This window comes from Chiloscyllium punctatum, unplaced genomic scaffold (genome assembly GCF_047496795.1).
Source record: "Chiloscyllium punctatum isolate Juve2018m unplaced genomic scaffold, sChiPun1.3 scaffold_233, whole genome shotgun sequence".
NCBI lineage: Eukaryota > Metazoa > Chordata > Chondrichthyes > Orectolobiformes > Hemiscylliidae > Chiloscyllium > Chiloscyllium punctatum.
In genome coordinates, this window is record NW_027309967.1 from 22410 (window position 1) to 94498 (window position 72089).

General features: G+C 50.1%; 1 long non-coding RNA gene across 1 annotated transcript; it reads left to right on the forward strand.

The window, feature by feature from the left end:
- Positions 1 to 21611: 21611 nt before the first annotated feature.
- On the forward strand, positions 21612 to 47409 carry LOC140472046 (uncharacterized). The gene is made up of 3 exons (XR_011957352.1): positions 21612 to 21815; positions 22211 to 22321; positions 47210 to 47409. It is a non-coding gene; the product is annotated as an uncharacterized lncRNA (long non-coding RNA).
- The last annotated feature ends 24680 nt before the right edge of the window (positions 47410 to 72089 follow it).

The following is a 72089-nucleotide window of genomic DNA, read 5'->3' on the forward strand; positions in this document are numbered from 1 at the left end:
TCTCCCCCCAATCTCCTTCCGCCCCATCTCCTTCCCCCTTCCTTCCCCCCTCTCCTTCCCCCTATTTCCTTCCCACCTCTCCTTCCCCCTTATCTCCTGCCCCGCCTCTCCTTTCCCCTTATCTCCTTCCTCCCCTCTCCTCCCCCTATCTCCTTCCCCCTTCCTTCCCCCATCTCCTTCCCCCTTCCTCCCCCATCTCCTTCCCCCTTCCTTCCCCCCTTCTTCCCCCTATCTCCTTCCCCCTTCCTTCCCACCCTCTCCTTCCCCCCTACTTCCTTCCCCCCACTCTTCTTCCTTCCCCCTCTTCTTTCTTCCCCCCTCCTACCTTCCCCCCCTCCTTTCTTCCCCCTTCCTTCCCCCCTCCATCCTTCCCCCTTCCTTCCCCTCTCCTTCCTCCCCTCGCCTTCCCCCATCACCTGCCTTCCCCCCATCTCCTTCCTCCCCCTCCTTCACCCCCTCTCCTTCCTTCCACCCCTCCTTCCCTCCCACCCTCTCCTTCTTCTCCCCTCTCCTTCCTTCCGCCCCCTCCTTCCTTCTGCCCACCTTCCCCCCATCTCCTTCATTCCCCCTCTCTCTTTCCCCCTCCTTCCCCCCTCCTTGCCCCCTCTCCTTCCTTCCCCCATCTCCTTCCTCCCCATCTCCTTCCTTCCCGCCCATCTCCTTGCTCCCCTCCTTCCCCATCTCCTTCCCCCTTCCTATTCCCCTCTCCTTCCCACTTCTCTCCTTCCCCCTTCCTTACTCCCCCTCTCCTTCCCCCATCTCCTTCCTTCCCCCTCACATTCCTTCCCCCTTCCTTTCCCCTCCATCCCCCATCTCCTTCTGCCCATTTCCTGCCTTCCCCCCTCCTTCACCCCGATCTCCTTCCTTCCCCCATCTCCTTCCTCCCCTCTCTCCTTCCTTCTCCCCCTCTCTCCTTCACCCCCCTCCCCTTCTCCCCATCTCCTTCATTCCACCCCTCTCCTTCCCCCTCTCTTTCACCCCCATCTCCTTCCTTCCCCCCCTCCCCATCTTCTTCCTTCCCCCCTCTCCTCCCCCTTCCTTCCCCCTTCCTTCCCCCCTCTCATTCCCCCATCTCTCCTTCCCCCCTCTTTCCTCCCTCTCTCCTTCCCCCTTCCTTCCCCCCTCTCCTTCTTGCCATCTACTTCCTTCCCCTTCCTTCCCCCTCTCCTTCCGTCCTCCTTCCTCCCCCCCTTCCCCCCTCTCCTTCCCCGCCATCTCCTTCCTTCCCCCATCTCCTTCCTTCCCCCTTCATTACCCCCTCCTACCTTCCCACTTCCTTCCCCTCTCCTTCCCCCATCTCTTGCCTTCCGCCTTCCTTCCCCCATCTCCTTCCTTCCCCCATCTCCTTCCTCCTCCTTCCTTCCCCCGTCTCCTTCCCCCCATCTCCTTCCTTCCCCCTTCCTTCCCCCCTCTCATTCCCCCATCTCTCCTTCCCCCCTCTTTCCTCCCTCTCTCCTTCCCCCTTCCTTCCCCCCTCTCCTTCTTGCCATCTCCTTCCTTCCCCTTCCTTCCCCCTCTCCTTCCGTCCTCCTTCCTCCCCCCCTTCCCCCCTCTCCTTCCCCGCCATCTCCTTCCTTCCCCCATCTCCTTCCTTCCCCCTTCCTTACCCCCTCCTACCTTCCCACTTCCTTCCCCTCTCCTTCCCCCATCTCTTGCCTTCCGCCTTCCTTCCCCCATCTCCTTCCTTCCCCCATCTCCTTCCTCATCCTTCCTTCCCCCCTCTCCTTCCCCCCATCTCTACCCTTCCCCCTTCCTTCCCCCTCCTTCCTTCCCCCTTCCTTCCTTCCCCCTTTCTTCCCCCCTCCTTCCCCACTCTCCTTACCCCATCTCCTTCCTTCCCACCCTCACTCTCCCCCCTCCTTCCCCCATCTGCTTCCTTCCCCTTATCCTTTCCCTCTCTCTCCTTCCACACTCCTCCCCCTCCTCTCCTTCCCCCATCTTCTGCCGTTCCCCCCTCCTTCCCCGCCATCATCTTGCTCCCCCCATCTCCTTCCTCCCCCACTCCTTCACTCCCCTCTCCTTCCTTCTCCCCCATCACCTTCCTTCCCCCTTCCCTACCCCCTCTCCTTCCCCCTCTCTCCTTCCCCCTTCCTTCACCCCTCTCCTTCCCCCCTCTCTCTTCCCCCCTCTCTCCTTCCCCCTTCCTTCCCCCCTCTCCTTCCCCCCTCTCTCCTTCCCCTCTCCTTCACCCCTCTCCGTCCCCCTTCCTGCCCCCTCTCCTTTCCCCCTCTCCTTTCCCCCACTTTCCTTCCACCTTCCATCTTCCCATCCCCTTCCCCTCTCTCTCTTTCCCCCTTCCTTCCCCTCTTCCCCCTTCATTCCCACTCCTCTTTCGCCCTTCCTTTCCCCCTCCTTCCCTCCCCTATCTCCTTCTCCCCTCCTTCCCACCATCTCCTTCCCCCAACTCCTTTCCCCCCATCTCCTTCCCCCATCTCCTTCCCCCCATCTCCTTCCCGCCTCTCGTTCCCCTTATCTCATTTCCCCCCTCTCCTCCCTTATCTCCTTTTCCCCCTCTCCTTCCCCCTTCCTTCCGCCCATCTCCTTACCCCCCATCTCCTTCCCCACCTCCTTCCCCCCTTCCTTCCCCCTTCCCCTAAATCCTTCCCCCCTCTCCTCCCCCCTTATCTGCTTCTCCCTTCCTTCCCCCCCTTACCCCATCTCCTTCCAAACACTCCGTCCCCCCATCTCCTTCCCCCTTCCTTCACCCCTCTCCTTCCCCCATCTCCTTTCCGCTTCCTTTCCCCCATCTTCTTCCCCCTTCCTTACCCCCTCCTTCCCCCATCTCCTTCCCCCCATCTCCTTCCCCCTTCCTCCCCCATCTCCTTCCATCTTCCTTCCCCCATCTCCTTCCCCTCTCCTTCCCCCCATCTCCTTCCCCCATCTCCTTCCCACTATCTCCTTCACCCTATCTCCTTCACCTTCCTTCCCCCCTCTCCTTCCCCCCATCTCCTTCCCCCTTCCTTCCCCCCTCTCCTTCCCCCATCTCCTTTCCGCTTCCTTTCCCCCATCTTCTTCCCCCTTCCTTCCCCCCTCCTTCCCCCATCTCCTTCCCCCCATCTCCTTCCCTCTTCCTCCCCCATCTCCTTCCATCTTCCTTCCCCCATCTCCTTCCCCTCTCCTTCCCCCCATCTCCTTCCCCCATCTCCTTGCCCCCTCTCCTTCCCCCTATCTCCTTCCCCCTTCCTTCCCCATCTCCTTCCCCCTTCCTTCCCCCTATCTCCTTCCCCCTTCCTTCCCCCCTCTCCTTCCCCTATCTCCTTCCCCCATCTCCTTCCCCCTTCCTACCCACCCCATCTCCTTCCCCCTATCTCCTTCCCCTTCCTTCCCCCTCTCCTTCCCCTATCTCTTCCCCCCATCTCCTTCCCCCTTCTTTCCCACTATCTCCTTCCCCCTTCCTTCCCCCCATCTCCTTCCCCTTCCTTACCCCCTCTCCTTCACCCCTCTCTCCTCCCACTTCCTTCCCCGCTCTCCTTCTGGCCTCTCTTCTGCCCCCTGCCTTCCCTCCCCTCTATCCTTCCCCCCCTCTCCTCCCCCTTCCTTTCACCCTCTCCTTCTCCCTCCTTTCCCCCTTTCATTCTCTACTCTCTCATTCCCCCTTCCTTCCCCTCTCTCCTTCTCCCCTGTCTCCTTTCCCCTTCCTTTACCCCCCTGTCCTTCTCCCTCTCTCGTTGTACCTCTCCTTCCCCCGTCTCCTTCGCCCCTCTCTCCTTCTCCCCTCTCTCCTTCCCCGGTTCTTCCCCTCTGTCCTTTCTCTCTCTCTCCTTCCCACCTCTCTCTTTCTCCACCTCTCCTTCCCACTTCCTTCCCCTCTCTCCTACCCCCTTCATTTACACCCTCCTTCTACCCTCTCTCCTTCCCCCTTCCTTCCCCTCTCTCCTTTTCCCCTCTCTCCTTTCCCCTTTCTTCTGCTCTCTCTTTCTCCTTCCTTCCTTTCCCCCCTCCTTCTCCCCTCTCTCATTGCCCCTCTCCTTCCCCTCTCTTATTCTCCCCTCTCTCTCCTTCCCCCCTCTCTCCTTCTCACCTCTCTCCTTCTCCCCTCTCTCCTTCCGCCTCCCTTTCCCCTCCCTCCCCTTCTCCCCCTCTCCTTCCCCCTTCCTTCCTCCTTCTCCTTCTCTCCTCTCTCCTTCCCCCTTCCTTCCTCCCTCTCCTTCTCTCCTCTCTCCTTCCCCCTTCCTTCCCCTCTCTCCTTCTCCCCCTCTCCTTCCCCCTCTCCTTTTTCTCTCTCTCCTCCCCTCTTCATTCCCCTCTCTCCTTCTCCCCTCCCTCCTTCCCCCTTCCTTCCTCTCTGCTTCCCTCCTCTTTCCTTCCCCCTCTCCTTCTCCCCTCTCTCCTTCCCCCTTCCTTCCTCTCTCTGCTTCCCTCCTATTTCCTTCCCCCCTCTCTCCTTCTCCCCATCTCCTTCCCCCTTCCTTGCCCTCTCTCCTTCCCCATTCCTTCCCCTCTCTCTCCTCCCCCTCTCTCCTTCCCTCTGCGCTCTCCCTCTCTCTCTTTCCCCATTCCTTATCCTCTCTCCTTCCCCCCTCTCCTTCCCCCCTCTCCTTCCCTCTCCTTCCCTCTCTCCTTCTCCCCTCTCTCCTTCCCCCTTCCTTCCCTCTCTCCTTCCCCCTCCTCTCATTCGCCCCCGTCTCCTTCCCCCCTTGCTCCTTCCACCCCTCTGTCCTTCCCCACTCTCTACTTGCCGCCTCTCCTTCCCCCTCTCCTTCCCTCTTCCTTCTCCCTCTCTCTTTCCCCATTCCTTATCGTCCCTCCTTCCCCCCTCCTTTCCCCTCTCCTTCCCCACGTCTCCTTCTCCCCTCTCTCCTTCCCCCTTCCTTCCCTCTGTCCTTCTCTCCTCTCTCCTTCCCCCTTCCTTTCCTCTCTCCTTCCCCTCTCCCCTTCCCTCCCCTCTCTTTTGCCCCCGCTCCTTCCCCCCTTGCTCCTTCCACCCCTCTGTCCTTCCCCACTCTCTCCTTTCCCCTCTCTAATTCCCCCTTCATTCCGGTCTCTCCTTCTCCCCTCTCTCCTTCTCCCCTCTCTCCTTCCCCCTTCTCTCCTTCCCCCTTCTGTCCTTCCCCTCTCCCCTTCCCTCACCTCTCTTTTGCCCCCTCTCCTTCCCCCCTCGCTCCTTCCCCTCTCTCCTTCTCCCCTCTCTCCTTCCCCCCTCTCTCCTTCTCCCCTCTCTCCTTCTCCCCTCTCTCCTTCCCCCTTCTCTCCTTCCCCCTTCTCTCCTTCCCCTCTCCCCTTCCCTCCCCTCTCTTTTTCCCCCTCTATTTCCCCCCTCGCTCCTTCCCCTCGATCCTTCCTCCCCTCTGTCCTTCCACACTCTCTACTTCTCCCCCCTCTCCTTCCGCCCTCTCCTTCCCCACATCTACGTTTCGCACTCTCCTTCGCCCCCTTCACTCTATCTCCTTCTGACAACCCTCCTCCCCCTCTCTTTCACTCCCTGTCCATTTGCCCTTCCCCCTCTCCTTCCACCCTTCCCGTCTCTCCTTACCACACTCTTTCCCTCACTCTTTCCCCCTCTCTCCTTCCCCCCCAACATCCCCTCCCTCCCTTCCTGCTCCTTTCCCCTCCCTCCTTCCCCCAACTCCTTCTGACATCTCTCCTCTCCACTCTCAACCTCCGTCTCCTTGCCCCTCTCCTTCCCCCTCCTTCTCCCTCTACTTCCCCCCTTTCCCCTACTCACTTTCACCCCATTCCCCCTCTCCTTCCCCCGCTCGCCTTCCCCCGACTCTCAAACCCCACTCTCTCCTTCCCCCCTTCCCATGTCTTCTTCCCCCTCTCCTTACCCCATCTCTACTTTCACCCTCTCTCTGTCCGCCCCCTTCCCCCACTCTCCTTCCTTCCCCCTCTCCTTCCCCCTTCCTTCCCCCCCTCTGCTTCCCCCTCACCTTACTCCGTCTCTACTTTCATCCCCTCTCCTTCCCCTTTCCTTCCCCCCTCTCCTCACCCCCTCTCTCCTGCCCCCCCTCCTTCCCCACCTCTCCTTACCCCTCTCTCCTTCCCCACCTCACATTACACCCCTTCCCCCCTCCTTTCCACCCTCCCTCCTCGCCCTCCTTCCCCCCTCCCTCCCCTCCTCTCCATCCCTGCTCCTTCCCCCCCTCCATCTTATCCCTCTATCACTCGCTCCTTCCCCCACTCTCTCTCTGTGCATCTTGTGTTCTTTTACCCCTTTGTCTCAAACACAATCACCTTGTGCTGCAAAATATTTCCATCTCTCCCACTTCAAATACCCACGAGTCACATTGCTGTGTGTGGGACGGTTTTATTTGTTTAAAATATCAACAAAAGAAGCTGGAGAGGGTGTGAGAGAGGGGACAGAGAGAGAGAGAGAGAGAGAGACATACGGACAGAGAGATCCCCTCCCAGATACTCAGGGAATTGAATTGAACTGGCCAACCTGTGTCTTATTTATGTGATTATCACATTTCATCACCCAGGCCTGTACACATCCCACATTACTCTGACATTAGAACAAGTCTTTGGGGAGAGTTTCTCATTTAAGGTTTTAATTCCCTCCTTGGGGAGTCTGGTCTGTCAGACTCTTTCTGGGGATTCATATATTTGTATTAAATCGCAAGTCCCCAATTACTTTAATCCCAGGCTTCAAACCTGTTTTAAAAATGACAGGGCCGCAATCTGACAGGAGCCAGTTACCCAGAGGCCCCTAAAACCCAGGGTCCCCCCAGAGGAGTTTAAACCTCGGGGTAAATAAACACACAACCCACTGTGGGTCCCCACGGGGTGCAGCCTGTCGACCAGGCCTCAGGCCTCAGGCCCGTGCTCCCCCTCTGGAGGTTGTTCTTTCCTGGATCTTCACATTGCAGCTTTCCAAACAAAGGTTCCTCGGGATAAAAGAGAGAAAAGATCACGTGAAAGGGGGAGCGAGAGCATTTTGAAGGCAAGCTTAAAATCCCAGGTTTAAAATCACCCCCGCCCATCCCCAATATATCAAAATATCGAACACAGTCAACAGTGGAACATGGTGTGGGAGCAGATCTTCCCAGGGATTGGAGGGGGATAGTGAGGGAATACCATCAGATTCTTACACTCTGCAGTGACCTGGGATCAATTGCCTTTTACTGAAAACAGTTCCCAACTTGTATGTGCATGTAGCTCCCTCCAATCTGAAACCCTCATTCCCCTCTATCCTGTCTCCTGTCTCTGAGCCAATGGCATATTCATTCTGTCACTGACCCTTCAGACACAGCAAGATCCCACAAGTAGTAGTGTGACCACAGACAGATTGTGTGTTTCACTGATGTTGGTTACGGATTCAATCCTGGCTTCAGGATGACAAAGATCCTGCTGTTTGACAAATTCAAACCACTTCCCACTTTCTTTCTTCTCTACGCACTCACTTGCTCTCTCTCTCTCTCCAACCTCCCTTCTCCATCTCTAACCTTTTCCCCTTTCTCTGATTTAATGTTGTACATGGTAATCTTTATCTTACCTTTTAAAAGATTGCAACATTTATATTTGACAATATTCCCTTTGATAAACAGTTTCCCAGCAGTCTCTGTGCCAGCAATGCTGTGGGCCATTGACGCACAGGGAGATCCCACAGGGTGCTCCCTTCCTGCTCCAGAATGTGCTCCAATCTCACTTTCTGTCCAACAAGAGACTGTGGATATCTTTGAGACTCCTGTTTTTTGTAAAAAAAAAAACCTCCATCCCAGGATTTAATTTTGTGGATGGTACTTTCTAGAAGGAAGTGATTGGAGCTGGGCGGTGATGGGATATTGGAGAGTCCCGTTCTCTCCCCACTCCCCCAGATCCTGTCTCCCTTTCACAGCCCAGCTACAAAGACACATCTTATCCCTCTATCACTCCCTCCTTCCCACAAACACTCTCTCTGTGCATCTTGTGTTCTTTTACACCTTTGTCTCAAAAACAAAATATTTTGTGCTGCAAAATATTTCCATCTCCCCCACTTCAAATACCGACGAGTCACATTGCTGTGTGTGGGACGGTTTTATTTGTTTAAAATATCAACAAAAGAAGCTGGAGAGGGTGTGAGAGAGGGGACAGAGAGAGAGAGGGGGAGAGAGAGGGAGAGAGAGAGATCCCCTCCCAGATACTCAGGGATTGGGCCAACCTGGGTCTTATTTATGGGGTTATCACATTTGGTCACCCTTCTTGCAATGTAGGCCACTCTGCAGGTGGTTTGAGACACAGCAAGATCCCACAAGTAGTATTACTCTGATATTAGAACAAGTCTTTGGGTAGAGTTTCTCATTTAAGGTTTTAATTCCCTCTTTGGGGGAGTCCTGTCTGTCAGACACTCACTGGGGATTGATGTGTTTGTGTCAAATCCCAGGGCCCCGGTTATTTTAACCTCAGGCTTAAAACCTGTTTTAAAACCAACAGGGCCACAATCCGACAGGAGCCAATTAACCAGAGGCGCCTAAAACCCAGGGTCACCAAAAGGAGATTAATCCTTGAGGTAAATAAACACAGAATCCCGCCCACACAGTGCAGCCTATCAACCAGGCCTCAGGCCTCAGGAACGTGTCCCCTCTGGAGAAAGCTGTTGTTCAAAGGTCTCCTGATCCTAAAGTTTGTCTCTTTGAATCTTCAAGTGGCCCGTGGGAGGAAAGAGACAGCATTAGTTGAAAGGAGGAAAATCATTACAGAATGATTGCACAGCAAGATCCCAGGTTTTCCTCTCTCAGTGACACAGACAATCTCTCAGCAACATCCAAACACAAATATATCGGGCGATGAGCTGCATTTTTATGCTAAAGCCTTGGAAAAACTTTGAAATGACGGATTAGCTGATTAAAACACTCACTGCCTGCAATGGTAGTATTGGGGGAGCTGGTGCACAGCAAGATCCCACATGCTACAATGCAGCAGCAGCTAATGACTCTGACCATTTCTCCCCTCTGTGATGCTGCTTCAGTTTAATTATTTCCTGTCATCTCAGAATCAAACACTGCAGCAACTTCACAATCTCAAAATGCCTCTCCCTCTCTCTCCCCTTCTGTTTCCTTTGCTCGCTCGATTTTTTAAACGTTTCTCTCACTCTCTTTCTCTCACTGTTGAATTTTCTCATCCTGCCCTCTCGATAACCCACATCACTCTGACTTTATGAGAAGTCTTTACAGAGGGTCACAGTATTTGGGTTTTAATTCCCCCTCAGGGAGTCCTGCCTCTCAGATTCTGGCGATTGACATTCTTTAATCCCAGGCTTCAAACCTGTTTTAAAAATGACAGGGCCACAATCCGACAGGAACCAGTTACCCAGAGGCCCCTAAAACCCAGGGTCCCCCAGAGGAGATTAAACCTTGGGGTAAATAAACACACAACTCACGTGGGCCCCCACAGGGTGCAGCCTGTCGACCAGGCCTCAGGCCTCAGGCCCCTGCTCCCCCTCTGGAGGTTGTTCTTTCCTGGCCTCGAACATTTTGGATCTTCACGTTGCAGCTTTCCAAACAAAAGTTCTTCAGGATAAAAGGGAGAAAAATTTAGTTGAAAGGGGGAGCGAGAGCATTATGCAGGCAAGTTACACAGCAAGATCCCAGAGTTAAAAGCACCCCCTGCCCATCCCCAATGTATTAATGTATCTAACACAGTCAGCAGTTAGGGTGGAACATGATGTGGGAGCAGATCTTCCCAGGGATTGGAGGGGGATAGTGAGAGAAAGGCATCAGATTCTTACACTCTGCAGTGACCTGGGATCAATTACCTTTTACTGAAAACAGTTCCCAACTTGTATGTGCCTGTAGCTCCCTCCAGTCTGAAACCCTCATTACCCTCTATCCTGTCTCCTGTCTCTGAGCCAATGGTGTCTTCATTCTGTTACTGACCCTTCAGTCTCACTGGGATCATTTTTTCTCACCTTCTCTCATCCACGTGAAGGAATTGGACCCTGACAATTCCATTTACACTGTCTCCCATCAATCTTCATAGGATCCCTATCACAGAGGTTAGACAGTGTTCCCAGCAAACACTCCCAGGGCAGAGGGAGCACAGGGTTCCAGAAAACATAAAGCTCCCATTAAACTGTCCCCATTTAAATCCCCAGGGCAGGTAGAGAATGGGGTCAGATACCGAGTAAATCTCCCTCTACACTGCAGCATTTCAAATTCCCAGGCCATTTTGAGCTCGGTGTTAGGTGCTGATTAAATCTCCTACTTCCCCCATCCTGTTCACATCAAACTCAATCAGGATCGCTCCATCACTGGGTTAGATACAGAGGATGTGTCTGTTTGGATTTCAGCCCCAATCCAGTTGGTGATGATCACGGCCTTGTTAAGTGTGTTTGGGAATGGGGAGGGAGCTGGGAGCAGGGTGATGGTGGGATAGTGGGGAGCAGAGCGACCTTCCAAGCATTTGACCTGGGTTTGATTCCCGGCCATTACAGTGTCGCGATTGGTAAATAGCCTTTAAAAGGAAAAGCCCTGGAATGAAACGAGGAAATAAATCTTTCATTCTGTGGTAAAATGGGTCTGTCAGATTGTTCCTTGCTTTTCCTGGCGATGGTTCCTGTGAATTGCAGTGTGGAACCGGGCAGCATTGCTCGGCATCTCGGAAGCTTTCCCCTCTGCTGCTTCCCATTTCTGATTGAAATATTGGTTGCAGCACAAGGATGGGTTTGTTTTGTTCGAAAAGTGAGAGACTGCTCCCGTCAGGAACCTGAAATAATTACAGAAGCCACTGGAAACACTGAACAGTTCCAACAGCTTCTGTAGTGGTGGGGAGGGAGGATTAATGTGTCAAATCTACACAAGGATAAAATAAACTCCAGCCTCAAAACAGTCAGAAATCCTGACTCTGCAAACATCCTTGTAAATCTTTTCCGAATCTTTACAAGTTTCACACCATTCTCCCGAGAGCAGAAAGACCAGAATTGTGTGGTTTATGGAATGTTACTATATCCGAACAGTTGCTGTTTATAGTTAAATAATGTTCATTTAGATAAGCTTTCCAATCGAGTTCGGTTTGTCCAATCTTTCTTCCTTATGTTTGTGTTCCAACGATAGTGTGGAGTAAAGTGTGTTTTGCCTCAAGCCTGGCAGTTTGACCAATCACATTGTAACGCCTTACACTTCCCTTCAGGAAATCAGGAAAAGGGTTCGAGACCATTTCCTTAAGGCAGAGGAGTTTGGTCTGGTTCATAACATCCTCAATGTCATCAATCCATGTCCCTCCAGCCCTGAGAAATGATGTTTACAGATTAATGGAGGATACACAGACACATTCATCGGGATTATCTTGGACAGGAGTCATTTGGGAATGATATTCCTCAGACCATCAACTCTCAGCTCGGCCAAGGATAAAGGCCAGGAATCCGGCACAATTGGGAAACAGCCCATTTCCCAGGAGACTGAGAGGTCACTAACAGAGCGGGAGCTGGAGAGTCAGGAACAGAATAACAGGGACAGTCCGCTCTGTTCACTGACCCTTCACCCCTCAGTGAATCCAGTGTCAGGAATGACTGCTATGAGTCAGACTGACAGAATGTGATCAGATACACACACTGTCCTTCCACATCATCAATACCTCCCAGCTCCCACCCTGTCTCAGCTCATCTGTCCCTCTGACATCTTCAATATTTTAATCGGGGCAGCATTAAGTGCCGTGCTTTGAGCTGAGCTGTCTTACCTTCTGTACTCTCTCTCTAAACGGCTCCGATTCCCCCCTGATCCCTCTCCGGTTTAAGATGCTCCTTGGCATCTGCCCCAATGAATGAGGTAGACCGTCACCTGACCCAATATCCCCTTCGGTTGGTCAACATCTACTGTATTTAAAACAAGGAACTGCAGATCCTGGAGAGCTGACTGATGACACAGAAATTACTGGCGGGAATTAGTGGGAGTGGCCTCATTTGTGAGAGAAATCCGAGTGAACCTCGAGAGTCCAGGGATTGTCCTTCAGAACTGAAGGGATCTGATGCTGATGCTGTCAGACCTGCTGAGCTCCCCCAGCAGTTTCTGTTTGTATTTCAGTCCCAATCCAATTGGTCCTGATCACAGCCTCGGGAATACCTTGCCAATTACTGGGAAAGGGTTGGACATGTCTCCTTCCCAGCAGTTAACCCGGGCTCGAACCCCTGCCATCACACTGTTGCACTTTGAAAGCAATCTTAAACGGGGAAAACGCTGAGATGGAATGAATGAGATTGGACTCTCCGAGGTTTCCCAAACATGCCCACATTAGGGGGGACAGGGTGGGTCCCACCTGCTATTACATTCTCAGAGCTGGATGACAGGATTAGGGCTCATGTGCCTGACTGGGATAGTTCAGCTGAGACAAGATGTACTGGAGAAATTCCCCAAGGTTCCTTCCAGAGCAGCTTCCAGACCCACGGCACTATCATGTGGAATGCTGAACACAGCAGATACACGGGAACACCACCAGGTGACAATTCCACATCAAGTCACCCCCCCACCCTGGCTTGGAAAACATCTCAGTCCCACAAGTGCCATTGGTTGGAAATCCTGGAACTCCCTCCCTTACATCATTGTGGGTTTATCTGCCCCAAATAAATGGCAGCAGTTCAAGGCAATAACTCACCATCACCTTCACCAGAGTAATTATATCTGAGCAATCCGTGGGGACCCAGCGGCAATGACCCAAACACATTAATGAATCACAAAATAAAGCTCAGTATTTGGGACCCGTGTGCTCCAGGGCTGAATATCTGAATAAATTGGGTCGATATTCTAGAAAATTAAAAGGTGGTTTCATTGGAATGTCTCAGATTGTGAAGAGGCTTGAGAGGGGAGATGCTGAGAAATTAATCCTGTGGGTCTGGGAATCTGAAACACAATAACACAGTCTCAGGGGTTACTGGAAAAGCTCAGCAGGTCAGGCAGCATCTGTGCAGAGAAATCAGCGTTAATGTTACAGCATCTGCAGGTCATTCGGGTTTGATTGCCACCCTCTCAGGGTAAGGGGCAGGTTATTTGGGACTGAGATGAGGAGACAGCGCTTCACTCTAAGGCTCTGTCAGACCTGCTGAGATTCCCCAGCAATTTCTTGTTTGGATTTCAGTCCCAATCCAGTTGGTGATGATCACAGCCTTGTTAAGTGTGTTTGGGAATGGGGAGGGAGCTGGGAGCAGGGTGATGGTGGGATAGTGGGGAGCAGAACTGCCTTCCAAGCAGTTGACCCAGGTTCGACTCCCGGCCATCGCAGTGTCGTGGTTTGTAAACAGTCCTTTGAAGGAAAGCCCCCGGGATATAGCCAGATTGATCCTTGCTTTTCCTGGTGATGGTTCCTGTGAATTGCAGTGTGGAACAGGGCGGCATTGCTCGGCATCTCGGAAGCTTTCCCCTCTGCTGCTTCCCATTTCTTATTGAAATATTGGGTACAGCACAAGGATGGGTTTGTTTTGTTCGGAAAGTGAGAGACTGCTCCCGTCAGGAACCTGAAATAATTACAGAAGCCGCTGGAAACACTGAACAGTTCCAACAGCTTCTGTAGTGGTGGGGAGGGGGGATTAATGTGTCAAATCTACACAAGGATAAAATAAACTCCAGCCTCAAAACAATCAGAGTTCCTAAGTTTTACAAACATCAGTATGTCATTATTCTGAGCCATCAATTCCCCTTAAACCCTTCCAATGTGGAATAGCATCTTTCTGACTCTCACTTTGAGAGATGTCCCTCAGTGAGCTCCTCCACCATCCTTTCCATTTCACTGGGGACCCACTATCCACAGTCTCCAATCAAATGACCTGAACTCAGACACACAGAGATCTTAAAGAGTGACACAATGCAGATAGGAAGTTGATTTCATTTCTGTTTCTGAGTCCAATCTTCACTCAGTGAGACAGAGTCAGGTATTCAAGGCTCCAACAAGAGCTTGATTCTGCTTCTGGTGATTGTCTTCATTCAGTGAGAAGGAGGGCCGTGGGCCGGAAGGAGCTCATCATTGTGCTTCGGGTTGTCTGCTCAGTCTGCAGCATTGCAGGCCGTGGGAGCAGGGCAGTGGGAAAGGTACCTCGTGTGGACTGCAATAGGACTTTCAACACATTGTTCCAGGGCAGTTACAGAGCTTCAGGAATTCTGAATGAGGATCGGAATAATGGATTGATTGAAGGAGGAGGATTAAGGAAACAGGATAAAGCTGATGGGATCAGCAGGATTTCTCGGTCTAACTCTGTATCATACTTTATTTACTGCCTCATAAATCTACAATCAGGAGCTCAACCCACTCAGAGCAATATAAACTCTGAAACAAATCATTCAGTCCAACACATCCATGCTGAACTGATATCCGATGTCAATCTCATCCTATTTGTCAGAATTTGGCCCATGTTCCTCTGAACCCTTTTTAATTCCTACACCCACCCAGATACCTTTTAAATGTTGTAATTGTACCAGCCTCCACTACTTCCTCTGGCAGCTCATGCACACAGTGCCCTCTGTGTGAAAAATATTCCCCTTAGGTCCCTTTTATGTTTCCCCTCTCAACGTTAAAATGTACCATCTGCTTCTGGACTCCCCCATCACAGGGAAATCACCTTGACTTTTTACCCTATTGAGGGTCCTTCATGATTTTGTGAACCTCCATAAGGTTACCCCTCAGCCACTGACACTCCAGGGATAATAGCCCCAACCTATACAGTCTTACCCTCCAGCACACACCCTCCAACCTTGGCAACATCCTTGTAAAACTTTTCTCAACACTTTAAAGTTTCACAACATCCCTCTTACAGGATGGAGTCCAGAATTGCACATTATATACCAAAGGTGGTCGAACCAATACCACAACATGACCTCCCAACCCCTTTACACAATTAACTGAGCAATAAAGACAAAAATGCCAAACGCCTTCTTCACCATCCTATCGAAATGTTAGTCCACCTTCAACAATCTATGAAAAAGCACTCCAGGTCTATTTGTTTCACAACATCCCTCCTACCTTGTCATTCAGTGTGTAAGTCCTGCTCTCTTTTGCTTCTCCAAAATGCAGCACTTCAGACTTACCTAAATTAATCTTCATCTGCCACTCCTCAGCCCAGTGGCCCATCTGATCGAGATCCTGTTGTAATCTGAGATAATCATCTTCACTGTCCTCGACACCTCCAATTTTACTGTCATCTGCAAACTTACTAACCATTCGTCCTATGGTCACATCCAAATCATTTATATAAATGACAAAACAACAGTGGACCCAGCACCGATCCTTGTGACACACCACTGGTCACAGGCCTCCAGTCTGAAAAGCAACCCTCCCCCACCACCCTCTGTCTTCTACCTTTAGAAAAAAGAAGTGTTGCAAGTATCAGTTAACTGGAGATTCAGATCAGTGCATCACGAAATGAAAAAAAAATGCAGGGCATCATTAATTGGAGAATTCATGCAGGTGCCATTTAAATTCGAAGTGGGAGAATTGGTGCAGTTCCAGGATGTGTGCAGGATACGGAAATGGGGGAAATAGCCATAAATAGAGTCATACAATCATAGAGATTTACAACACAGAAACAGATCCTTCGGTCCAACTTGTCCATGCCACAATTAAAGAATTCTGGCAGCGCTCAAATAAATTGGAGAATCATTGCAAGGAACTACTTACTGGAGAATTGGGGAAGGGCTGATCGAAATGTGAGAAATGTAACAGGGCATCAGTTAATGGGAGAATTGGGGCAGTGTAACACTAAATGGGAGAATTCGGGCAGGACAATACTTGATGGGAGATTGAGAGTTGGACACCCCTAAATTGTTCGAGGACATCAGTCAGGATGAGGATTGGTGTAAGGCAACACTGAGTGGAGAACTTGTTCCGGACTTCAGTAATTTAGGAAAGTGGTGTCAGCAACACTGAATTGGAGAATTGGTGTGGGGCATCAGTAAAAGAGAGACCTGTACAGGGTGCTGATAACTTCGGGAATTGGAGCAAATGGGAGGACACGGGCAGTGAATCAGTAAATAGGACCAATGTTGCAAAGGATTAGTGGTCCAGATGCAATACAGTGCACCACAAAATGGGGGAGTTGGTGCAGTTCACCAATAAAGGGAAGATATGTGTAGGATCGGTAATTTGGAGATTTCATGCAAGAATCGCAAGATTAGAGAATTCTGGCAGCAGACTACTAAATGAGAGAATTTTTGCAGGGAAATACTGAATGGAAGACCTGGTGCACAGTGGAGCTCAATTAGAGAATGGGTGCATGGCAACAGGAAATGGGAGAATTAGGGTAGCGCACCCTTAAATGGTAGAATCAGCTAGGCCATCAGTCAATGGAAGGATTAGTACAGGGGTATGAGTAAATGGGAGATTTGGTGGGAATCAATAAATGGGAGATTCCGTGCATAGTGCCATTACATTAGAAAATTGGTGGGAGTGTCAATGTATTAGAAAAGTGGAGCACAGTTTGTCTAAATTGGGGAATAGGGGCCAGAGAATCAATAAAAAGAAGAAAGTTGCAAGAATCGGGAAATTGGAGATTCAGTTCAGTGCATTACTGAATGAAAACAATTCAGCAAGACATCCGTATGTGGAAGAAGTGTATCAGGGAACAATTAAATGGAAGGAATTGATACAGGATAACAATAATTGGAGAATTCATGCAGATGCTATTAAATTCTAAATGGGAGGACTGGGGCAGGATAACGTCAATGGGAGAGTTGGTGAAATTCCCGAATTAGTGCAGGATTGGGAAATGGGAGAATTGGTGCAGGGAAGTAGAGCACTAATTACAGCCTTAGAGATGTACAGCACGGAAACAGATTCCTCAGTCCAACTTGTCCACGCCCAAATTTAAGAATTCTGGCAGAGCTCCACGAAATTGGAGAATCATTGCAAGAAACTACTAAATGAAAAAAAAACTGGGAAAGTGATTATGGAAATGTGAGAATTTGCAACTGGGCTTCAGATAATGGTTAATTAGTGCAGTTCAGCACTGAATGGGTGAGTCGTGCTGTGTTGCACTAAATGGGAGAATTGGGGCAGGACATTACCTCTTGGGAGATTTAGAGTAGCGCACCCCTAAATTGGGCGAGGGCATCAGTCAGTATGAGGATTGGTGTAAGGCAACACTGAATGGAGAACTTGTTCAGGATGTCAGTAATTGGGGAAAATGGTGCTCAGCAACACTGAATTGGAGAATTGGTGTGGGACCTCAGTAAATGAGAGACCTGGTGCACAGTGGAGCTAAATTAGAGAATTGGTGCATGGCAACAGTAAATGAGAGAATTAGAGTAGCGCACCCTTAAATGGTAGAATCGGGCTCGGGCATCAGTAAATGGAAGGATTAGTACAGGGATATGAGAAAATGGGAGATTTGGTGGAAACAATAAATGGGAGATTGGTGCACAGTGCCGTTACATTAGAAAATTGGTGGGAGTGCCAATATATTGGAAAATTGGAGTAGAGCCTGTCGAAATTGGGGAATAGGGGACAGGGATTCAATAAAAATAAGAAATGTTGCAAGCATCGGTAAATGAAAAAAAATCAGCAGGGCATCCGTACGTGGAAGATGTGTATCAGGGAATAACTAAATGGAAGGAATTGATGTAGGGCAACAATAATTGGAGAATTCATGCAGGTGCCATTAAATTCTAAGTGGGAGACCTGGGCCTTGTGACTCCACCTCACAAGGACTTCAGTTGCTATGAAGCACATTCAGAAATCCTGAATGTGTGAAAATACATTTATAATTACAAATCAAGCCTTAGTAATGAATAAAGGACCCAAGAACAGGGAAGGAAATGGACATCTATCGGTCTCATCTCACGGGAGAGAAATCAGTGGGTAACAACTGTGTTTTTGATGTGATTGCTACCTGAATAATTAAACACCAGTTCAATTAAAAAGACAATTCACATCCAATGAAGTGAACCACTGCCGACAGAATGAACACAGTCCAATTCTGGATACAATAACAGCAGAATACGATCACATGTTACCCCACTGGAATGTGTGTGTGTGTCACCATAGTCTTCCCAGACCATAGGGGCTGATCTCTTCATTACAGAGAGAAGCAACTCATGGTGATTTGACCAGAGGGCCCTCAGACCTCAGGCAAGGGAAGAATTTGAGAACGAGTGTCCTTCATGGTAATCTTAAACTGGCAATGGGAACCGAACCCACGCTGTTCACATCACACTGCTCTGTAAACCAACAATACAACCAACTCAGCTAAACTGGAGTGTCACGTGTGGGGATGAATAATTGAATCCCTCGCTACACACAGTGCAGGTGAACGGCTTCTTCCCACAATGTGTTTGTTGGTGTTTCATCAAATCATTACTACTCATAAAGCTCTTCTCACAGTCAGCGCATTGACATGTTCTCTCATTGATGTGAACAAAGCCATAGCTGCTGAGATTGGAGAACTGAGAGAACCCCTTCCCACACAAGGAGCAGGGAAAAGGTGGGAATGTGTTGGTGCTCACTGAGTCCAGATGACTAAGTGAGTCCCTTCCTACACTCAGTGCAGGCAGACAGTCTCTCTCTCTCTCTCTCTCTCTAGTATGGCCACACTTGTGTATTTGAGGCTTTGCTGATTTAATAAATCCCTTCTCACACACAGAGCAGATGATTAGTCTCTCTCCAGAGTCAACTCAACAGTTGACATTAGGCTGAATTGGGAAGTTTATTCATTCCCAAACAGAGCAGACAACGCTTCTCTCCCGATGATGAAGACGTTTGTCTGACATTAGGCTGGATCCCCAAGTGAATACCTTCCCACACGTGGAACAGCTGAATACCTTCTCCCCCATGGGAACGGGTTGATGTTAAATTATGACCATTAAATTTAAGACCTTTACACATCTTAAAGTTTCTTTTTTTCCCACAATCAGGGGAAAGTTCTCTTGTCAGTGTGAACCCACTGGTGTTACATGAAGCTGGATGACAGAGTAAATCCCTCCCAACACATAGAGCAGGTGAACAGTCTCTCCCCAGAATGTCTGTGTCGATGAGTCTCCAGCTGGTCTGGGATTTGCAATCCTTCTCACAATCCAGACATTTCCATGGTGCTGATCTCCTCAGATATCTCCAAGTTGGATGATCTGTTGAATCCTTTTCCATAAACACAACATATTTATGGCTTCTCTGTCTGTGGATTTTTAAAGAATGTTAACTCGATAATGTTAAATAATTTCTGCAGTCAGTTCAGTGGAACACTCACACTCTTGTGTGTGTGTGTGTGTGTGTGTGTGTGTGTGTGTGTCTCTTTACCACTCACAATGTTTTTTTGAAATCTTTGCTGACAGACATACCAGATAAACACATTCCTTTTATGTCCAAATGAATTAAGTGACTCTGTTGGATCTTTATTTCATGTTTGATTTGACTCACTCATCTTCAATTCTTTCAGTCTTTTTCTCTGTGAAATTATCTTCAAACATTATCACAGTCCATACAGGGTAAAATCTCAGAACAAACAAATCCAATTTCAAAAAGACATTGTTCCTCTATTCTATACCGCACCCAAACAAATGATCCTATCACATCAAAAGATGCAAAAATCCCCATCAAAAGCAAAAAGGAACCTTCCTGAATAAATCAGGTTGTTGTTACAACATACATGAGACAATGTATGTCCTGAGGTGCAAACATGTTGTGGGATGTACCTCGCCAACTGATGGACAGCACAGCCCCCTATCCAGAAGAATATTACACAAGAGATTTGCTGTGACTGTATATCAATGGGGAAGAAAGGGAATGGGGAAGGTTGTTGGCAATCAAGAGTGCTGTTTTGTCCCACCTGTTGATGAGCTTCTTGTGTTGTTGAAGCATCATTCAACCAGGCAAGTGGAGAGGATTCCATATCACACCTGACTTATGTCTTGTAAGGTGGGCAGGCAGGAGGTGAGTTGAGCGCTGTAAGATTGTTTTGCCTCTGCCCTGATCTTGTATCAATTGCATGGCTACTCCTGTTCAGTTTCTCATCAATATTACACCCCCGGAATGCTGTTCATGGAGGATTCAACAATGATATTGCTGTGGAATGTCAACAAGGGATACTCAGATATTCTCTTGTTGAAGATGGGCTTTGCCAGGCACGGATGTGATACAGCTATTACTTACCATTTGTGCAGATTCTAGATGCTGACCAGGTCTTGCTACATATGGATGTGTTGTGTTTGAGAAAATGTTTAGCTCAGGTTGAGGTTCAGGTTGTAAGATTGTTCTCAATGAGAACAAACCTACCAGCTCAGCGAGCAAACTTACAACCTGAACATATGGATATGTGCTACATCAGTATCGGAGCAGTTGAAAATGATGTTGAATATTGTCCAATCGTTAACCAACATCCCCACTTCTGAAGGGAAAGTGATTGACGAAGCAGCTGAAGATGGTTGACCCTGAGACTTCACCCTGAGGGACTCCCCTCGAACTAACAAGGCCTGGATTCTCAAGGCCCACCTCCTTCACAAGTGGGACATGACACGTCTGAACAGGTTGGTTAAAAATGTCACCTGCAGAAAACTCCAGGGGTTCAAGTAGACTGATGTTTGTTTCAGAGATCACCTGAGGATGAAGCTGTTATAAAGCTAATGCCCAGGACACTGCACCACCCGGGCAATGGGTTCTGAAGAAGATGCACACAGAACTGAAATGGTTCACTCTGTTTCTCTATCCACATCTCCTGCCAGACCCACTGACTTCCTCCAGCACTTTCTGATTTCATTTGGATGTGAGGCACAGTTAGTAAGTTTGCAGATGACACCAAAATTAGAGGTGTAGAGGACAGAGAAGAAGGTTACCTCAGATTACAACAGGATCTTGACCAGATGGGCCAATGGGCTGAGAAATGGCAGATGGAGTTTAATTCGGATAAATGCAAGGTTCTGGATTTTGGGAAAGCAAATCTTAGCAGGACTTATATACTTAATGGTAAGGTCCAAGGGAGTGTTGATGAACAAAGAGACCTTGGAGTGCAGGTTCATAGCTCCTTGAAAGTGGAGTCGCAGATTAATAGGATAGTGAAGAAGGCGTTTGGTATGCTTTCCTTTATTGGTCAGAGTATTGATTACAGGAGTTGGGAGGTTATGTTGTGGCTGTATATGACATCAGTTAGGCCACTGTTGGAATATTGTGTTCAATTCTGGTCTCCTTCCTATTGGAAAGATGTTATAAAACTTGAAAGCGTTCACAAAAGATTTACAAGGCTGTTGCCAGGATTGGAGGATTTGAGCAAGAGGGAGAAGCTGAACAGGCTGGGGCTGTTTTCCCTGGAGTGGCGGAGGTTGAGGGATGACCTGACAGAGGTTTACAAAATCATTAGGGGCATGGATAGGATAAACAGACAAAGATTTTTCCCTGGGGTGGGGGTATCCAGAACTCGAGGGCATAGGTTTAGGGTGAGAGGGGAAAGATATAAAAGAGACCTAAGGGGCAATATTTTCACACAGAGGGTGGTACGTGTATGGAATGAGCTGCCAGAGGAAGTGGTGGAGGCTGGTACAATTACAACATTTAAAAGGAATTTGGATGTGTATATGAATAAGAAGGTTTGGAGGGATATGGGCCGGGTGCTGGTAGGTGGGACTAGATTGGGTTGGGATATCAGGTCGGTATGGACGGGTTGGACCGAAGGGTCTGTTTCCATGTTGGACATTTCTGTGACTCCAGTCTCAGATTTTCAGCATCTGCATGAATCACCCTCAGGCCCCGCCCCGTGACGTCACATATCCGTGTGCGCATGCGTCCACGGTCCCGGCCAAGATGGCGGATTTTCACCTCGAAATTGCAAAACATTTAACCACACGTTATTTTTCAAGGTGCTCGCTTCTCTCTGGAAGGGTTTATTCTCGGTCCGAATCCCTCTGTCCAGCTCCTGCAGCCTTGCCGTCTGGAAAAGCGCGTCTTTTCCCGTTTCCCACGGAGACAGACCGGGCACTGCGGCTGCGCCGCCCTCGCCTGTAGTGAGTATAGAGGGTATTCACCATCGCGGGGAATGCTGGGTAGGTACTCCGCCATTGAGGAGATTAACACAGAAGATTAATTCTGTTCATTAATAAGTTTCTCTTTCCTGTATTCCAATCTTCTGCTATCCAAATAATCTTTGGAAGAACACAATTAGCGGTTAGATAAATATCTTAAAATTTGAAGCATCTATCAAATCTCTCAGGTCATCTCGACAACATAACCTTGTCATTAAAATACTAATTCTCTCAAATCATTTGATCAATTCCCGTCCTCAACTGATGGTGGTAGATTTTGGAAACTCCTTCAATAGGTGGATATTTAACACTCAAGCCAAGGGCTGGTTTATTCTGAATATCTCTCAACATGTTTCTTTTGTCATCTCATTTTACAGAGAAGTGGAATTCATGAAAACGAAGTGTTTGATGCCAGTCCTGTGCTAACTTCTCAGCTACAAGCTTCAGCCAGGGAGTTTACATTGAAGTACAATCACATTGATTCAGAGGTGAATGTTTTTGAACATTCATCTATAATTCAATAGTTAACTTGTTTTGCTGTGGTTGATTGGATAGGCCCTGGTATGATCCCCTTACTGTGGATCTGAATGCATACCCATGCATTATTCTGTTTCATCCCTGTCCTTCATGACAATCTCTTTGCCATTGTCCAACCTGCACTACCTTTAATAATGAGTGTTTTGACTTTCTGTGACAGTTTACTGTTATTCTTCCAGTCATGTTCAAATGAGGGTTTCATCACTGCAGGTCCCTGAGGTATGTGCTGTTAATTTATTCCACTCGTATGTGTGGCCTCCCTCACAAACATCACTCAGACTCACTTTATGCTCCCTCTCACACACACTATTCCCTTCCCTGCTCATACCACCCAGCCTCCTCCAGAGGCTTTCATATTCTACTGTCTGAACAGCCCTCCCTATGTATTTCACCTTGGGGGAACATCACAGCCGTCCCGATCTGTTTAAACTCCTCCAGCCACTGTAACCTTCCCTATTACTGTCACCTCCACCAAACACTCCATCCCTCCCTATCACTGTCACCTCCGACAAACACTCCAACCCTCCCAAGCACTGTCACCTCCTCCAAACACTCCAACCATCCCGAGCACTGTCACCTCCTCCACACACTCCATCCCTCCCTATCACTGTCACCTCCCCCAGACACTCCAACCCTCCCTATCACTGTCACCTCCTCCAAACACTCCAACCCTCCCTATCACTGTCACCTCCTCCAAACACTCCAACCATCCCGAGCACTGTCACCTCCTCCACACACTCCAACCCTCCCTATCACTGTCACCTCCTCCAAACACTCCAACCCTCCCAAGCACTGTCACCTCCTCCAAACACTCCAACCCTCCCTATCACTGTCACCTCCTCCACACACTCCATCACTCCCTATCACTGTCACCTCCCCCAGACACTCCAACCCTCCCTATCACTGTCACCTCCTCCAAACACTCCAACCCTCCCTATCACTGTCACCTCCTCCAAACACTCCAACCCTCCCTATCACTGTCACCTCCTCCAACCACTCCAACCCTCCCTATCACTGTCACCTCCCCCAGACACTCCAACCCTCCCTATCACTGTCACCTCCTCCAACCACTCCAACCCTCCCTCTCACTGTCACCTCCTCCAAACACTCCAACCCTCCCTATCACTGTCACCTCCTCCAAACACTCCAACCCTCCCTATCACTGTCACCTCCTCCAAACACACCATCCCAATCACTGTCACCTCCTCTAAACACTCCAACCATCCCTATCACTGACACCTCCTCCATATACTCCATCCCTATCACTGTCACCTCCTCCAGACATTCCAACCCACCCTATCACTGTCACCTCCTCCAAACACTCCAACCCTCCCTATCACTGTCACCTCCTCCAAACACACCATCCCAATCACTGTCACCTCCTCCAGACACACCAACCTTCCCTATCACTGTCACCTCCGCCAACCGCACCAAACCTCCCTATCCCTGTCACCTCCGCCAAACACTCCAACCCTCCCTATCACTGTCACCTCCTCCAACCACTCCAACCCTCCCTATCACTGACCACTCCTCCAGTAACATCAACCCTCCCTCTCACTGTAACCTCCTCAATATACTCCAACCCTCAATATCGCTGTCACCTTCTCGAATCACTCCATCCCTCCCTCTCACTGTCACCTCCTCCAGATAATCCATCCCTCCCTATCACTGTCACCTCCTCCAAACACTCCATACCTCCCTATCACTGTCACTTCCTCCAAACAGGCCAATCCTCCCTATCACTGTCACCTCCTCCAAACACTCCATCCCTCCCTATCACTGTCACTTCCTCCAAACAGGCCAATCCTCCCTATCACTGTCACCTCCTCCAAACACTCCAACCCTCCCTATCACTGTCACCTCCTCCAAGTACTCCAACCCTCCCTATCACTCTCACCTCCTCCAAACACTCCAACCCTCCCTATCACTGTCACCTCCTCCAAACACTCCATCCCTCCCTATCACTGTCACCTCCTCCAAACACTCCATCCCTCCCTATCACTGTCACCTCCTCCAAACACTCCAACCCTCCCTATCACTGTCACTTCCTCCAAACACGCCAACCCTCCCTATTACTGTCACCTCCTCCAAACACTCCATCCCTCCCTATCACTGTCACCTCCTCCACACACTCCATCCCTCCCTATCACTGTCACTTCCTCCAAACAGGCCAATCCTTCCTATCACTGTCACCTCCTCCAGACACTCCAACCCTCCCATTCACTATCACCTTCTCTGTATACTCCAACCCTCCCTACCACTGTCACCTCCTCCAGACACTGTAACCTTCCCTATCACTGTCACTTCCTAAAAACACTCCATCCCTATCACTGTCGCCTCCTCCAAACACTCAAACCCCACTATCACTGTCGCCTCCTCCAAACAATCCAACCCTCCCTATCACTGTCACCTCCTCCAACCACTCCAACCCTCCCTATTACTGACACCTCCTCCAAACCTCCAACCCTCCCGATCACTGTCACCTCCTCCAGACAGTGTAACCTTCCCTATCACTGTCACCTCCTCCACACACTCCAACCCTCCCTATCACTGTCACCTCCTCCAGACGCTCCAACCCTCCATATCACTGTCACCTCCTCCACACACTCCAACCCTCCCTATCACTGTCACCTCCTCCTAACACTCCATCCCTCCCTATCACTGTCACCTCCTCCACACACTCCAACCCTCCCTATCACTGTCACCTCCTCCAGACGCTCCATCCCTCCCTATCACTGTCACCACCTCCTAACACTCCAACCCTCCCTATCACTGTCACCTCCTCCAGACGCTCCAACCCTCCCTACCACTGTCACCTCCTCCACACACTCCAACCCTCCCTATCACTGTCACCTCCTCCTAACACTCCAACCCTCCCTATCACTGTCACCTCCTCCAGACAGTGTAACCTTCCCTATCACTGTCACCTCCTCCACACACTCCAACCCTCCCTATCACTGTCACCTCCTCCAGACGCTCCAACCCTCCCTATCACTGTCACCTCCTCCACACACTCCAACCCTCCCTATCACTGTCACCTCCTCCAGACGCTCCATCCCTCCCTATCACTGTCACCACCTCCTAACACTCCAACCCTCCCTATCACTGTCACCTCCTCCAGACGCTCCAACCCTCCCTATCACTGTCACCACCTCCTAACACTCCAAACCTCCCTATCGCTGTCACCTCCTCCAAACACTCCAACCCTTTAAATCACTGTCACCTCCTCCAAATACGCCAACCCTCCTGATCACTGTCACCTCCTCCAAACACTCCAACCCACCCTATCACTGTCACCTCCTCCAAACACTCCAACCCTCCCTATCACTGTCACCTCCTCCAAACACTCCAACCCTCCCTATCACTGTCACCTCCTCCAAACACTCCAATCCTCCCTATCACTGTCACCTCTTCCAAACACTCCAACCCTTTCAATCACTGTCACCTCCTCCAAATACGCCAACCCTCCTGATCACTGTCACCTCCTCCAAACACTCCAACCCTCCGTATCGCTTTCACCTCCTCCAGATACATCAACCCTGCCTCTCACTGTAACTTCCTCAATATACTCCAACCCTCCGTATCACTGTCACCTCCTCGAATCACTCCATCCCTCCCTATCACTGTCACCTCCTCCAAACACTCCAAACCTCCAGATCACTGTCACCTCCTCCAAACACTCCAACCCTCCCTATCACTGTCACCTCCTCCAAGTACTCCAACCCTCCCTATCACTCTCATCTCCTCCAAACACTCCAACCCTCCCTATCACTGTCACCTCCTCCAAACACTCCAACCCTCCCTTTCACTGTCACTTCCTCCAAACACTCCCTCCCTATCACTGTCACCTCCTCCAAACACGCCAACCCTCCCTATTACTGTCACCTCCTCCAAACACGCCAACCCTCCCTATTACTGTCACCTCCTCCAAACACGCCAACCCTCCCTATTACTGTCACCTCCTCCAAACACGCCAACCCTCCCTATTACTGTCACCTCCTCCAAACACTCCAACCCTCCCTATCACTGTCACCTCCTCCAAACACTCCAACCCTCCCTATTACTGTCACCTCCTCCAACCACTCCAACCCTCCCTATCACTGTCCACTCCTCCAGTAACATCAACCCTCCCTCTCACTGTAACCTCCTCCATATACTCCAACCCTCCGTATCTCTGTCACCTCCTCGAATCACTCCAACCCTCCGTATCTCTGTCACCTCCTCGAATCACTCCATCCCTCCCTATCGCTGTCACCTCCTCCACACACTCCAACCCTCCCTATCGCTGTCACCTCCTCCAGTCACTCCAACCCTCCCTATCACTGTCACTTCCTCCAGTCACTCCAACCCTCCCTACCACAGTTACCTCCTCCAAACAACCCAACCCTCCCTATCACTGTCACTTCCTACATACACTCCATCCCTATCACTGTCACCTCCTCCACACACTCCAACCCTCCCTATCACTGTCACCTCCCCCAAACACTCCAACCCTCCCTATCACTGTCACCTCCTCCACACACTCCAACCCTCCCTATCACTGTCACCTCCCACAAACACTCCAACCCTCCCTATCACTGTCACCTCCCCCAAACACTCCAACCCTCCCTATCACTGTCACCTCCCCCAAACACTCCAACCCTCCCTATCACTGTCACCACCTCCTAACACTCCAACCCTCCCTATCGCTGTCACCTCCTCCGGACACTCAAACCCCACTGTCACTGTCACCTCCTCCAAACACTCCAACCCTCCCTATCACTGTCACCACCTCCTAACACTCCAACCCTCCCTATCACTGTCACCTCCTCCAGACACTCCAACCCTCCCTATCACTGTCACCTCCTCAAACACTCCAACCCTCCCTATCACTGTCACCTCCTCCAAACACTCCAACCCTCCCTATCACTGTCACCTCCTCAAACACTCCATCCCTCCCTATCACTGTCACCTCCTCAAACATTCCAACCCTCCCTATCACTGTCACCTCCTCCAGTAACATCAACCCTCCCTCTCACTGTAACCTCCTCAATATACTCCAACCCTCCGTATCACTGTCACCTCCTCGAATCACTCTATCCCTCTCTATCACTGTCACCTCCTCCAAACAGGCCAATCTTCCCTATCACTGTCACCTCCTCCAAACACTCCAACCCTCCGTACCACATTCACCTCCTCCACACACTCCATCCCTCCCTATCACTGTCACCTCCTCCAAACACTCCATCCCTCCCTACCACTGTCACCTCCTCCACACACTCCATCCCTCCCTATCACTGTCACCTCCTCCAGACGCTCCATCCCTCCCTATCACTGTCACCTCCTCAAACACTCCAACCCTCCCTATCACTGTCACCTCCTCCACACACTCCATCCCTCCCTATCACTGTCACCTCCCCCAGACACTCCAACCCTCCCTACCACTGTCACCTCCTCCAAACACTCCAACCCTCCCTATCACTGTCACCTCCTCCAAACACTCCAACCCTCCCTATCACTGTCACCTCCCCCAGATACTCCAACCCTCCCTACCACTGTCACCTCCTCCAAACACTCCAACCCTCCCTATCACTGTCACCTCCTCCAAACACTCCAACCCTCCCTACCACTGTCACCTCCTCCAAACACTCCAAACTTCCCTATCACTGTCACCTCCTCCAAACACTCCAAACCTCTCTATCACTGTCACCTCCTCCACTCACTTTAAACCTTCCCTCCCAAACCTGCCTCTTACTGTACTTTGTTCAGTCATTCCAAACCGCCCTCTTCCGCCCTAATCTCTCCCCCCCCGTCTCCTTCCCCCCCGTCTCCTTCCCCCCCGTCTCCTTCCCCCCGTCTCCTTCCCCCCCCGTCTCCTGCCCCCCGTCTCCTTTCCCCCCCGTCTCCTTCCCCCCCCCGTCTCCTTCCCCCCCGTCTCCTTCCCCCCGTCTCCTTCCCCCCCGTCTCCTTCCCCCCCGTCTCCTTCCCCCCCGTCTCCTTCCCCCCGTCTCCTTCCCCACCGTCTCCTTCCCCCCGTCTCCTTCCCCCCCGTCTCCTTCCCCCCGTCTCCTTCCCCCCCCGTCTCCTTCCCCCCCCCCGTCTCCTTCCCCTCCGTCTCCTTCCGCCCCCCCGTCTCCTTCCCCCCCCGTCTCCTTCCCCCCCGTCTCCTTCCCCCCCGTCTCCTTCCCCCCCCGTCTCCTTCCCCCCCGTCTCCTTCCCCCCCGTTTCCTTCCCCCCGTCTCCTTCCCCCCCCCGTCTCCTTCCCCCCCCGTCTCCTTCCCCCCATCTCCTCCCCCCCCGTCTCCTTCCCCCCCCGTCTCCTTCCCCCCCGTCTCCTTTCCCCCGTCTCCTTCCGCCCCCCGTCTCCTTCCGCCCCCCGTCTCCTTCCCCCCCCGTCTCCTTCCCCCCCCGTCTCCTTCCCCCCCCGTCTCCTTCCCCCCCCCGTCTCCTTCCCCCCCCCGTCTCCTTCCCCCCCATCTCCTTCCCCCCCCGTCTCCTTCTCCCCCCCGTCTCCTTCCCCCCCCGTCTCCTTCCCCCCCCGTCTCCTTCCCCCCCCCGTCTCCTTCCCCCCCCCGTCTCCTTCCCCCCCCGTCTCCTTCCCCCCCCGTCTCCTTCCCCCCCCCGTCTCCTTCTCCCCCCCGTCTCCTTCTCCCCCCCGTCTCCTTCCCCCCCCGTCTCCTTCCCCCCCCGTCTCCTTCCCCCCCCCGTCTCCTTCCCCCCCCCGTCTCCTTCCCCCCCCCGTCTCCTTCCCCCCCCCGTCTCCTTCCCCCCCCCGTCTCCTTCCCCCCCCCGTCTCCTTCCCCCCCACGTCTCCTTCCCCCCCCGTCTCCTTCCCCCCCGTCTCCTTCCCCCCCGTCTCCTTCCCCCCCGTCTCCTTCCCCCCCCGTCTCCTCCCCCCCCGTCTCCTTCCCCCACCCCCGTCGCCTTCCCCCCATCGCCTTCCACCCCCCGTCGACCCCCCCATTATCCCCCCGCATTATCCCCCCCCCATTATCTCCCCCTCCCAATCATCCCCTCGCTCCCCATCATTCCTCAGCCTCCATTGTTCCCCCTCCCCTAATTGTCCCCCCCATCATCACCCCTCCTCCCACCGTCTCCCCCGTCCCCATCGAACCCCCCCCACCCCTCACCTGCCCCCTTCTGTCCCCATCATTCCCCAGCAGACCTCATCTGTTTAATTCAGTCCCCACCCACTACCGTTCGTCCCTTGTCCAGTCCCCATCTTTCCCCACCGTTTCCCCCAGTCCCCACCTGTTCCCCTCTGTTCCCCTCTGTCCTGTGTCCCCACCAATCCGCATCTGACCCCATCAGAATCATCAGACCCCACCAGCCTCCGTGTCCCCACAGGTCCCACCAGTCCCAATGTGTCCCCACCAATCCCCCACCAGTCTCCATTTTTCCCCACCAGTCCCCGATCAGTCCCATCAGTCCCCCCATTCCCCATGTGCCCCTACCAGTCCCTATCAGAACAATTTGTCCCCCTCCTGTCTCCTTCTCTCCCCATCAGTTGCCACAAGAACCATCTGTCTCCCTCTGTCCCCTTCTCTCCCCACCTCGCCCCGCCAGTCCCTGCAGTCTCCCTCTGTCCCCACCAGTCCCCATTATTCCCATTCTATCCTCATCAGTCCCTCTCTGTCCCTGTCAGTCGCCACCAATCCCTCTCTTTTCCCCCCTCTCACTCTTTCCCCCCCCTCACTTTCTCCACCCCCCCACTCTCCCCATCTGTTGCAACCAGTCCCAATCTCTCCCCATCTGTCGCCACCAGTCATCATCTGTCGCCATTATTCCCATTCAGTCCCCCTTTGCTCCCATCTGTTCCCACCAGTCTCCTCTGTCGCCATTAGTCATCATCTCACCACCAGTCGCCAACTGAATCATCTGTCCCCATCTGTCCCTATCAGTTCCTGTCAGTCCCCATCTGTCATCACCAGTCCCACTCCTTCCCCCTCCATTCCCACCAGTCCACATCTGTCCCCATCAGAATCACCTGTCCCCACCTGACCCCACCTGTCCCCCTCTGTCCCCACCCGTCCTGACCCGTTCCCATCAAATCCTGAGGGTTCTCCCTGAATATAACTGGAATAACCCGAACACTGAGATAACAACCAGAACCAGGTGAATGGGGAGGATTCTGCAGTGAGCATCTCCCTAGCCCCTGTCCCAATGTCAAAACACACCCCCCTGCCCTGGTCAGTGTTATAATCCAGGACCAGAGCTCGGAATCAATGGGACCTTTGTTTTGGGATCAGGAATTTGCTTTCCCAGCAAGACCCTCTTCCCTTCCCCCACCCCTCTCTGCCTTCCACAAGGACCGTTCCCTTTGACACTCCTTGGGTTTGTATCACTCTCACTCCCCAAACCCCCAGGTACCTTCCCCTGTCACTGGAAAAGATACAAACCCTGCTGTTACACCCCCAGCCCCCTCAGCTCCATCCCGGGCCCCCAAACCCTTCTTCCAGGGGAGACAGAGGTTCACCTGCCTCTCCTCCAACCGTGTTTCCAGCATCAGGTGCTCCCGGTGTGGGCTTCTCTCCATCAGGAAGACCCAATGGAAACTTAGGGAACGGTTCACTGAGCATCACACCGGGCCCAGAGGGGCTGACCAGACCCCCCAGTCACCGCCCAGTTCACTTCCCCCCCCAACATGACCATCCTCGACCTCCTGCATTACCACAACGAACCACACCTCAAATTGGAGGAACAACATCTCATCCCCCTCCTGGGAAACCTCCAGCCCAGAGGATTCAACACGGAGTCCTCCAATTTCAAATAACCTCCCTCCCCCTCCCTTCCCCTGCTCTCTCCCACCAACTGGATTCATTCCTCCCATTGTCCAACCAGGTGGGACCCTCTACCTGTCCTCACCCCCTTCGCCCTCATTTCCCCCACCCTGACCTGTTCCACCCCTTCGTCCTCCCTCCCCCTCACCCTCCCACCCTATCCTCCTTCCCCCTCACCCTCAATCCCCCTCCCACCCCATCCTCCCTCCCCCTCCCCCTCTCCCTCCTCCCCCTCCCACCCCATCCTCTCTCCCACTTCCACCCCATCATCCCTCCCCCTCCCACCCCATCATCCCTCCCCCTCCCCCCATCCTTTCTCCCCCTCCCTCCCCTCTTCGTCCTCCCTCCCCCTCCCTCCCCTCTTCGTCCTCCCTCCCCCTCCCTCCCCTCTTCGTCCTCCCTCACCCTTCGTCCTCCTTCCCCCTCGTCCTCTCTCCCCCCTTGGTCTTCCCTCACCCTCCCTCTCCCTCCCCATCCTCCCATTCCCTCATCCTCCCTCCCCATTCCCTCTACCTCCCTCCCCACTCCCTCCCTCCCCACTCCCTCCCTCTCCTGTCGGTCCCTCTCTCCGTTGTTCCACTCCCTTTCCATTCTGTTTTTTGGCCCATCCGTCTTTTCTCTGGCCCCCTCCCTCCTTGTTCCTGCCCTCTGAACGTCCCCAAACGTATATAAAAGCCCCTCTGTGTCCGATATACCCTCCTCATGGACCTCCCCCAATACCCGTCCAGGGGGTACAGGAGCCTGTGGGGACTGGCTGAGACCAGAATCCCTGATGGCTCACAGTCCAGGAGGAGGATATTCAGCCCATCGTGTCTATCCCCCCTTCTATTAACGGCCCAGTGTCCTGCCCCCCTGGGATTTGCCCCTGAATGGCCCGTGACTGAGTCCCCGTTCTGGCAGAGACCGCTCCTCACTGATAGCCCACCGCCTCCCCACACAGTGAGCATGTGCAGACACTCACTGGCCTTTTGACTGACCGTGGATGGGCAGAGGAAGATCCCACTCTCCAGCAATTTTGTCACTTCCCCCCCACCCCCCCATGCCCCAATCTCACTCAAAGGGGTTTTACCTGACACCCCCTGCTCCCTAGTTTTCCATATGGATTCCCCCTAATTATTTGCCCTCCCAAAGTTTTGTCCCCACCCCTGGATGTTATGTCTGTTCCTAATTTGGCAGCACCCCCTCCCCCACCCACCCCTTTATGTTGGGGGGACACAGTGAGTACGTGCAGACACTCAGTGACCTTTTGAGGGACTGCTTCACTGCCCCTCACTCCCTGAGACAGGGACTTTACATAAACCTCCCCCCCATCACATTTTCACTCTATTGTGCTGCCCCCCCCCCCCGCCAATTATATTCCTGACCACAATTCCCAATACCCCCATGTTCAGTCTCTCCCCCACTTCGGGGGGGGTTTCCAGCCCATCCCCATTTATTTCCCTTTCCAATCCACACCCCCACCAAATATTGCCCCCCAATATTCTGTTCCCCCTACATTTACCACCCCCTTCCTCTGTAACCCCAAAGCCCCCCATCTTCGGCTAATTTGTGACCCCACCCATAATTTTCCACTCCCCTGGAATTTTCCAGCCCCCCCTATTTTCCCCTCCTTCCCCAATCTAATTGCCCCTCTCCCCGGTGTACCTTCATTTACCCCCTACCCACCCCACTGTCCCCTCTGCCCATACTCCCCTATCTCTCTATAAAAGCCCCCTCTGTGTCTCCATTGTGTACAATTCCCCCACCCTCCCTCACCACCCCCACCCCTCACTGTGTCCCAGGCCCTGGGCTGGGGGGGGGGCACAGGGAGTATGTGCAGAGACTTACCGGCCATTCGACTGTGTGTGTCTTCATGCACAGCAAGATCCCAGTCCCCAGGCTTCCCCCCTGCCCCACTCCACCCTGAGAAAGGGGCGTTATTTCCCCCCACCCACACCCACACCCACACCCACAGTTTGGACAACAACAGGAGTCCCAGGGAACAGCAAGATCCCACTGTGTTAATGATATGTGCAATACCACACGATACTGAGTCCAAATCTCCCTTAGGGACAGGAGGACAGGGAGGGAGGGCTGGGGGCATACAGACAGATAGAGAGAGGGACAGAGACCGAGGTGGGGAGAGAACACAAACAAGATTAGGGACAGAGAATTGGAGACAGACACAGAAAGAGAGAAAATCCCAGGGTTGGCAGTGTGAGGGAGGGAGAGAGGGAGATGGAAGTTGATTAAATCAGAGCCAAGATCTTTTGAATCAAAAAACAAGAAAAACAAACAAAATCCCATCACTGAGTGACTTCCCAAAGCTCCCGATTTTATCAGCACTTCCCCCTGGTTTTAAACCCAGAGAATGGGAACAGATTTCACTGGGACCCAGGGGGTCAATGCTTTCTGACTGAGACCCCCAACCCCACCCCAAGGGTTTATATTCTGAGACTCGATGGAAGGGAGTTGGTCTCAGAGCCTGGATCTTGTCCCTCCCTCCGTGTTTAACCTGCCCCCTCCAGCTGCTTCTCTCCCTCTCTCCCACCTTCCCTCACACTGTCTCTCTTTCTCCTTCACTCCTTCCCATCTGTTTCCCTCTCTCATTCTCTCTCTTCTCCCCCACCTCTCTCTCCCTGTCCCTATCCCCCTCTCCATCTCTCCGCTCAGCTTCCTCCTGTTCTCGAGAATGGATTGTTCTCTCTCTCTCTCTCTCTCTCTCTCTCTCTCTCCATTCCCCTCCGTTCTGATTGAAATGCCCTCCCCTCCCTCCCTCCCATTTAAAGTGTGTTCCCATCTCCCCGCCCTGTCCTGTAGACATTAGCCCCCTCACTATCACATTGTGGAGGGAGGGGGAGGAGAGGTGGTGGGGTGGTCTGGGCTGGGGAAAGGAGGGATGATACACCCCACCCACTATCAGACCATCAGCAAACGGAGCCCGGGCCCTGTCGACAGACTCCTGTGATGTGTAAGGGGCAACCTGCAGGCTGAGGGGCACACAGCAAGATCCAACAGGCAGCTGGGTGTGGCATACCTGGGTATTTCCTCATCTTTACCCCCTGCGAGAACTAGTGCCATCCCCCAGCAACAACCCCTCCCCATATCAACCACTCCACAAGCAAAATGCCCCCCCATGTAATTTTCACACAACAAGATCCCAATAATACCAGCACTTTCCAAATCCAGTTTCTGATCATGAGTCTCTCTCTGTCTGTCTCTCCCTGCCTGGAATCCCACATCCTGTCCTCCACACCCCACCCCATTAAAATGACGACAAGTCACAGGGTGGGCTATTGATGCACAGTGCAATCCCACAGGGTAGTCCCCTTCGTGCTCCACAATGTGCTCAAATCCCACTTTACATCCAACAGGAGGCTGTGAATTTCTGTGTGTGGGACGGTTTTATTTGTTTGAAAAATCAACCAAAGAAAGACCGAGAGAGAGAGAGATCCCCTCCCAGATACCTGGGGAATTGGCGAACCTGTGTCTTTTCTGTGCGATTATCACATTTGGTCACCCTGGTTGCAACGTAGGCCACTCTGCAGGTAGTTTGAGACACAGCAAGATCCCACATGTAGCATTATTCTGATATTAGAAGAAGTCTTTGGAGAAAGTTTCTCATTTAAGGTTTTACTTCCCTCCTTGGGGAGTCCTGTCTGTCAGACACTCACTGGGGATTGATGTGTTTGTGTCAAATCCCAGGGCCCCAGTTACTTTAACTCCAGGCTTCAAATCTGTTTAAAAACGACAGGGCTGCAATCTGACAGGAGCCAGTTACCCAGAGGCCCCTAAAACCCAGGGTCCCCCAGAGGAGATTGAACCTCGGGGTAAATTAACACACAACTCACGTGGGCCCCAAGGGGTGCAGCCTATCGACCAGGCCTCAGGCCTCAGGCCCGTGTCCCCTCTGGAGAAAGCTCTTGTTCAAAGGTCTCCTGATCCCAAAGTTTCTCTCTTTGAATCTTCAAGTGGCCAGCAAGATCCCTTGGGAGGAAAGAGACAGCATTCATTGAAAAGCAAAGGAGGAAAATTATTACAGAGAGATAGCACAGCAAGATCCCAGGTTTCCCCCTCTCTCTGTGACACAGACAATTTCCCAGCGACATCCAAACACAAACATATCGGGTGATGAGCTGAGTTTTCATTCCAAAGCTTTGGAGAAACTTTGAGATACCAGGTTACCTGATTAAAACACTCACTGGTTGCAATGACGGCATTGGGGCAGCTGGTGCACAGCAAGATCCCACATGCAACAATGCAGCAGCAGCTAATGACTCTGATCATTTCTCCCCTCTGTGATGCTGCTTCAGTTTAATTATTTCCTGTCACCCCAGAATCAAACATTGCAGAATTTCACAATCTCAACACATCTCTCCCTCTCTCTCCCCTTCTGTTTCCCCTGCTCTCTCAATTTTTCAAATCTCTCTCTCACTCTCTTTCTCTCACTGTTGTATTTTCTCACCCTACCCTCTCTGTAACCAATATTACTCTGACATTATGACAAGTCTTTAGAGAGTGTCACATCATTTGGGTTTTAATTCCCCCTCTCAGATCCTGGGGATGGACATAGAGTCAAAGAGATGTACAGAACGGAAACAGACCCTTCGGTCCAACCCGTCCATACCGACCAGATATCCCAACCCAATCTCGTCCCACCTGCCAGCACCCGGCCCATATCCCTCCAAACCCTTCCTATTCATATACCCATCCAAATGCCTCTTAAATGTTGCAATTGTACCAGCCTCCACCACATCCTCTGGCAGCTCATTCCATACACGTACCACCCTCTGCGTGAAAATGTTGCCCCTTAGGTCTCTTTTATATCTTTTCCCTCTCACCCTAAACCTATGCCCTCTAGTTTTGGACTCCCCGACCCCAGGGAAAATACTATGTCTATTTATCCTATCCATGCTCCTCATAATTTTGTAAACCTCTATAAGGTCATCCCTCAGCCTCCGATGCTCCAGGGAAAACAGCCCCAGCCTGTTCAGCCTCTCCCTGTAGCTCAAATCTTCCAACTCTGGCAACATCCTTGTAAATCTTTCAACCCTTTCAAGTTTCACAACATCTTTCCGATTGGAAGGAGACCAGAACTGCACGCAATATTCCAACAGTGGCCTAACCAATGTCCTGTACAGCTGCAACATGACCTCCCAACTCCTGTACTCAATACTCTGACCAATAAAGGAAAGCATACCAAACACCTTCTTCACTATTCTACCTACCTGCGACTTCACTTTCAAGGAGGTATGCACCTGGACTCCAAGGTTTCTTTGTTCAGCAACACTCCCTAGGACCTTACCATTAAGTATATAAGTCCTGCTAAGATTTGCTTTCCCAAAATGTAGCGCCTCACATTTATCTGAATTAATCTCCATCTGCCACTTCTCAGCCCATTGGCCCATCTGGTCCAGATCCTGTTGTAATCTGAGGTAACCCTGTTCACTGTTCACTACACCTCCAATTTTGGTGTCATCTGCACTAACTGTACCTCTTATGCTCGCATCCAAATCATTTATGTAAATGACATACTTTAACACCAGGCTTCAAACCTGCTTTAAAAATGACAGGGCCGCAATCTGACAGTAGCCAGTTAACCAGATGCCCCTAAAGCCCAGGAACCCCAGAGGAGATTAAACCTCGGGGTAAATAAACACACAATCCATGTCGGCCCCCACGGGGTGCAGCCTGTCGATCAGGCCTCAGAACCACGTCTCCCTCTGGAGCTTGGCCAAGGCTTCCCTCGGCCTGAACATTTTGGATCTTCACGTTGCAGCTTTCCCAACAAAAGTTCATCGGGATAAAAGAAGGAAAAGATTACTTGAAAGGGAATGTGAGAGCATTTTGAAGGCAAGTTACACAGCAAGATCCCAGGTTTAAAATCACCCCTGTCCATCCCCAATGTATCAATGTATCTAACACAGTTAGCAGTTAGGATGGAACATGGTGTGGGAGCAGATCTTCCCAGGGATTGGAGGGGGATAGTGAGGGAACACCATCAGATTCTTACACTCTGCAGTGACCTGGGATCAATTACCTTTTACTGAAAACAGTTCCCAACTTGTATGTGCCTGGAGCTCCCTCCAGTCTGAAAGTCTCATTCATCTCTATCATGTCTCCTGTCTCTGACCCAATGGTATATTCATTCCCAGGATAGGGACAACATGGGGCTAGATACAGAGTAAATCTCCCTCCACACTGTCTGCATCGAATACTCCCAGCACATGTGCAGCATGGGGTTAGATACAGAGTATAGATCCCTCTGCACACACAGGATCGGGACAGCATGGGGTTAGGTACAATGTTAGGCAGCATTGTAGACAGTGCAGATGGTACCTTAACATTACAAAGGGATATCGATAGATTGGGTGAATGGGCAAAGCTGTGTTAGATGGAGTTCAGTGTCAGCAAGTGTGTGGGTATCAGGTTGGAGTACAGAGAGGGAGGTTTACAAGAATGATCCTGGAGCTCAGGGATTACATTCTGAGGGGAGACTGGACAAATGAGGCTGTTTTCCTCCAGAATTGAGAAAGCTAAGGGGTGATCTGATCAAAGCCTTCAAGGAATAAACAGAATGAGACAGGATCAATCAAGATCAACGATTCCCACAGGTTGGAGATTCTAGACCAAGAGGGAACAGAGTCTGAGAATGAGGGCCCAGAGTGTTCAGGAGAGATGGTAGGAAGCACTTTAACACACACAGGGTGGGAGAGGTTTGGGACTCTCTTCCACAAACAGCAGTGGATGCTGGATCAGTCGTTGAGGTTAAATCAGAGAGAGATACATGTTTATTCAGTGAAGATATTGAGGGATATGGGCCAAAGGAAGGAATGTGGAGTTAGGCCACAGATTAGTCATGATCTCATTGAATGATGGAACAGGCTCGAGGCGCTGAATGGCCTCCTCCTGTTCCTATGTTCCAAAATAACGATCCTCCTGCACTTTCCCTATCAACCCCTCCCAGGGCAGGGACAGGATGGGGTTAGATACACAGTAAAGCTCCCTTTTCTGTATCACCATCAACCCTTCCCAGGGTAGGGTCGGAACAGGGTTAGATACAGAGTAAAGCTCCCCCTACACTGTCCCCATCAACCCATCCCAGGATTGTTTAATGGAGCTTTAATATTTGAAAATGCTTCTATTATTCTGTCATTCACTGTCCCTCAGTAACTGTGTGCGCGTTCGTGCGTGCATAAGTGAGAGACTGAGAGAGAGAAACGGAGACAGAGACCAGGGCCCTGCATTACTGGGTCAGGTAGTGTTGTGGAGAAACTATAGAGAACCACCAGGAGACGCAGAGAGTTCTCCAAGAAATAAGTCTTTTATTTGCAAACAAAAAACCGTGACACTGAGAAAGCAGATTCTCGAATGCCCCCGAACCTCAGGGTCCGTGGATTTTTATATCATTTTTGATCATGTTTCTGTGAGCTTGTCAGCATGACCAACTATCTTAATCAAAGTATCTCACTCCAGCTCCACAATAAACCAATGATGTTAGTTCCCATTACCTCTTTAGTTGTACATTCTACTTGATGTTATTCTAATGTCATGATTAGATATTTATTGCGAACTCTGCTGCAGTGATCTTCCATTGCAGACTAACCTGTCATGATAGATATTTAGCTATTCCATCTATTACAATAGTCTCCTGTCTCAAGCTGACTCGACTAACTATTAGTTAGATATTTTAATGTCATGTCCCAAATATTTCCGGTCCCAATCCTGTCATAATAACACTTACCAGAGAAACTTGCTTTATTACTAGTGTTATCTCATCTGGCCATAGTGATCCTTCAGCCTTAACCTTACTCTGCTAATGGGTGTAAGAATGTTCCACTATGGTTATCCCATCCTGCCCCTGCATTCCACAGACCACAGATTCCCAGTGGTCTTCATGCTTTAACCCTTCCTATGCTTTCATGGTCTTTATTTTCCATTGACCTCACTCCAACAACAATACCATTTATTAGTTAAACAGGATGGAAGACAGCATCAATTCTCAGGAAGTGTTTTACTGTTTCTGTTTTTGTTAAAACACTTGGGCGGTGTGCTGGCTCAGTCAGGAGACTGTCTGTGTGGTGTTTGCACATTCACCCTGTGTCTGCGTGGGTTTCCTCCGGGTGCTCCGGTTTCCTCCCACAGTCCAAAGATGTGTAGGTCAGGTGGATTGGTCATGCTCAATTGCCCGTAGTGTTCGGTACATTAGTCAGAGGGAAATTGGCCTGGGTGGGTTACTCTCCGGAGGGTCGGTGTGGATTGTTTCCACACTGTCGGGAATCTAATCTATTTATGACATAACATCATACATAGTAATCTGAGATTGACCAGGTTCTGAATTTATTGTTACAATGGTTAAAGACTGTCACCTATATGCTCATCTCTCGTCAACTGGTCTGTTGAATTTCCCTCATGTTTTGCTCGATATACCAAGTGGGAAGTTGCTCAGTGACATCTTAATTAGGTGACACCGAAGTCCAAGCCCTCAAACAATAAAGTGCTCCTTTGAGATTAAATTTAAAGGTGTTTCTCTGCAAATGGCCAGACTCAAAATGATCACAGCAGATTCAGCCTTCACTTCATAGCAAAGTATCATCTTCCTTTAAATGGGAATATACATCATCTTAAAAGCTAAGGAAATAATTGTGACTTTAAATAAATACTTCCAGTAACTAACATAATCCAATAAATATTGCATACCTTTTGATATTTTTTACTGGAACTGTTAAGCTCAGACTATTATAAAGTTGTTTAAAACATAAGGAACTACAACTACATTAACATTGAAATGACTAATGTGGACGATTAGACCACTCACAACATTCTTAAGCAGGCAGCCCAGAGCATAACATTGCAGTTTGTTTCGATAAGTGTACAGTGAAAATTACCTGGAATAAAATAGCTCGGTTGCCGACTAGATTTTAAACAGGCACAATCATTACTCACAAAATTACACAAAGAACAAAGAACCCCTACAGAACCCCACCTATCCAGCTAGACGTAATTATGCTGTTCCGAGTACATCAGTTCCAATGTTAAACACCAGTATCAATGCTTCAAGTTGAAGTTGGAGGGCAGAAAAGAGAGTTTCTACACAACTCCCTGTTGAACTTTGCAAACCTGTTCAGCTTAGCTCAGCTAAAGAGCTGACCACTGCCCTTTGATTATGTCGGTGAGTTGTCAAGCACGATCACTTTGGCCTGAAGGCTCATCTGTTTACATGTAAACAAAAGGCCTCTTCAAATCCTTTTTATCTCTGTACCACACCAGACTGATCGGAACCTGCACCCCCCCCCCTCCACCTCCAACAAAAAATCAAGGACAGAGTCTCCTTGAGCCAAGGAACAGCTTTCAGATAAAAATGGACGAGTTTTGTGACACTAAAGAAAGTCCACATTTTTGTTTTAAATGCAATCCCACTGTCTCTGATTACAGATAGTAGCTTTAATTTGGACCCTTGCCAAGTCTAACCTCAATCCTCCAATGTGTAGTCAGCAAACAATCAAACTGCAAGGTCTTGCTTCTTTCAGCAGAAGGACTGCAGTAGTTATTGGGGAGACAGACAGAGGAAGCCGAATCCAGACTGATTAATTCACCAGACTTGGTGCAGTTAATATACTGGTGCAATTATTTTCTGCTCACAACATTTAAAATTCAGTCCTCAGTTATAACTATGTGATCTTTGTTCTATTTATTCAGTCTCATTCAACGATGCATGGTTCATCGCAGCTTCCCCCAAGAATTGGGATACAATGTCAGGACAATAAACTTTCCCAAAGTTATTAAGGTTCGAGGGAATGCAGTGAATTGTCACTTTGTTTCAGCACCTGTCAACACAAGTTGTCACCTGCTCCTTTTTCAAATGCACACACTTTTGTTCCACACACAAATCTCTTCACATCACCAAAATCATTTTTCTTGTTTCATATTATCTATTTTTTAAAAATATTACACATTCTGGACAAGATGGATTTTGGCCTGCATTGATGCAGCAATATTCTATAATTTAAAACCAGCTTTCAGGGGAATATCAATAATGGTTTGAACTCACACCAAGCATAGCACAATAGTGTCTGCTGTTCAAATTTTTTTTAAAATCCTGCGCTAACATGCCTCAGCAATGTGTAACTTTTCCACTGTCTTGTGGACTCTAGTGAGACCGTCAATCAAGGAGTATACAGTGGGATTTAGGTAAAGTATTGTTACTTCTGCAATCATAATTACTTGAGCAAGGTAAATACACTCACACCAGTGGAGAATTGTTTCAACCAAGAGCTGAGTTAACAAGAATGAAAACTATGTGAAGGAAATATATAATTGTTTTTGTATTATCTCAGATGTGCATACAAGAATGAAACATGCCTGTAAACAATGGTAGATGTTATAGACAAATAGATAAGGTGCTGTGAGGGTGGAGGTTAAGCCAGATATGCCTGTACAAACAGTAGTTAGAAGCATCTGTTTCCCACTTCTTGAAAAACAAAAACAAACCCCAATTATAGGGTCATAGAGCTCAATATGGATGAGGAATGGGAGGGAATGTTACAGGGGAAACAGATGGCAGTGAAGGAGGATATACCTAACAATGGGCCGCAGCAGGATGTGGTGAAATGGCCAAGCAAGACTTCTACTTTGTTATGTACAAGGCTGGATACGGCAAGAGATAAACAACAGTAATGGGCACCGGGTTGGGAGGAGTGAATCCTATATAAGATATGGACTTGCAAAACTCTGGGTGCCTTACTGCAGGCACCACACTTGCAAGTGTATCATAAACAATACTGATTGCTTCAGATCTTGTCTCAGACTGAAATTATTGAAGTGCATGAGCTTTGTTTCTCAAAACTGGGGGTTCATCCGGGATATTCTTCCATCGCCGGGGGAGTGGCTGGCCCTGGACACTGGGAAGATGCGTCCTGTTCCCGATTGAGGAGCGGTCTCGTGTCCCAGTTTGGTGCACTCCCTTGGGCGACTGGTACGAATCCCACAAGAGAGACATCTGAATCAGACAGTGAACGGAGGTCGATAGAAAATACAGAAAATGGGGCCAGGCAACTCTGCACAGACCAAGGTAAGAAAACTGACTTTTAAGTATTGCCTTGGTGGCTGGGAAAAGGGGTATTTAATCGCTGAGGGACTGGCGAGGGTCCTGAGAAATGGGGGGCAGGCAGAGTAAGTCAAACTGCGACGAAGTAAAGGAAGAAAAAGTCCCTGGTAACATTCCTCCAGAAACACCGTTGGGAAGGATGTTGCGGGAATGGACAAGTAAAACTTGTACAAGGGAAAAAGATAAAAACAAAATGATGAAATATTGTTGTTTATTATGGACCAAAGAACCAATCCTTCGTCCAGCTGTCTTCTGGCCAAAGTACAGTTCAGACGAGGATTGGGTCTGTCAGTATTTAGATTTGTATGTGAATAAAAAACAACCTTTTAGTCAAGAGGAGGCAGACTATGCGTCTTGTTGGAAGGGCAGTTTGGGAATGATGGTAGTAAAGACAAGGGATTCCCCCTCTGCCCCACCCAGTCTCTGGGATCCTCTTGGCTGCTCCCCCCCCCCCCCCACCCCGTACCATAAAATCAAATTAGGTGGATATGGAGGAGGAGGAGGAGAGACAGATAGATGGGGACAGGGAACGGATGACCCACAAGAGGAGGAAGAAGGGGCGGTGGATGGGGATGTTGTTGTCCCAGACCCTCAATCGTCAACGAAAGAAAAGGAAGATAAAGTAGATGTTGAGGAGACCTCCGGAGGATCTAAACCAAAGCCTAGGGGAGGAAAACAAAAAAGGGGAAGAACGTAAAGAGTTATCCCCTTCGGGAGGTACCAGTAGGGGACAAAGAGATTGGGTTTGTAAGTGCCCCCCTCACCAGTGGGGAGGTCAGAACATTTAAAAAGGAGATGGAGGTCCTGGTTGAGGATCCGGTAGGGTTGTCTGAACAAATTGATCAATTCTTGGGGCCCAGTCTGTGTACATGGACAGAGTTAATGTCTATTTTGAATACACTACTTACTGGAGAAGAAAGGGGAGTTATTCGAGGAGCATCCATTAAAATATGGGACAGGGAACATCCCACTGGGGACAGGGAGAGACGAAGTTTCCCCTCAGAGACCCCCAGTGGGACAATTAAAACCCGGATCATAGAGAAGAAATAAGGGAATTGAAAGACCTGATTCTAAAAGGAATAAGAGAGGCAGTTCCAAAGTGACAGAATTTGACTAAAGCCTTTGAAGTTAGCCAGGAGAAAGATGAAACTCCCTCAGCTTTCCTGCCAAGATTACGAGACTCAATGTGGAAATAGTCTGGAATGAACCCTGAGGACCCAGTGGCACAGGGTCTTTTGAAAGTACATTTTGTGACAAAGGCATGGCCAGACATACAGAGAAAGAGACAGAAGATAGAAGGGTAGAGTGAAAAACCATGAGATGAATTGTTAAGAGAGGCACAGAAAGTGTTTGTAAAGAGAGAGGACGGGAGACAAAAACAGAAGGTGAAAATGATGGGAGCTACGGTTGATGAGGTAGTTCAGAAAAGAATGGAACCAATAGTGAGCAACTGGAGGGGGGGTGGCAGCAGGTAGGACGGAGAGGGAGAGGGACAGGGAGAGGACAAGGGGGAGAGTGAGGGAGAGGGAGAGGGAGAGGGAGGGAGAAGGGGGAGAGGGAGAGGGAGAGGGAGGGACAAGGGGGAGAGGGAGGGGGAGAGGGAGAGGGAGAGGACAAGGGGGAGCATTTGATAGAGGGTTCGGGTGACAGGGGCAGAGCTGGAGGTCTCCACAGGCAGGATGCTATTATTGTGGAAAGATAGGACACTTTAAGCGGGACTGTCCTGATCTACAAAGGGAAGAGAGGGCAATTCCGCTTATGAATTTTGATGAAGAATAGGGGTGTCAGGGGTTCCTGCCCTCGGGGGCCCACCAGGAACCCTTGATAAACCTGAAGGTGGGACTCTGTAGGGAAGAGGTAGTCTTCCTCGTAGATACGGGGGCAGCACGGTCATCGCTGAATTTTAAACCAAAGAAAGTAGGAATGTCGACACGGTCAATTACTGTTTAGGGGGTAAAAAGGGGAAGGATGTTCCAGTATTTGAACCTATGATGATAGAAGGTCCTAAGGATAGGATCACAGGGGAACTGCTGTATATCCCTGATAAAGGAAGTAACTTATTAGGGAGAGACTTAATTATCCTCTTAGGACTGGAGATTGGAATTCAGGAAAAAGAATTAGTTGTACAAATGGCAATATTGACAGAGGATGTGGAGAGAGAGAGATAGACCCTATTGTATGGGCTAGAGAAGGGAATCGTGGAAAACTACAGATTCCTCCCCTAGAAATAAGTTTAAAAAGGAAAGGGGACGTTGTCTGTAATGACAATATCCCATTTCCATCGAAGGTAAACGAGGACTGCAGCCAGTAATTGAAGGATTGATTAGAGATGGACTGTTGGAGCCATGTATGTCTCCTTATAATACCCCAATCCTACCAGTGCGGAAATCCGATGGAACTTATCGATTGGTGCAGGATTTGAGAACATTAAATTGAATAGTACAGATCAGGCACCCAGTGGTGCCAAACCCCTATACGTTATTAAGTGAGATCCCTCATGACCACAAATGGTTTAGTGTGATAGATTTAAAGGATGCCTTTTGGGCTTGGCTCTTGGCAGAGGAAAGGAGGAGTTTGTTTACCTTTGAATGGGAAGATCCCAAGACAGGACAGAAACAGCAATACCGGTGGGCTGTGCACCCCCAGGAGTTTATGGTCTCCCTGAGTTTATTTAGACAGATGTTAGAACAAATATTGGAGAAATTTAGCAGCCCCAAGGGGACTCCCTGTTGCAGGATGTAGACGACCTCTTAGTAACAGGAAAAAGAAGAGAAAATCAGTAGAAGCCACTAACAAATTATTGAATTTCCTGGGTCAGCAGGGACTGAGGGTATCTAAAAACAAACCACAATATGTGGAGTGAGAAGTGAAATACTTGGTACATTTAGTTAGTGAGGGAAAGCGAAAGATAAGCCCGGAACGGATAGAGGGAATAGTGGGGATTCCACTGCCCAGGACTAAACGGGAGTTATGTAAATTTTTGGGTCTAACGGGATATTGCAGATTGTGGATTGATTCCTATGGACAGAAGACTAAGGAATTATATCTCAAACTATTAGAGGAGGAACCAAAATGTCTAAGTTGGGATGATGAGGGAAAAAGAACGAGTTGAGGAACTCAAAAGAGATCTGATCCATGCCCCTGTGTTAGCCTTACCTTCTCGAGATAAACCTTTCCACCTCTTTGTTACTGTAGATAAGGGAGCGGCTTTGGGAGTATTGACCCAGAGGTGGGGAGGAATGAGACAAACAGGAGCATATCTTTCGAAGCTACTGGATCCAGTATCCCGGGGGTGGCCTGAGTGTGTGCAGGCCGTGGCTGCCACTGCACTGTTGGTGGAGGAAAGCAGAAAGCTTACATTTGGGGGAGCCCTAATAGTAAGTACCCCACACCAAGTGAGAACGATCCTAAACCAAAAAGCTGGGCGATGGTTGACAGACTCGCGGATTCTGAAATATGAGGCAATATTAATAGAAAAGGATGATCTAGTGTTGGTCACGGACAATTCTTTAAATCCAGCTGCCTTTCTTTGGAAAGGGGAAGGAGAATCTCCTCAGAATCCAGGGCACGACTGCCTTGACATTATAGAATACCAAACTAAGGTCCGCATGGACCTGAGAGATGTTCCACTTCATGCAGGGGCTAGACTTTTTATAGACGGATCATCCCGGGTGACTGAAGGGAAAAGACATAATGGGTATGCAGTCGTAGACGGGATGGAAGGTAGTGTGGTGGAGGCAGGAAGGTTGCCAAATGGGTGGTCAGCTCAGACCTGTGAACTCTATGCATTGGAAAGAGCCCTTAGGGCATTAGAAAATAAAGAGGGAACAGTATTCACTGACTCTAAATATGTATTTGGTGTTGGCACGTTCGGAAAGATATGGCAGGAAAGAGGACTGATCAATAGCCGGGGGAAGGAATTAGTACACGAGGAGTTGATTAAATGGGTCTTGAAGTCCCTATTACTCCCCCGAGAAATAGCAGTAGTGCATGGAAATGGTCATCAGAAAGGAAATGAACCTGAAGTTAGGGGGAATAGATTAGCCGATGAAGTGGCGAAGGAAGCAGCCCTGAAACAAGAAATGGTGATCCATTCCCTAATACCTACTGTCCCAGGTCCTCGGGAAGCTCCAATATTTACTGAAAGCGAGGAAAATGAATTGAGAGATTTAGGGGCTGTAAAAACAGCAGATGGGCATTGGAGGTTACCTGATGGAAGGGAAATGTTAAACAAAATGATGTGAGAGATTATGGCTGTCCTACACCAAGGCAGCCATTGGGGAGTACAAGCAATGTGTGATTTAGTTCTTAGGGAATATGGATGGAAAGGAATATATACAATTGTTAAACAAATATGTGAGGGATGTATCATATGCAGAAAGGTAAATAAGAAAGTCTTGAGAAAACAGACCGCAGGAGGAAGAGACCCAGGATTGAGACCCTTCCAGAGTATACAAGTAGATTATACTGAACTCCCCAGAGTAGGAAGACTAAAATATATACTGGTTATAGTAGATCATCGATCTGGTTGGGTTGAGGCATACTCCCGAGCTACTGCCACTGCGAGTGGGGTGTCTAAAACAATATTAGAGAACATAATTCCCCGATATGGGCTAGTGAACCATATAGATTCCAACCAAGGAACTCATTTTACCTCTAAAGTGTTACAGGGGGTAATGAAAGGGTTGGGAATTTCCTGGGAGTTCCATACTCCATGGCACCCGCCATCATCAGGAAGGGTTGAGAGAATGAACCAAACACTCAAATGACAGCTCTCTAAACTGATAATAGAAACCAGACTCCCTTGGATCAAATGTTTACCTATAGCTCTCTAGTGAGTACGAACAGCCCCAAGGAAAGATTTGGGACTATCCCCCTATGAAATCTTATTTGGATTATCTGGGAACGAATGGGGAATTGCCACTTCCCGAAACTAAAGACTTGTTCTTAAAGAAGTATATACTGGGCTTGTCCTCCTCTTTGTCTTTCCTCAGGGAACAGGGTTTATTGGCACAGACTCCACCCCTTGAATTCACCGTTCATCCCATCCGGCCGGGAGATTGGGTCTTAGTAAAATCATGGACAGAGACTAAATTACAGCCGGGCTGGGAAGGGCCGTACCAGGCTCTTTTGACGACCGAAACGGCAATAAGGACGGTGGGGAAAGGCTGGACTCACTACACTCGGATCAAAGGGCCAGTGGAAGCTGCAGTTGAGGAAGAAGTCTGGACAGTCGGATCAACGGAAGACCCGCTGAAACTCAGACTAAAGAGACTTTGAGTAACTGATTATACAGTGGTGATGCGAGCGCGGGATTATTTCTGTAAGATTGTATATTAAGTCTTTTGGTGCTTCAGCACGATTTTTAGAATGCTGGAGATGTTTAGAGTTATGATGCTAGCTCTCTTAGTATTGGGATTTTGTCAAATATCATTTTCATATGTATTATTAACAGTCCCTGAGTCTGATAATCCACAAGTAATAGACGCTGATGTATGCAGCTTAAATTGTGGGGATGTAGATAATCAGAGACAGTCCCACAGCTCTGAGATACATCTTAATCCTCTGGGGATGGCCTTGGGGATGGTACTGGGTATAATGGTCTCGTCACTGTACACTGGGCCCCCTTCCGACCAGCTCACGATTGTCCCGATAAAAAGTGTAACCCAATATACTTAATGACAAAGAAAACCACATGGCACGAATCAATTCTGGGGGTGGGGGGGTGGGGGGGCACCTATCAGGTCCAATGAAATTAAACATTTGGGATAGAGATGAAAACAAACGGGAATGATTTCTTGGGCTGTTGTTTTTGAATAGTGCGGGACAGGTGAAAATGGGCAGAACTACTGGATAATAAGATACAACCTTTCACCCTTCCCAATGACCCTAAAGTATTGAAAATTATAGAGGTAAAGGACTTAAAACAGACCATCGAACTAGAAACTGGGTTTGGGGATGTAAATGCCTGGGTTGAATGGGTAAGGTATCCTGTAAAAAGTCTGAACAAGACCAATTGCTATGTATGTGCCTCCGGTCGGACAGTGACCCAGGGGGTTCCCTTTCCACTCGGGTGGAAGGGAGACAGGAAGGGCATGGAATGTATGATAGCCCTGTATCAGGATGAGACTGCATGGAATGATAGGAATTGTACCTCCCTATCTCTGATGTTCCCTCCCTTGGAGAAGAAAGACTCAAAACCCCCACCCTGCCCACGTTTCCAGCCACAGTCGGAAATCACACGTGGTGTGTGCGTAGACGAGGTACAAATCGGTTTGGAGACTTTGGGGGAGCTGAAATTATGTACAGAGACTAAGAATGTCACCGAAACGGAGAAGGGAGGGAACTACTCAGCACTGAAGGTTCCCCGAGTGGATCTGTGGTGGGACTGTGGAGGCAAAATATAGAGACCCACCCTCCCTCCAGATTGGAGAGGGATATGTGGAATTGTACAATTGGCAATTCCATTTACCCTGGCACTTGAGAAGGAAAAGATAGTAGGGAAAAAGGGAAGGGGTAAGAGATTACTGTTAGACACTTCTTTCGATGACAGGATTTATCTCGATTCTGTAGGAGTCCCTGGGGGGGGGGAGGGTGGGGGTACCTGACGAGTTCAAGGCTCGTAACCAGATTGCAGCAGGCTTTGTGTCAGCTCTCTTCTGGTGGGTAACAATTAATAAAAAGATAGATTGGATAAATTACATTTTCTATAACCAACAGTGATTTATAAATTATACGAGAGATGTGGTTAAAGGAATATCAGACCAGCTTGATGTGACAAGTGGGATGGCATGGGAAAACAGAATGGCCCTTGAGATGATTCTAGCGGGAAAAGGGTGTCTGTGTGTGATGTTAGGAGGAAGCTGGTGTACCTTTATTCCTAATAACACTGTGCCTGATGGTTCAATCACTCGGGCCTTAAGGGGATTGACTCCCTTAGCAGAGGAACTGGCTGAGAATTCAGGAGTAGACACATCTCTCACAGGATGGCTTGAATCCTGATTTGGAAAATGGAAGGGGGTGGTGGTTTCTATCCTTACTTCCCTGACAGTAGTAGCCGGGGTGTTGGTGGCCACTGGCTGTTGTATCATACCCTGTATACGAGGGCTGACCCAAAGACTGATTGAAACAGCCTTGATGAAACAGATGCCCCTAAAAGGGAGTCAGGCAGAGGAACTTTATTGACTAAATAATGAGGGGATGAGTGAGACCAAGATGGATGAAATCTCCAAAATGATGCTTGTGAATTTTGGGGGCGATGCTTAAAAGAAAAATTGCAGAAGGTAACAAATGGTAATTAAAGAAAAAGGGGAAATTGTGGGATGTGGGAAAACTAGTGTTATTTCTGCAATTCCATTTACTTATACAAAGTAAATGAACTCACACCAGTGTGTAATTGTTTTAGCCAAGAGCTGAGTCAACAAGAATGGAAACTATGTGGAGTAAATACATAATTGTTCTTATATTAGCTAAAATTGTGTGCAAGAATGAAACGTGACTGCAAAACAATGGTAGATATTACAGGGGAATAGATAAGATGCTGTGAGGGGAGGAAGTTCAGCTAGGTACGCCTGTACAAACAGGAGGTATAAACATCTGTTTCCCACTTTTACAGAGACACAGGAACAAACCCCAATTAAAAGGGTCATAGGGATCAGGGGAAGGTACAGATGGAGGGAGTAGATAATGATGAAGAAAGAATATGCCGAACAATGACCTACAGCAGGATGAGGTCAAATGGCCTGAGGCCAGAAATAAGCGTTTTGTCACAGACAAGGCCGGATAAGGCAAGAGATAAACAGGGGTAATGGGGGTCGGTCTTAGGGAAGTGGAAGATATAAACAGGGGAGGAGCAATGTAAAACAAAAGAAACCAAATTATATAAATATTGTGTATGAATTGAATTTGGGGTGTGTATGTCCCTTGCCTTGTAGACACTGGACATCACGCCCTCTTGCAAGAGTAAAATAAAGGACACTACTGATTCAAATTTTGTCTCGGACTGCAATTATTGAAGTGTGTGAGCTTTGTTTCTCATAGTTCCAGACCCTAACCACTGGATTAATCCGGCCAACCCCACACTGTCAGGCACTGTGTTCCAGACCCTAACCACTGGATTAATCCGGCCAACCCCACATTCTCTGGCACTGTGTTCCAGACCCTAACCCCTGGATTAATCCAGCCTATCCCACTTTCTCAGGCACTGTGTTCCAGACCCTAACCACTGCATTAACCCGGCCAACCCCACATTCTCTGGCACTGTATTCCAACGCTAAACCCTGGATTAATCCAACCTATCCCACTCTCTCAGGCACTGTCTTCTCAACCCTAACCATTGGATTAATCCAGCACACCCACACTCGCAGACACCGCATTCCAGAACCTACGTCCTGGATTAATCCGGCCTATCCCAAACATTCTCAGACACTGTGTTCCAGACCCTAGCCCCTGGATTAATCCGGCCTATCCCACAATCTCAGACATTGTATTCCAGAATGTAACCCCTGGATTGACCGGACCTATCCCACAGTCTCAGACACTGTATTCCAGACACTAACCCCTGGATTAATCCGACCAAACCCACATTCTCAAGCACTATGTTCCAGATCCTAACCCCTGGATTAATCCGACCTATCCCACTCTCTCAGGAACTGTGTTCCAGTCCCTAACTCATGGATTAGTCCGGCCTATCCCACTCTCTCAGGCACTGTGTTCCAGACTCTATTCCCTGTATTAATCCTGCCTATCCTACTCTCTCAGGCACTTTGTTGCAGACACTAAACTCTGGATTAATCTGGCCTATCCAACAACGTCAGACACTCTGTTCCAGTCCCTAACCCCTGGATTAATCCAGCCTATCCCACTCTCTCAGGCACTGTGTTCCAGACCCTAACCACTGGATTAATCCGGCCTATCCCACTCTCTCAGGCACGGTGTTCCAGACTCTAACCCCTTGATTAATCCGACCAATCACACACACTCAGACATTGTATTCCAGAATGTAACCCCTGGATTGACCGGGCCTATCCCACACTCTCAGACATTGTATTCCAGACACTAACCCCTGGATTAATCTGGCCTATCCCACACTCTCAGACACTGTGTTCTCGGACCTAACCCCTGGATTAATCTGGCCTATCACACACTGTCAGACACTGTTCCAGACCCTAACCCCTGGATTGACCCGGCCTCCAACACACTCTTAGACACTGTGTTTCAGATCTAATCCCTGGATTTTGCGGCCTCCCCCAGACTCTCAGGCACTGTGTTCGAGACCATAAACCCAGGATTAATCTGTCCCATTCCACACTCTGATGCACTGTGATGCAGACTCTAACCCCTGGATTAATCCGGCCTATCCCACACTCTTAGACATTGTGTTCCAGACCCTAACTCATGCATTAATCCAGCCTATCCCACACTCTCAAATGCTGTGTTCCAGACCTTAACACCTGGATTAATCCGGCCTATCCCTCACGCTCAGACATTCTGTTCCAGACCCTAACCCCTGGATTAATTCGACCACTCCCACACTCTCAAGCACTATGTTCCAGTCCCTAACCCCTGGATTGATCAGACCTATCCCACTCTCTCAAACACTGCGTTCCAGACCCTAACTCCTGGAATATTCCGGCCTATCCCACACTCACACACTGTGTTCCAGACGCTAACCCCTGTATTAATCCGGTCTATCCCATAAACTCAGACAATGTATTCCCGACCCTAACCCCTGGATTGACCCGGCCACCCCAAACTCTCTGACACTGTGTTCCAGACCCTAACCCCTGGATTGACCCGGCCACCCCAAACTGTCTGACACTGTGTTCCAGACCCTAACCCCTGGATTAATCTGGCCTGTCCCACGCTCGCAGACACTATGTTCCAGACCCTAACCCTTGGATTGAATCTGCCTTCCCCACACTCTCCGGCACTTTGTTCCAGTCTCTCACCCCTGGATTAATCCGGCCTATCCCACACTCTCAGGCACTGTGTTCCAGACCCTAACCCCTGGATTATTCCAGCCTATCACACACTCTCAAGCACTGTGTTCCAGACACTAACCCCTGTTTTAATCCCTCCTGTCCCTCTCTCTCAGGCACTGTGTGCCAGACTCTAAAGCCTGGATTAATCTGGCCTATCCGACATTATCAGGCACTGTGTTCCAGACCGTAACCCCTGGATTAATCCGGCCTATCTCACATTCTCAGACACTGTATTCCAAACCCTAAACCCTGGATAAATCTGGCCTCCCCCATACTCTCAGATATTGTATACCAGAGCCTAACCCCTGGATTAATCCGGCCAATCCCACACTCTCAGACACTGTGTTCCAGGCCCTAAAACCTGGATTAATCTGGCCTCCCCCATACTCTCAGATATTGTATACCAGACCCTAACCCCTGGATTAATCCGGCCAATCCCACGCTCGCAGACACTATGTTCCAGGCCCTAACCCTTGGATTGAATCTGCCTTCCCCACACTCTCCGGCACTTTGTTCCAGTCTCTCACCCCTGGATTAATCCGGCCTATCCCACACTCTCAGACACTGTGTTCCAGGCCCTAAAACCTGGATTAATCCGGCCTATCCCACAATCTCAGACATTGTATTCCAGAATGTAACCCCTGGATTGACCGGGCCTATCCCACACTCTCAGACACTGTATTCCAAACACTAACCCCTGGATTAATCCGGCCTATCCCACACTCTCAGACACTGTATTCCAGAAACTAACCCCTGGATTAATCCGACCAAACCCACACTCTCAAGCACTATGTTCCAGATCCTAACCCCTGGATTAATCCGACCTATCCCACTCTCTCAGGAACTGTGTTCCAGACACTCACTGCTGGATTAGTCCGGCCTATCCCACTCTCTCAGGCACTGTGTCCAGACCCGATTCCCTGTATTAATCCGGCCTATCCTACTCTCTCAGGCACTGTGTTCCAGACTCTATTCCCTGTATTAATCCTGCCTATCCTACTCTCTCAGGCACTTTGTTGCAGACACTAAACTCTGGATTAATCCGGCCTATCCAACAATGTCAGACACTGTGTTCCAGTCCCTAACCCCTGGATTAATCCAGCCTATCCAACTCTCTCAGGCACTGTGTTCCAGACCCTAACCACTGGATTGACCCTGCCTATCCCACACCCTCGGGCACTGTGTACTGACCCTAACCCCTGGATTAATTTAGCCTAACCCACACTCTCTCAAAGTGTATTCCAGACAACAAACCCTGGATTAATCCGACCTATCCTACTCTCTCAAGCACTGCTTTCCAGACCCTAACTCCTGGAATATTCCGGCCTATCCTACACTCACACACTGTGTTCCAGACCCTAACCCATGGATTAATCCAGTCTATCCCTTAAACTCAGACATTGTATTCCAGACCCTAACCCCTGGATTGACCCGGCCACCCCAAATCTCTGACACGGTGTTCCAGACCCTAACCCATGGATTAATCCAGCCAATACACACTCGCAGGCACTGTGTTCCAGACCCTAACGTCTGGATTAATCCCGCCTATTCCACACTCTCAGATACTGTATTCCAGAGCCTAGCCCTTGGATAAATCTGGCCTATCCCACACCCTCAGACCCATGTTCCAGACACTAATCCCTGGATTATTCCGACCTACGCCACTCTCACAAGTACTATAATCCAGACACAAACCCCTGGATTAATCCAGCCTATCCCACATTCTCAGGCACTGTGTTCCCAACCCTAACCCCTGGATTAATCTGGCCTATCCCACACTCTCAGGCACAGTGTTCCAGACCCTATTTCCTGTATTAATCCGGCCTATCCCACTCTCTCAGACACTGTTTTCCAGAACCTAACCCTTGGATTAATCCAGCCTATCCCACTCTCTCAGGCACTGTGTTCCAGACTCTAACCCCTTGATTAATCCGACAAATCCCACACTCTCAGACATTTTGTTCTAGAATGTAACCCCTGGATTGACCGGGCCTATCCCACACTCTCAGACATTGTATTCCAGACCCTAACCCTTGGATTAATCTGGCCTATCCCACATTCTCAGACATTGTATTCCAGACCCTAACCCTTGGATTAATCTGGCCTATCCCACACTCTCAGACACTGTGTTCTACGACCTAACCCCTGGATTAATCTGGCCTATCACACACTGTCAGACACTGTTCCAGACCCTAACCCCTGGATTGACCCAGCCTCCAACACACTCTTAGACACTGTGTTTCAGATCTAATCCCTGGATTTTGCGGCCTCCCCCAGACTCTCAGGCACTGTGTTCGAGACCCTAAACCCAGGATTAATCCGGCCCATTCCACACTCTGATGCACTGTGATGCAGACTCTAACCCCTGGATTAATCCGGCCTATCCCACAGTCTCAGGGACTGTGTTCCAGACACTAATGCCTGGATTAATCCGGCCTATCCCACACTCCCAGGTACTTTGTTCCAGACTCTAACCCCGAGATTGAATCGGCCTTCCCCACACTTTCTGGAACTTTGTGCCAGACCCTAACCCCAGGATTAATCCTGCCTATCCTACTCCCGCACTGTATTCCAGACACTAACCCCTGGATTAATCCGGCCTACGCCACTCTCTCAGGCACTGTGTTCAACACACTAAGCCCTGGAGTAATCCAGTCTATCCCACATTTACAGGCACTGTATTCCAGACACTAACCCCAGGATTGACCCGGCCTATCCCACACTCTTAGACACTGTGTTCCAGACCCTAACTCATGCATTAACCCAGCCTATCCCACACTCTCAAATGCTGTGTTCCAGACCTTAACACCTGGATTAATCCGGCCTATCCCTCACGCTCAGACATTGTGTTCCAGAATGTAACCCCTGGATTGACCGGGCCTATCCTACACTCTCAGACATTCTGTTCCAGACCCTAACCCCTGGATTAATTCGACCACTCCCACACTCTCAAGCACTATGTTCCAGTCCCTAACCCCTGGATTGATCCGACCTATCCCACTCTCTCAAACATTGCGTTCCAGACCCTAACTCCTGGAATATTCCGGCCTATCCCACACTCAGACACTGTGTTCCAGACGCTAAACCCTGGATTAATCCAGCCTATCCCACACTCGCAGACACTGTGTTCCAGACCCTAACCACTGGATTAATCCAGCCTATCCCACACTCTCAGACACTGTGTTCCAGACGCTAAACCCTGGATTAATCCGGCCTATCCCACACTCGCAGACACTGTGTTCCAGACTCTAACCCATGCATTAATCCGGCTTCTCCCACACTCTCAGACACTGTGTTCTAGAACCTAATCCCTGGATTAATCCGGCCTATCCCACACTCTCAGACACTGTGTTCCAGACGCTAAACCCTGGATTAATCCGGCCTATCCCACACTCACAGACACTGTGTTCCAGACTCTAACCCATGCATTAATCCGGCTTCTCCCACACTCTCAGGCACTGTGTTCCAGACCCTAACCCCTGGATTAATCCGGCCTATCCTACACTCTCAGACACTGTGTTCCAGACCCTAACCCCTGGATTAATCCAGCCTATCCTACACTCTCAGACACTGTATTCCACACACTAACCCTTGGATTAATCCAGCCTATCCTACACTCTCAGACACTGTGTTCCAGACCCAAACCCCTGGAATGACCTGGCCTCCCCCACAATCTCAGACACTGAATTACAGACACAAACACCTAGATTAATCCGGCCTATCCCATACTCCTAGACAATGTAATCAGACTCTAGCCCCCGGATTAATTTGGCGTATCCCACAATTTCCGCCACTTTGTTCCAGACCCTGACCCCTGGATTGACCTGCTCTCCCCACACTCTCAGACACTGTATTCCAGACACTAACCCCTGGATTACGCTGGCCTATCCCACACTCTCAGACACTGTGTTCCAGATCCTAACACCTGGATTAATCCGGGCTATCCCAAACATTCTCGGACACTGTGTTCTAGACCCTAACCCCTGGATTAATCCGAACAATCCCACACTCTCAGACATTGTGTTCCAGAACGTAACCCGTGGATAGACCAGGCCTATCCCACACTGTCAGACACTGTGTTCCAGACCCTATCTCCTGGATTAACCCGGCCCATCCCACACTCTCAGACACTGTGTTCCAGACCCTAACCCCTGGATTAATCCGACCAACCCCATACTCTCAAGCACTGTGTTCCAGACACTAATTGCTGGATTAATCCGGCCTATGCCACTCTCTCAGGTACTGTGTTCCACAGCCTATTCCCTGTATCAATCCTGCCTATCCCAAACTCTCAGGCACTGTTTTCCAAACCATAACCACGGGATTAATCCGACCTATTCCACTCTCTCAGGCACTGTGTTCCAGACACTAACTGCTGGATAAATCCGACCTATTCCACTCTCTCAGGCACTGTATTCCAGACCCTAACCACTGGATTATTCCAGCCTATCACACACTCTCAAGCACTGTGTTCCAGACCGTAAATCCTGGATTAATCCCTCCTGTCCCTCTCTCTCAGACACTGTGTTCCAGACTCTAAAGCCTGGATTAATCTGGCCTATCCGACACTGTCAGACACTGTGTACCAGACCGTAACCCCTGGATTAATCCGGCCTATCCCACACTCTCACGCACGGTGTTCCAAACCCTAACCCCTGGAGTAATCTGGCCTTCCCCTCCCTCTCAGAAACCGTGATCCAGACCCTAACCCCTGGATTAATCTGGCCTATCCCACTCTCTCAGGCACTGTGTTCCAGACCCTAACCCCTAGATTAATCCAGCCTATCCCACTCTCTCAGGCACTGTGTTCCAGACCCTAACCACTGGATTAATACGGCCTATCCCACACTCTCAGACACATGTGTTCCAGACCAAAACCCTGGAATATTCCAGCCTACCTCACACTCTCAGACACTGTGTTCCAGACCCTAACACATGGATTAATCCGGCCTATCCCACATTCTCAGGCACTGTATTCCAGACACTAACCCCAGGATTGACCCGGCCTATCTCACACTCCTGGAATATTCCGAGCTATCCCACACTCACTCACTGTGTTCCCGATGCTAACCCCGGATTAATCCGGTGTATCCCATAAATTCAGACAATGTATTCCACATCCTAACCCCTGGATTGACCCGGCCACCCCAAACTCTCTGACACTGTGTTCCAGACCCTAACTCCTGGATTAATCCGGCCTCCCCATACCCTCAGACACTGTTCCAGACCCTAACCCCTGGATTAATCCAGCCTATCCACTCTCTCAGACAATGTATTCCAGAACACTAACCCCTGGATTAATCCGGCCTATCCCACAATCTCCGGCACTATGTTCCAGACCCTAACCACTGGATTGACCCGCTCTCCCCATATTCTCAGACACTGTGTTCCAGACACTAACCCCTGGATTACATTGGCCTATGCCACACTGTCACATACTGTTGTCCAGACCCTAATACCTGGATTAATCTGGTTTATCCCAAACATTCTCGGACACAGTGTTCTAGACCCTACCCCTGGATTGACCCGGCCACCGCAAACTCTCTGACACTGTATTCCAGACCATAACCCCTGGATTAATCCGGCCTAACCCACACTCTCAGGCACTGTATTCCAGACACCAACCCCTGGATTAATCCGAACTATCCCACTCTCTCAAGCACTGTGTTCCAGACCCTAACTCCTGGAATATTCCGGCCTATCCCACACTCACTCAATGTGTTCCAGACCCTAACCCCTGGATTAATCCAGCCAACCCCACATTCTCAGGCACTGTGTTCCAGACACTAAACCCTGGATTAATCCAACCTATCCCACTCTCTCAGGCACTGTCTTCTCAACCCTAACCATTGGATTAATCCGGCACACCCACACTCGCAGACACCGCATTCCAGAACCTACGTCCTGGATTAACCCGGTCCATCCCACACGCTCACGCACTGTGTTCCAGACCCTAACCCCTGGATTAATCCGGCCTATCCCACACTGTCAGACACTGTGTTCCAGACACTAACCCTTGGATTAATCCGGCCTATCCCACACTCTCAGACACTGTGTTCCAGACCCTAAACCCTGGATTACTCCGGCCTATCCCACACTCTCAGACACTCTGTTCCAGACACTAACCCCTGGATTAATCCGGCCTATCCCACACTCTCAGACACTGTGTTCCAGGACCTAAAACCTGGATTAATCCGGTATATCCCACACTCTCAGACACTGTATTCCAGACCCTAACTCCTGGATTAAGCCGGCCCATCCCACACTCTCAGACACTGTGTTCCAGACACTAACCCCTGGATTAATCCGACCAACCCCACACTCTCAAGCACTGTGTTCCAGACACTAATTGCTGTATTAATCCGGCCTATCCCACTCTCTCTGGCCCTCTGTTCCAGACCCTAATCTCTGTATTAATCCTGCCTATCCCACACTCTCACACACTGTGTTCCACACCCTAACCCCTGGATTAAAATGGCCTATCCCACACTCTCCGGCACTGTGTTCCAGACCCTAACCCCTGGATTAGTCCAGCCTACCCCACACTCTCGGACACTGTGTTCCAGATCCTAACCACTGGATTAATCCGGCCTATCCCACTCTCTCAGGCACTGTATTCCAACACTAAACCCTGGATTAATCCAACCTATTCCTCTCTCTCAGGCACTGTCTTCTCAACCCTAACCATTGGATTAATCCGGCCTATCCCACACTGTCAGTCAATGTGTTCCAGACCCTAACCCATGGATTAATCCAGCCTATCCCACACTCTCAGGCACTGTCTTCCAGACCCTAACCACTGGATTAATCCAGCCAACCCCACATTCTCTGGCACTGTATTCCGACACTAAACCCTGGATTAATCCAACCTATCCCACTCTCTCAGGCACTGTCTTCTCAACCCTAACCATTGGATTAATCTGGCACACCCACACTCGCAGACACCGCATTCCAGAACCTACGTCCTGGATTAATCCGGCCTATCCGACACTGTCAGACAATGTGTTCCAGACCCTAACTCTTGGATTGACCCGGCCTATTCCACACACTCAGACACGCTCTTCCAGACCCTAACCCCTGGATTATTCCGGCCTCCCCCACACTCTCGGACTCTGTGTTCCAGACCCTAACCCCTGGATTAATCCATCCTCCCCCTACACTCTCAGACGTTGTGTTCCAGACCCTAACTCATGCATTACTCCAGCCTATCCCACCCTCTCAAATGCTGTGTTTCAATCCTAAACACCAGGATTAATCCGGCCTATCCCTCACACTCAGACATTCTGTTCCAGACCCTAACCCCTGGATTGACCTGGTGTCCTCACACTCTCAGACACTGTATTCCAGACACCAACCCCTGGATTAATCTGGCCTATCCTACTCTCTCAAGCACTGTGTTCCAGACCCTAACCCCTGCATTAATCCAGCCTAACCCACACTCTCTGGCACTGTATTCCAGACAACAAACCCTGGATTAATCTGAACTATCCTACTCTCTCAAGCACTGCATTCCAGACCCTAACTCCTGGAATATTCCGGCCTATCCCACATTCACACACTGTGTTCCAGACCCTAACCCCTGGATTGACCCGGTCTCCCCAAACTCTCTGACACCGTGTTCCAGACCCTAACCCCTGGATTGACCCGGCCACCCCAAACTCCCTGACACTGTGTTCCAGTCCCTAACCCATGGATTAATCCAGCCAATACACACTCTCAGGCACTGTGTTCCAGACCCTAACGTCTGGATTAATCCCGCCTTTTCCACACTCTCAGACACTGTATTCCAGAACCTAGCCCTTGGATAAATCTGGCCTATCCCACACCCTCAGACCCATGTTCCAGACACTAATCCCTGGATTATTCCGACCTACGCCACTCTCACAAGTGCTATAATCCAGACACAAATCCCTGGATTAATCCGGCCTATCCCATAATCTAAGACACTGTGTTCCTGACCCTAACCCATGGAGTAATCTGGCCTATCCCACACTCTCAGGCACAGTGTTCCAGACCCTATTTCCTGTATTAATCCGGCCTATCCCACTCTCTCAGGCACTGTGTTCCAGACACTAACCCCTTGATTACTCCGACCAATCACACACTCAGACATTTTGTTCCAGAATGTAACCCCTGGATTGACCGGGCCTATCCCACACTCTCAGACACTGTATTCCAGACAATAACCCCTGGATTAATCCGGCCTATCCCACACTCTCAGACACTGTGTTCTAGGACCTAACCCCTGGATTAATCTGGCCTATCACACACTGTCAGACACTGTTCCAGACCCTAACCCCTGGATTGACCCGGCCTCCAACACACTCTTAGACACTGTGTTTCAGATCTAATCCATGGATTCTCCGGCCTCCCCCAGACTCTCAGGCACTGTGTTCGAAACCCTAAACCCAGGATTAATCCAGCCCATTCCACACTCTGAGGCACTGTGATGCAGACCCTAACCCCTGGATTAATCCGGCCTATCCCACAGTCTCAGGGACTGTTCCAGACCCTAAATCCTGGATTATTCCGGCCACCCCCACATTCTCAGGCTCTTTGTTCCAGAGCCTAGCCCCTGGATTATTCCGGCCTACCCCACACTCTAAGACACTGTGTTCCAGACCCTAATGCCTTGATTAATCCGGCCTATCCCACAATCCCAGGTACTTTGTTCCAGACTCTAACCCCGGGATTGAATCGGCCTTCTCCACACTTTCCGGAACTTTGTACCAGACCCTAACCCCTGGATTAATCCTGCCTATCCTACTCCCGCACTGTATTCCAGACCCAAACCGCTGGATTAATCCGGCCTATCCCTCACGCTAAAACACTGTGTTCCAGACCCTAACCCCTGGATAGACCCGGTGTCCCCACACTCTCAGACACTGTGTTCCAGACCCTAACTCCTGCATTAATCCAGCCTATCCCACACTCTCAAACGTTGTGTCCCAGACCTTAACACCTGGATTAATCCGGCCTACCCCTCACGCTCAGACACTGTGTTCCATACCCTAACCCATGGATTAATCCAGTCAATACACACTCTCAGGCACTGTGTTTCAGACACTAACCCCTGGATTAATCCGACCTATCCCACTCTCTCAAGCACTGCATTCCAGACCCTAACTCCTGAAATATTCCGGTCTATCCCACACTCACACACTGTGTTCCAGACCCTAACTCCTGGATTAATCTGGTCTATCCCATAAACTCAGACAATGTATTCCAGATCCTAACCCCTGGATTGACCCGGCCACCCCAAACTCTCTGACATTGTGTTCCAGACCCTAACCCCTGGATTGACCCGGCCACACCAAACTCTCTGACACTGTGTTCCAGACCCTAACCCCTGGATTGACCCGGCCTCCCCAAACTCTCTGACACTGTGTTCCAGACCCTAACCCATGGATTAATCCGGCCTATCCCACTCTCTCGAGCACTGCATTCCAGACCCTAACTCCTGGAATATTCCAGCCTATCCCACACTCACACACTGTGTTCCAGGCCCTAACCCCTGGATTAATCCGGCCTACCCCACACTCTCAGACAATGTGTTCCAGACCCTAACCCCTGGAATATTCCGGCCTACCCCACACTCTCAGACACTGTGTTCCAGACCATACCCCTGGATTATTCCATCCTCCCCCACACTCCCAGACACTGTGTTCCAAACACTAACCCCTGGATTAATCCAGCCTACCCCATAATCTCTGCCACTGTGTTCCAGGCACTAACCCCTGGATTGACCCGGCCTATTCCACCCTCTCAGACACTGTGTTCCAGACCCTAACCCCTGGATTATTCCGGCCTCCCCACGCTCTCATGCACTTTGTTCCAGACCCTAACCCCTGGATTAATCCAGCGTACCCACACTCTCAGACACCCTGTGTTCCAGACTCTAACCCCTGGATTAATCCGGCCTATCCCACACTCCCAAATAATTTGTTCCAGACTCTAACCCCGGGATTGAATCGGCCTTCCCCACACGTTCCGGCACTTTGTAACAGACCCTAATCCCTGGATTAATCCGACCTATCCTACTCCCGCAGACACTGAATTCCAGACCCACACTGCTGCATTCATCCAGCCTATCCCACACTCTCAGACACTGTGTTCCAGACCCTAATCCCTGGATTAATCCGACCTATCCTACTCCCGCAGACACTGAATTCCAGACCCACACTGCTGGATTCATCCAGCCTATCCCACACTCTCAGACACTGTGTTCCAGACCCTAACCCCTGGATTGACCTGGCCTATCCGATACTCTCAGGCAGTGTTCCAGACCGTAACTCCTGCATTAATTCAGTCTATCCCACACTCTCAAATGCTGTGTCCCAGACCTCAACACCTGGATTAATCCGACCAATCCCACACTCTCAGAAACTGTGTTCCAGATCCTAACCCCTGGATAGACCGGGCCTATCCTACACTCTCAGACACTGTGTTCCAGGCCCTAACCCCTGGATAGACCGGGCCTATCCTACACTCTCAGACACTGTGTTCCAGGCCCTAACCCCTGGATTAATCCGGCCTCTCCCACACTCTCAGGTTCTTTGTTCCAGACCCTAATCCCTGGAATCTTCCGGCCTACCCCACACTCTCAGACACTGTGTTCCAGACCCGAACCTATGGATTATTCCGGCCTACCCCACACTCTCAGACACTGTGTTCCAGACCCGAACCTATGGATTATTCCGGCCCATCCCACACTCTCAGACACTGTGTTCCATACGCTAACCCATGCATTAATCCGGCCAATCCCACACTCTCAGAAACTGTGTTCCACACCCTAATGCATGGATTAATAGGGCCTATCACACACTCCCAGATACTTTATTCCAGTCTCGAACCCAGGGATTCACCCGGCCACACCAAAATCTCTGACACTGTGTTCGAGACCCTAAATTCTGGATTGAACCGGCCATCAGTTCATCTCTTGGATCATCTCCTCGAGCCTGTGTGAGTTAGATTGTCAGAGTGGGGTCAGTCTGCTCTTCCCTGGGTGTGTTACATTGACAGAGTGGGGTCAGTCTGCTCTTCCCTGGGTGTGTTACATTGACAGAGTGGGGTCAGTCTGCTCTTCCCTGGGTGTGTTACATTGACAGAGTGGGGTCAGTCTGCTCTTTCCGGGGTGTGTTATATTAACAGAGTGGGGTCAGTCTGCTCTTCCCTGGGTGTGTTACATTGACAGAGTGGGGTCAGTCTGCTCTTCCCTGGGTGTGTTACATTGACAGAGTGGGGTCAGTCTGCTCTTTCCGGGGTGTGTTATATTGACAGAGTGGGGTCAGTCTGCTCTTCCCTGTGTGTGTTACATTGACAGAGTGGGGTCAGTCTGCTCTTCCCTGGGTGTGTTACATTGACAGAGTGGGGTCAGTCTGCTCTTTCCGGGGTGTGTTATATTGACAGAGTGGGGTCAGTCTGCTCTTCCCTGTGTGTGTTACATTGACAGAGTGGGGTCAGTCTGCTCTTCCCTGGGTGTGTTACATTGACAGAGTGGGGTCAGTCTGCTCTTCCCAGGGTGTGTTACATTGACAGAGTGGGGTCAGTCTGCTCTTCCCTGTGTGTGTTACATTGACAGAGTGGGGTCAGTCTGCTCCTCCCTGGGTGTGTTACATTGACAGAGTGGGGTCAGTCTGCTCTTTCCGGGGTGTGTTATATTGACAGAGTGGGGTCAGTCTGCTCTTAACTGAGTGGGTTACATTGACAGAGTGGGGTCAGTCTGCTCTTCGCTGGGTGTGTTACATTGACAGAGTGGGGTCAGTCTGCTCTTCCCTGGGGGTGTTTCATTAACAGAGTGGTGTCAGTCTGCTCTTCCCTGGGTGTGTTACATTGACAGAGTGGGGCAGTCTGCACTTCCCTGGGTGTGTTACATTGACAGAGTGGGGTCAGTCTGATCTTCCCTGGGTGTGTTACAATGACAAAGTGGGGTCAGTCTGCTCTTCCCTGGGTGTGTTACATTGACAGAGTGGGGTCAGTCAGCTCTTCAGTGGGTGTGTTACATTGACAGAGTGGGGTCAGTCTGCTCTTCCCTGGGTGTGTTACATTGACAGAGTGGGGTCAGTCAGCTCTTCCTGTGTGTGTTACATTGACAGAGTGGGGTCATTCTGCCCTTCCCTGGGTGTGTTAAATTGACAGAGTGGGGTCAATCTGCTCTTCCCTGTGTGTGTGACATTAACAGAGTGGGGTCAGTCTGCTATTCCCTGGGTGTGTGACATTAACAGAGTGGGGTCAGTCTGCTATTCCCTGGGTGGGTTACATTGACAGAGTGGGGTCAATCTGCTCTTCCCTGGGTGTGTGACATTAACAGAGTGGGGTCAGTCTGCTCTTCCCTGGGTGTTTTACATTGACAGAGTAGGGTCAATCTGCTCTTCAGGGGGTGTGTTACATTGACTGAGTGGGGTCAGTCTGCTCTTTCCTGGGTGTGTTACATTGACAGAGTGGGGTCAGTCTGCTCTTCCCTGGATGGGTTACATTGACAGAGTGGGGTCAGTCTGCTCTTCCCTGGATGGGTTACATTGACAGAGTGGTGTCAGTCTGCTCTTCCCTCGGTGGGTTACATTGCCAGAGTTGGGTCAGTCTGCTCTTCCCTGGGTGTATTACATTGACAGAGTGGGGTCAGTCTGCTCTTCCCTGGATGTGCTACATTGACAGTGTGGGGTCAGTCTGCTCTTCCCTGGGTGTGTTACATTGACCGAGTGGGGACAGTCTGCTATTCCCTGTGTGTGTTACATTGACAGAGTTGGGTCAGTCTGCTCTTCCCTGGGTGTGTGACATTGACAGAGTGGGGTCAGTCTGCTCTTCCCTGGATGGGTTACATTGACAGAGTGGGGGCAGTCTGCTCTTCCCTGGATGGGTTACATTGACAGAGTGGGGGCAGTCTGCTCTTCCTTGGGTGGGTTACATTGACAGAGTGGGGTCAGTCTGCTCTTCCTTGGGTGGGTTACATAGAAGGAGTGGGGTCAGTCTGCTCTTCCCTGGGTGTGTAACATTGACAGAGTGGCGTCAGTCTGCTCTTCCTTGGGTGGGTTACATTGACAGAGTGGGGTCAGTCTGCTCTTCCCTTGGTGTACTACATTGACAAAGTGGGGTCAGTCTGCTCTTCCCTGGGTGGGGTATATTGACAGAGTGGGGTCAGTCTGCTCTTCCCTGTGTGTGTTACATTGACAGAGTCGGGTCAGTCTGCTCTTCCCTAGGTGTGTTACATTGACAGAGTGGGGTCAGTCTTCTTTTCCCTGGGTGTGTTACATTGACAGAGTGGTGTCAGTCTGCTCTTCCCTCGGTGGGTTACATTGCCAGAGTTGGGTCAGTCTGCTCTTCCCTGGGTGTATTACATTGACAGAGTGGGGTCAGTCTGCTCTTCCCTGGATGTGCTACATTGACAGTGTGGGGTCAGTCTGCTCTTCCCTGGGTGTGTTACATTGACCGAGTGGGGACAGTCTGCTATTCCCTGGGTGTGTTACATTGACAGAGTTGGGTCAGTCTGCTCTTCCCTGGGTGTGTGACATTGACAGAGTGGTGTCTGTCTGCTCTTCCCTGGGTGTGTTACATTGACAGAGTTGGGTCAGTCTGCTCTTCCCTGGGTGTGTTACATTGACAGAGTGGGGTCAGTCTGCTCTTCCCTGGGTGTGTTACATTGACAGTGTGGGGTCAGTCTGCTCTTCCCTGTGTGTGTTACATTGACAGAGTGGGGTCAGTCTGCTCTTCCCTGGGTGTGTTACATTGACATAGTGAGTTCATTCTGCGCTTCCCTGGTTGTGTTACGTTAAGAGAGTTGGGTCAGTCTGCTCTTCCCTTGGTTTGTTACTTTGACAGAGTGGGGTCAGTCTGCTCTTCCCTTGGTTTGTTACATTGACAGAGTGGGGTCAGTCTGCTCTTCCCTGGGTGTGTTACATTGACTGAGTGGGGTCAGTCTGCTCATCCCTGAGTGTGTTACATTGACAGATTGGGGTCAGTCTGCTCATCCCTGGGTGGTTTACATTGACAGAGTGGGGTCAGTCTGCTCTTCCCTGGATGGGTTACATTGACAGAGTGGGGTCAGTCTGCTCTTCCCTGGATGGGTTACATTGACAGAGTGGTGTCAGTCTGCTCTTCCCTCGGTGGGTTATTGCCAGAGTTGGGTCAGTCTGCTCTTCCCTGGGTGTATTACATTGACAGAGTGGGGTCAGTCTGCTCTTCCCTGGATGTGCTACATTGACAGTGTGGGGTCAGTCTGCTCTTCCCTGGGTGTGTTACATTGACCGAGTGGGGACAGTCTGCTATTCCCTGTGTGTGTTACATTGACAGAGTTGGGTCAGTCTGCTCTTCCCTGGGTGTGTGACATTGACAGAGTGGGGTCAGTCTGCTCTTCCCTGGATGGGTTACATTGACAGAGTGGGGGCAGTCTGCTCTTCCCTGGATGGGTTACATTGACAGAGTGGGGGCAGTCTGCTCTTCCTTGGGTGGGTTACATTGACAGAGTGGGGTCAGTCTGCTCTTCCTTGGGTGGGTTACATAGAAGGAGTGGGGTCAGTCTGCTCTTCCCTGGGTGTGTAACATTGACAGAGTGGCGTCAGTCTGCTCTTCCTTGGGTGGGTTACATTGACAGAGTGGGGTCAGTCTGCTCTTCCCTTGGTGTACTACATTGACAGAGTGGGGTCAGTCTGCTCTTCCCTGGGTGGGGTATATTGACAGAGTGGGGTCAGTCTGCTCTTCCCTGTGTGTGTTACATTGACAGAGTCGGGTCAGTCTGCTCTTCCCTAGGTGTGTTACATTGACAGAGTGGGGTCAGTCTTCTTTTCCCTGGGTGTGTTACATTGACAGAGTGTTGTCAGTCTGCTCTTCCCTCGGTGGGTTACATTGCCAGAGTTGGGTCAGTCTGCTCTTCCCTGGGTGTATTACATTGACAGAGTGGGGTCAGTCTGCTCTTCCCTGAATGTGCTACATTGACAGTGTGGGGTCAGTCTGCTCTTCCCTGGGTGTGTTACATTGACCGAGTGGGGACAGTCTGCTATTCCCTGGGTGTGTTACATTGACAGAGTTGGGTCAGTCTGCTCTTCCCTGGGTGTGTGACATTGACAGAGTGGTGTCTGTCTGCTCTTCCCTGGGTGTGTTACATTGACAGAGTTGGGTCAGTCTGCTCTTCCCTGGGTGTGTTACATTGACAGAGTGGGGTCAGTCTGCTCTTCCCTGGGTGTGTTACATTGACAGTGTGGGGTCAGTCTGCTCTTCCCTGTGTGTGTTACATTGACTGAGTGGGGTCAGTCTGCTCTTCCCTGGGTGTGTTACATTGACATAGTGAGTTCATTCTGCGCTTCCCTGGTTGTGTTACGTTAACAGAGTTGGGTCAGTCTGCTCATCCCTTGGTTTGTTACTTTGACAGAGTGGGGTCAGTCTGCTCTTCCCTTGGTTTGTTACATTGACAGAGTGGGGTCAGTCTGCTCTTCCCTGGGTGTGTTACATTGACTGAGTGGGGTCAGTCTGCTCATCCCTGAGTGTGTTACATTGACAGATTGGGGTCAGTCTGCTCATCCCTGGGTGGTTTACATTGACTGAGTGCGGTCAGTCTGCTCTTCGCTGGGAGGGTTACATTTACTGAGTGGGGTCAGTCTGCTCTTCCCTGGGTATGTTACATTGACAGAGTGGGGTCAGTCTGCTCTTCAATGGCTGTGTTACATTGACAGAGTGGGGTCAGTCTGCTCTTCCCTGGGCGTGTTACATTGACAGAGTGGGGTCAGTCTGCTCTTGCCTGAGGGTGTTACATTGACAGAGTGGGGTCAGTCTGCTCTTCAGTGGGTGTGTTACATTGACTGAGTGGGGTCAGTCTGCTCTTCCCTGGGTGTGTCACATTGTCAGATTAGAGTCAGTCTGCTCTCTCTTGCGTGTGTTACATTGACAGAGTGGGTTCAGTCTACTCTTCCTTGGGTGGGTTACATTGTCAGAGTGGGGTCAGTCTGCTCTTCCCTGGGTGTGTTACATTGACAGAGTGAGGTCAGTCTGCTCTTCCCTGGGTGTGTTACATTGAGAGAGTGGGGTCAGTCTGCTCTTCCCTGGGTGTCTCACATTGACAGAGTTGGGTCAGTCTGCTCTTCCCTGGGTGTGTTACATTGACAGAGTGGGGTCAGTCTGCTCTTCCCTGGGTGTGTTACATTGACAGAGTGAGTTCATTCTGCGCTTCCCTGGTTTGGTTACGTTAACAGAGTTGGGTCAGTCTGCTCTTCCCTGGGTGTGTTACATTTACAGAGTGTGGTAAGTCTGCTCTTCCCTGGATGTGTTACATTGACAGACTGGGCTCAGTCTGCTATTCCCTGGGAGGGTTACATTGACTGAGTGGGGTCAGTCTGCTGTTCCCTGGGTGTGTTACATTGTCAGATTAGAGTCAGTCTTGTCTTCCCTGGGTGTGTTACATTTACAGAGTGGGGTCAGTCTGCTCTTCCCTGGGTGTGTTACATTGACAGACTGGGGTCAGTCTGCTCTTCCCTGGGAGGGTTACATTGACTGAGTGGGGTCAGTCTGCTCTTCCCTGGGTGTGTTACATTGTCAGATTAGAGTCAGTCGGGTCTTCCCTGGGTGTGTTACATTGACAGAGTTGGGTCAGTCTACTCTTCCCTGGGTGTGTTACATTGACAGAGTGGTGTCAGTCTGCTCTTCCCTGGGTGTGTTACATTGACAGTGTGGGGTCAGTCTGCTCTTCCCTGTGTGTGTTACATTGACAGAGTGGGGTCAGTCTGCTCTTCCCTGGGTGTGTAACAATGACAGAGTTTTGTCAGTCTGCTCTTCCCTGGGTGTGTTACATTGTCAGATTAGAGTCAGTCTTCTCTACCCTGGGTGTGTTACATTGTCAGAGTGGGATCTGTCTGCTCTTCCCCGGGTCTGTTACATTGACAGAGTGAGTTCAGTCTGCTCTTCCCTGGGTGTGTTACATTGACAGAGTGGGGTCAGTCAGCTAATCCCTGGGTGTGTTACATTGACAGAGTGGGGTCAGTGTGCTCTTCCCTGGGTGTGTTACATTGACATAGTGAGTTCATTCTGCGCTTCCCTGGTTGTGTTACGTTAACAGAGTTGGGTCAGTCTGGTCTTCACTGGGTGTGTTACATTGACAGAGTGGGGTCAGTCTGCTCTTCCATTGGTTTGTTACATTGACAGAGTGGGGTCAGTCTGCTCTTCCCTTGGTTTGTTACATTGACAGAGTGGGGTCAGTCTGCTCTTCCCTGGGTGTGTTACATTGACAGCGTGGGGTCAGTCTGCTCATCCCTGGGTGTGTTACATTGACAGAGTGGGGTCAGTCTGCTCTTCCCTGTGTGTGTTACATTGACAGATTGGGGTCAGTCTGCTCTTCCCTGAGTGTGTTACATTGACACATTGGGGTCAGTGGGATCTTCCCTGGTTGTGTTACATTGACAGAGCGGGGTCAGTCTGCTCTTCCCTGAGTGTGTTACATTGACACAGTGGGTTCAGCCTGCTCTTCCCTAGGTGTGTTACATTGACAGAGTTGGGTCAGTCTACTCTTCCCTGGGTGTGTTACATTGACAGAGTGATGTCAGTCTGCTCGTGCCTAGGTGTGTTACTTTGAGAGAGTGGGGTCAGTCTGCTCTTCCCTTGGTGTGTTACATTGACAGAGTGAGGTCAGTCTGCTCTTTCCTGGGTGTGTTCCATTGACAGAGTGGGGTCTGTTTGCTGCTCCCTGGGAGGGTTACATTGACCGAGTGGGGTCAGTCTGCTCTTCCCTGAGTGTGTTACATTGACACAGTGGGGTCAGTCTGCTCTTCCCTGGGTGTGTTACATTGACACAGTGGGGTCAGTCTGCTCTTCCCTGGGTGTGTTACATTGACAGAGTGGGGTCAGTCTGATCTTCCCTAGGTGTGTTACATGGACAGAGTGGGGTCAGTCTGCTCATCCCTAGGTGGGTTACATTGACAGAGTGGGGTCAGTCTGCTCTTCCCTAGGTGTGTTACATGGACAGAGTGGGGTCAGTCTGCTCATCCCTGGGTGGGTTACTTTGACAGAGTGAGTTCATTCTGCGCTTCCCTGGTTTGGTTACGTTAACAGAGTTGGTTCAGTTTGCTCTTCCCTGGGTGTGTTACATTGACAGAGTGGGGTCAGTCTGCTCTTCCCTGGGTGTGTTACATTGACAGATTGGGGTCAGTCTGCTCTTCGCTGGGAGGGTTACATTGACTGAGTGGGGCCAGTCTGCTCTTCGCTGGGAGGGTTACATTGACTGAGTGGGGTCAGTCTGCTCTTCCCTGGGTATGTTACATTGACAGAGTGGGGTTAGTCAGCTCTTCCCTGGGCGTGTTACATTGACAGAGTGGGGTCAGTCTGCTCTTGCCTGAGGGTGTTACATTGTCAGAGTGGGGTCAGTCTGCTCTTCAGTGGGTGTGTTACATTGACTGAGTGGGGTCAGTCTGCTCTTCCCTGGGTGTGTCACATTGTCAGATTAGAGTAGTCTGCTCTTCCCTGGGTGTGTTACATTGACAGAGTGGGGTCAGTCTACTGTTCCTTGGGTGGGTTACATTGACAGAGTGGGGTCAGTCTGCTCTTCCCTGGGTGTGTTACATTGACAGAGTGAGGTCAGTCTGCTCGTCCCTGGGTGTGTTACATTGACAGTGTGGGGACAGTCTGCTGTTCCCTGGGTGTGTTACATTGACAGAGTGTGGTCAGTCTGCTCATCCCTTGGTCTGTTACATTGACAGAGTGGGGTCAGTCTGCTCTTCCCTTGGTCTGTTACATTGACAGAGTGGGGTCAGTCTGCTCTTCCCTGGGTGGGGTATATTGACAGAGTGGGGTCAGTCTGCTATTCCCTGTGTGTGTTGCATTGACAGAGTCGGGTCAGTCTGCTCTTCCCTAGGTGTGTTACATTGACAGAGTGGGGTCAGTCTTCTATTCCCTGGGTGTGTTACATTGACAGAGGGGTGTCAGTCTGCTCTTCCCTGGGTGGGTTACATTGACAGAGTTGGGTCAGTCTGCTCTTCCCTGGGTGGTTTACATTGACTGAGTGGGGTCAGTCTACTCTTCGCTGGGAGGGTTACATTGACTGAGTGGGGTCAGTCTGCTCTTCCCTGGGTATGTTACATTGACAGAGTGGGGTCAGTCTGCTCTTCCCTGGGCGTGTTACATTGACAGAGAGTGGTCAGTCTGCTCTTGCCTGAGGGTGTTACATTGACAGAGTGGGGTCAGTCTGCTCTTCCCTGGGTGTGTCACATTGTCAGATTAGAGTCAGTCTGCTCTTCCCTGGGTGTGTTACATTGACAGTGTGGGGTCAGTCTACTCTTCCTTGGGTGGGTTACATTGACAGAGTGGGGTCAGTCTGCTCTTCCCTGGGTGTGTTACATTGACAGAGTGAGGTCAGTCTGCTCTTCCCTGGGTGTGTTATATTGACAGAGTGGGGTCACTCTGCTCTTCCCTGGGTGTCTCACATTGACAGAGTTGGGTCAGTCTGCTCTTCCCTGGGTGTGTTACATTGACAGAGTGGGGTCAGTCTACTCTTCCCTGGGTGTGTTACATTGACAGAGTGGGTTCAGTCTGCTCGTCCCTGGGTGTGTTACATTGACAGACTGGGGTCAGTCTGCTCTTCCCTGGGAGGGTTACATTGACTGAGTGGGGTCAGTCTGCTCTTCCCTGCGTGTGTTACATTGTCAAATTAGAGTCAGTCTGGTCTTCCCTGGGTGTGTTACATTTACAGAGTGGGGTCAGTCTGCACTTGCCAGGGTGTGTTGCATTGACAGAGTGGGGTCAGTCTGCTCTTCCCTGTGTGTGTTACATTGACAGAGTGGGGTCAGTCTGCTCTTCCCTGAGTGTATTACATTGACACAGTGGGGTCAGTGGGATCTTCCCAGGTTGTGTTATATTGACAGAGTGGGGTCAGTCTGCTCTTCCCTGAGGGTGTTACATTGACACAGTGGGTTCAGCCTGC